The 72,089-nt window shown below is 36.8% G+C and overlaps 4 protein-coding genes across 4 annotated transcripts; 2 read left to right on the top strand and 2 right to left on the bottom strand.

Moving 5' to 3' along the window:
• Positions 1 to 14,582: 14,582 nt before the first annotated feature.
• Positions 14,583 to 15,815, bottom strand: LOC126688606 (metalloendoproteinase 2-MMP-like). The gene has a single exon (XM_050383362.1). The coding sequence runs from the start codon at positions 15,760 to 15,762 to the stop codon at positions 14,821 to 14,823; it is 942 nt and encodes a 313-aa protein (XP_050239319.1). The 5' UTR covers positions 15,763 to 15,815; the 3' UTR covers positions 14,583 to 14,820.
• On the bottom strand, positions 14,583 to 66,732 carry LOC126688605 (metalloendoproteinase 2-MMP-like). Its single transcript, XM_050383361.1, has 2 exons — positions 65,575 to 66,732; positions 14,583 to 14,675 (listed from the first exon to the last, which is right to left on the bottom strand). The coding sequence occupies exon 1, from the start codon at positions 66,675 to 66,677 to the stop codon at positions 65,727 to 65,729; it is 951 nt and encodes a 316-aa protein (XP_050239318.1). The 5' UTR covers positions 66,678 to 66,732; the 3' UTR covers positions 14,583 to 14,675; positions 65,575 to 65,726.
• Positions 27,689 to 28,936, top strand: LOC126690138 (uncharacterized). Its single transcript, XM_050385271.1, has one exon. It carries the CDS (start codon positions 27,689 to 27,691, stop codon positions 28,934 to 28,936), a length of 1,248 nt encoding a protein of 415 aa, XP_050241228.1.
• On the top strand, positions 50,980 to 52,155 carry LOC126688607 (metalloendoproteinase 2-MMP-like). Its single transcript, XM_050383363.1, has one exon. The coding sequence runs from the start codon at positions 51,015 to 51,017 to the stop codon at positions 51,954 to 51,956; it is 942 nt and encodes a 313-aa protein (XP_050239320.1). The 5' UTR covers positions 50,980 to 51,014; the 3' UTR covers positions 51,957 to 52,155.
• Positions 66,733 to 72,089: the final 5,357 nt, after the last annotated feature.

Raw genomic sequence — 72,089 nt, 5'->3', positions numbered from 1 at the left:
TTCCTCTTTTGCTTCAAATTCCCCCTTTATCTGACCTACGATGAGCTTTGAATCGCTCTAGAGGAGCAAGTTCTTGACTCCTAGCGCCTTCCTGACCCTTAGTCTTGTCAGTACTCCTTTGTATTTAGCTTTATTATTGGTGGCCAGGAATGTTAGTTGAATTCTGTATTTGAGCGTCTATCCTTCTAGGGTGATGATAATGACCCCTACTCCACCCCTTTTTCGGGCTAACGAACCATTAGTCTGAATCGTCCATCTTTCCACTTCGTCTATTCCTCCCTCCTCGTTTGGAATTGTAAACTCGGCAATGAAATCTGCCAATGCCTGCGCCTTAATAGTTGTCCTAGGGTGGTACTCAATGTCGAATTGGCTCAGCTCGATAGCCCATTGGATCATCCTTCCTGCAGCCTTGGGCTTGTTCCTCAACTTCTTTATGGGTTGGTCCATCATCACCAAGATAAGGTTCGCTTGAAAGTAGGGGCGCAGTTTGCATGACGATACAATCAAAGCGAATGCAATCTTCTCGATGCGTGGGTATTTGGCTTCTGCCCCTTGGAAGGTTTAACTGACATGGTAAACTAAGAGCTGTCTTCTGTCCTCTTCTCAAATCAAAGCTATGCTTACAGCTGTTGCTAACATTGCTATGTATAAATACAAGTTTTCTCCTTCCTTGAATGGGCTCAAGAGGGGTGGATTGCTCAGGTAGCACTTGAGTTCCTGGAAAGCTTTCTTACACTCGTCCGTCCAAGCGAAGGCCTGCTTCAGCATCTTGAAGAAGGGCAGGCATTTGTTTGTTGCTTTTGAGATGAATCTGTTGAGCGCTGCTATTCTCCCTATGAGCTTCTAGACTTCTTTCATGGTCTTGGGCGATGCCATCTCTAGTATGGCTTGTAACTTCTCTGGGTTTGCTTTTATTCCTCTCTAGGACACTATGAATCCTAAAAACTTCCCTGACCCCACCCCAAAGGTGCACTTGCTGGGGTTTAACTTCATCTTATATTGTTTAAGAATTATGAACATCTCTTAGAGGTCATTCAGGTGAGCAGACTCTTCTTTACTTTTAACAAGTATGTCGTCTACGTACACTTCTATGTTCCTCCCGATTTGTTTACTGAACATTTTGTTTACTAACCTCTGGTAGGTTGTTCCTGCATTTTTCAGCCCGAAGGGTATCACCTTGTAGCAGTAAAGCCCTTGGCTCGTGATGAAGGCAGTACTCTCTTAGTCTTCCTCCGCCATTTTTATCTAGTTATACCTAGAGAATGCTTCCATAAAAGTCAGGAGCTTGTGTCCTGCTATGGAATCCACTAGTTGATCTATCATCAGTAGGGGGAAGCCGTCCTTTGGGCAGGCCTTGTTCAGGTCTGGTCCACACTCATCCTCTATTTCCCATTTTCCTTCTTTACAAGGTCGACGTTGCCCAACCAGTCCGGGTAGTAGACCTCGTGGATGAAGCCCGCGGCTAGTAGTTTATTTACTTCGTCCATGATCGCCTGGTTTCATTCTGGAGCAAACACTCATCGTCTCTGCTGGATGGGCTTTTTCTCGGAGCATACCCTAACTTGTGTTGGATGATCTCTGTTGATATGCCTGGCATGTCCTCGTGGCTCTAGGCAAAGATGTCCAAGTTCTCCCTAAGGAATTGGACTAATTTCTTCCTCATGTCTGTACTCATGGTCATCCTTGCTCTTGTAGTCTTTATTGGCTCTCCGTCTACAAGCTCCACATTTTCTAGGGCTTCCACCTTCTCCTCTTCTTTTTCCTTTGCAGCCAACACTGCTTGGTAGCACTCCCTAGCCAGTACTTCATCTCCTTTTACTTCACTTACACCATTTTCTGTTGGAAATTTTATCTTCAGGCAATAAGTGGATGTGGTTGCCTTCCAATGATTGAGTGTGGGCCTCCCAATGATAACATTGTATGAAGAGGGACAATCTACCACTAGGAAGTCTAACTGACAAGACAGCTGTCACGGATAAGACCCCACTGTAACGGTCAACGTTACTATGCCTTTGGGATACACCCTGTCCCCACTGAAGCTGACGAGAGGAGACTCAAAATGGTGCAGCCTTCCTGGATCTAGCTTTAGCTGTTGAAAAGCAGAGAGGTAGATGATGTCTACGGAGTTGCCATTGTCTACAAGGATTCTCTTAGTATTGAACTCTTCTATCATGAGCATTGTGACCAAGGGGTTGTCATGAGGCTACTTCACTCCACTGGTGTCTTCTTCCAAGAAAAACATATCCCTGTCCGTCCGTCTTTGCTTCAAGGGTGATATCCTATGGATGTTGTTCACTTGCCTCTAATATGACTTCTTGAGGGATTTGAACGACCGTCCTGTAGATGGCCCACTTGTGATCATCTTTATCTCCCCGATCACACTTGGTGGACGTTGGGATGCGTGGTCTTCGTCCTTTGGTGAGGCTTCATGCTTGTCCTTGTTATCATCCTTAGACCTACTAGGTTCTGCCTTTTTTACAAACCTCTGCAATTTCCCTTTTCATATGAGTTCCTCTATTTGCTCCTTCAGGTCCTTACAATCTTCTGTGTAGTGGCCATGATCCTTGTGGAAACGGCAATATTTTTTCTTGTCACATACATTGGGTGACGAATGTAATGGCCTTGGCCATTTGAGGTAGTGCTCATCTTTAATCTGCACCAAAATTTTGTCAACAGGCATAACTAAAGGAGTGAATTTTACAGTCCGATGAGCTTTTTCGTCTTTCCTTTTACCCCTATTGCTATTCTGACAATCTGAAAGCTCCCTTTTCTGTCCTCTTCGATCGTCTTCCTTCCTTCCCTTTTCATTGGTCTTCTCTACGTCTTTGATCGCTGCTAAGGCATCTTCGGCGTTCATGTACTTCTGTGCCTTCAAGAGCATCTCTACCATCGTATTTAGGAGATTCTTTACGAGTGAGACCACAAACTACCTGGATTTCAATCCAACTTTAAAGGTTGTTAGCTACACTTTTTCATCAGCTTCATCGACCTCTAAAGTTTCTCGAGTGAAATGCTTCATGTACGACTTCAGGGTCTCCTTTTCTCTTTGTCTAATGGTAAGTAAGTGGTCTACTGGCCTCCTCGGGCTCTATCCCCTAACGAAGTGGTGTAAGAAGGAATTGCCCAACTGCTTGAAGTTATCGATGGACAATATTGGTAACTTCGTGAACCACTCCCTTGCAGCTCCTTTGAGAGTGGTGGGGAATAAACAACACATTATTTAGCCGGGAGGCTGTTGAAGGCCTATGGTCGTCTTGAAAGTGTTAAGGTGATCCAGGGGGTATTTCAACCCATCAAATAGTTCAAGCTGAGGTAGGCAAAATTTTGACGGCATTGGGCATTCCAAGATTGTCGCCTTGAAAGGCGAATTCGTCGTCCTAACCATTCTATCTAGGCTTCGGTCTGTTTTTCCTTTAATGGTGTTCCTTAGCTCGTCCATCTTCTTTCTCATTTCCCGGAGAAGATTCGAGCTTGGTCCTTTTGGAGTGGCTAGTCTTTGACGGTCACTCCTTCTATGACTATCTCTATCGTCCTCCTGATTGGTCCTAGACTGGTTCTCCTTTTGTTGAAGCCATAGCCTCATCTCCTGGTTCTATTTGGTGAGTTCTTCCACACTAGCTAAAAGTGTCTGGATTTGCAGGGCTAATGCTGCAGAATCTTGGTTGGACTCTATCTGAATTTGGGAATTGACTGGAACTACACTTTCGAACCTAAGTGCGAAAATGTCGTTCCCATAGACAGCACCAAACTAATGATGTGAAAATTGTCAGTAGTCATCCAGATGAAGTTGAATCCTCGTCACCATACTTGCAAATGTAGTGTAAGGCTTTTCTCAGTTGGTCATCGATGTGGTGCCTGCCACAATGCCTCCGATGTCAAAGTCAGTATACAGAAGCTTTTGAGGAAACAAGAAAGCTTAGAATATCAGAAATACCTCTGCTTAAGTATTTTAGGTGTGTGTATCTCTCATCTGGTTCTGTTGAGTGTGTATATATAGCTTCATAATTTCTAGCCGTTGGGGCCTTAATTGTGGCTTTAGTGCTCTTTTTGTAACGCCTCAGGGCTTATTAATGCAGGTTTTGATGAGCTTCCAACAGTTTTGACAACTAATTAGTAACTGTCCGAGGCATTGAAACTTCTTATTAATAACTTGCCTGCTTTCGTCCATGTCATGGCAAGGTGGATGAATGTACTTGATGAGGTCGTCTGGGCAAGAGAGTTCGTCAGTCCCATCATTCTTTATCATTCTGAAATCCAGATTATTTGATCCTTGGGTATGTGACCATTCAAGGAGCCTTACTAGTGCATATTGCATGGCTTCATAATTTAATTGACAGGTATATTTGAAGTAACGTGCAAAAATAACCAACATGAAAAATAAAAATTAAGATTGTTCTTGTGATCTAGCCTTAAGCGATTAATATGTTTATGTGTACTTTGCCCATCGTTTTTAAAACCAACCGGACCGGCCGGTTTAACCAAGAACCAGACCTTAATCCGGTCCGGTTATTAGTTAAAACTGAAAATGAAAGAAAACTGAGCAAACAGTACAAACCGCTGATTCAACTGGCATAACCAGAAACCAGTGTGGTTAAACCGGTTTTAGCATTTTTTCATAAATACTTCAGTTGTTGTGTTTTTTAACCAAAAAAACAAATAAATAAAAAATTAAAAAAGAGAGATCTTGTTTCAGATTTAAGAAGAGACATTTTGATTTTGAAAATGCTCTTTCAAGTATGAAGTGGTGAACCGAGCAAACAGTACAAACCGTTGGTTCAACTGGCATAACCGGAAACCAGTGTGGTTAAACTAGTTTTAGCATTTTTTCATAAATACTTCAGCTGTTGTGTTTTTTAACCAAAAAATAAATAATAAAAAAATAAAAAAGAGAGATCTTGTTTCAGATTTAAGAAGAGACATTTTGATTTTGAAAATGCTCTCTCAAGTGTGAAGTGGTGAAGCCTAAGACACCCATAATGACCCCAAAAATCAGATTTACTTTACTTACCTTTTGCTCAAAAGAAAAAAAAAAAAAAAAATTTCAAATCAAATTTAGAGGAAGAACCAAAGAAGCCCAAAGCAGATTTGTCATTTGTAATGATCCTTCTGCTTCAGCCTTCAGTTGAGGCTTGTTTTTGCTGCTTTTGAGTCTTGCCTCTTGCACATGAACATATCCACGAGAGAGAGAGAGAGAGAGATAAAAAGAAAAAAGTGAGATGGGATGGGATATGTACAGAATTATGAAAAGCAAAAGGTGAGATGAATGGATTTCAAAATGTGTGGTAGTTAGGATGTTAACGTGTAGAATGGTGGGGGTCGGGGGGGGGGGGGAATAATATCAAGTGGGCAATGATATTATTACTTATTGGTGCACTCAGTAGAATATGTGGAGAAAAAAAAAATCAAGTGGGTAATGATATTGCTACCCATTGGTACACTTATTTTTTGTTATTTGAAAGGTTAAAAATAATTAAAATATTATATATTGGGCTTGTGGGTGCTTGTATATGTTTTTTTGTTTTTGTTTTGGTTGAATTATGGTAAGCTAAAGTTTAATGTTTTACTATTATTTAATTTTTTAGTTAAAATGACAAGTTTTATAAAATTATTTATTTATTTATTTTTATAATTATTAATTAAATTATTTATGAAATCACCAGTTCGACTATTGGTTGGACCCCGGTCCGACCAAAAAACCGGTAATTGGTCCCTTTTCCGGTTCTTTCACCATACCGGTTTTTAAAACCATGACTTTGCCTGCAGCAGAGAAGAGCCTCCTCAAATATTCATACACAAAATTGATGGTAGCAACATTGGATCAGCTAGTGTCTGCTGGAAGTTCGAGTAGGAATTGACTGCGGCTATGCAATGAAAATAATGACCCATATCTATATCAATATCATCGACTTTGTAACTGCCTTTTGCCTATGTTAAAGACTTGAAGTTGCTCTACGGCTTCCTGTACATCCACCGTGCTTAATTGTGTCATTGTTTCCAATATCAAGATCCCACAACTTATATTGTTCTGTTCAGACTGATGCCAACTAATTCATTGTTTCATTTTAAAACTATGACTAAGAAAGTTTCATTTTTCCAATGTTCAAAACCTCTCCGACGAAGAAAAAAGTAATGGAAAAAAAAAAAAAAAACTATATAACCCCTTATTAGATTGGCTAAGGGATTTTTTATTTTTTATTGTTTTTAAGTATGGATCAGATTCGGGGAAATATCCCAACCCGACCTAAGAATTTTGGATTCGGGCAACAATCCATCCCAGTACTCTTTACCCATGATAAACTGGGTAAAACCCGATACTATCGGGTCAGGTACTTGTTAGTTGTTACCCAGTGAATTTTAGTTATTATCCAACGGCAAAAATGGCCCATTACCATCAATTTTCAAAATAATTTGCCCAGAAACACTGTTTCCAAACTATATAGCAATATACCACTTTTTTAGGTACTTGAGCTTGGCAAGCTCGAGTACCATGTTTTTTTAATCCACTATCGCCCCATATTCAAGGAGCCCTATAGTGGCGTTTTTAAGCCCTATAGTGACGTTTTCGGGCCAAAAAACGCCACTATAGGGCCCCTTAAACATGTTATGGGGACTTATAAAAAAATTTTGCAGGAAAACGCCGCTATAGGGCCCAAAAACGTCACTATAGGGCTTAAAAACGCTACTATAGGGCCCCTTGAACCTGTTATGGGGACTTATAAAAAATTTTTGCAGGAAAACGCCGCTATAGGGCCCGAAAACGTCACTATAGGGCCCCTTAACCTGGTATTGGGGCTTAAAAACGCCGCTATAGGGCCCGAAAACGTCACTATAGGGCTTAAAAACGCCACTATAGGGCTCCTTGAATATGGGGCGACAGTGGATTAAAAAAACATGGTACTCGAGCTCACCAAGCTCGAGTACCCAAAAAAGTGGTACATTGCTATATAGTTTGGAAACAGTGTTTCTGGGCAAATTATTTTGAAAATTGATGGTAATGGGCCATTTTTGCCATTATCCAACTCTTTGATACTGTTTTCCCTCTAAAACATAAAAAGGATATGACAAATGGCCAACACAAATTCACACGAGCATTCTATTAGCTATTATCCCATAGAAAGCAAATAATAAGACAGGAAAAATGAAGTAAGTTATATATATTTATCCTAAACTTTTAAGAAAGTCCAAAAAAATTAATTGATTCTAGAAATATTACAAAATTTATTATATATGCCTTACAAATTGTTATGTTACGCATCGTAAGAAATAATTCAAAGACTTATTTAATTATTATCTTATTAAAGTGTCACCAATCATACCATTTTTCACATCAGTTTGTAAGTTTTTTATAGTAAAATCTATAACAGCGTTAGTATTCTTCCACAAAAAAAAAAAAAAAAAAAAAAAAAAAATATATATATATATATATATATATAAATTAATTTAAATCCAACCAAATCACCACTAAGTAAATAAAAAATGCTAAAACTATTACAAATATTACTATAGAATATTAACACACTAGTTCGTAAGGCATATATAGTAAAATTTGTAGCATCTCTAGTTAGCATCGTTCAAGTAAATTAGTCATATTAAAAATTAAGAAATAAATGATTTTAAATAATTAATTTTAAATAATTTTTTGTTTAGAAACAAACTAACCACTAACCACGCCTACGTAATTACATTTTCTCACAAAGTTCAACCTTAGCTCAGTTGGTAGAGCGGAGGACTGTAGTAGGAACAATTAAATTAATTCTTAAGAAATTAATTATTAATAATTGATATTTAAATAAATAAAAGCCCATCAAAAGTTTTCGGCTTAGCCTCAAATTGTGTTTAGTCTACCAAGTGAGGTAAAAAAAGCTTCTGAACTTTGAAGCCATGGTTACAGAAATTTGAAATTAAGTAGTCGTTGGACGGTGTAAAAGTCTAAAAGTTTGTGTGCCATTTATAGACTATACGAATGAGAATATATTATGTGACGTGCTCTTATCTTATGAAAGTATCTTGATTCCTTTTGTTTCTCAAAAAACAAAAACCCTTGATTTTCCTTTTGAGTCGTTCGTTATGGCTTTATCCTGTATGACTTTGATTAGCCAATAGACCGGCATTTATAAGAGACTCCTAGCGTTATTCTCAAGTCTAATTTATCATATTAATTGATTCAATTCCTTCTCCAAAAGAAAAATTAATTGATTCAATTCCTAAAACAAGAAAATGTTTAAGGGGTGTTTCGTAGCCTTCTTGTATGAGCTAGGCACACTTTCTTAGAATCTGCGATTATATGAAATGCTTCACTACAAAAAACTGGATATATAGCAGCATTTTTAAAGCGCCCTAATAGATCAACCTATTGTAATAGTAAAAGGCCATATTAGGTCTCCTTAGTGATGGTTTTAAAAACTTTTGAAAAAAAAATAAAAAGGTTGTAGAACCAATTTTTTGTAGTGCTTGTTATAACGTGAAGAACACTTTTCTTTTAGAACTTACTACGATTAAAAAGAGATAATCAAAGTGGTAAACTCACCTTGCATTCTTGCAATTATTTTTGTTAGGTTCTAAATGTTTAGGATTAAATATTTAGATTTCTATTTTTATGTATGTTGGCAAACCGAGATCAAAACATGTCTAGATTATGTATTAGACATTGCTCATGATAATCCAAATCAGGATTCAAGAACTTACAAGCTGTAAAAAGAAGAAGTTAATTTCAGTGAGGTTCGACTGATCGAAAATTGTAGTTAGGATTTTTTCTGCAGAATTCTATTTTGATCCAAACTCTACAAAAACGTTTCAAGTTTTAAGTGAAACACTTCTTGGTATAAAAGGATAACTCTAACTACATTTTAGAGGTTCTTGAAAGTCTTGTGAGTTACTTCTGTGGGATCTGAATGGTTCTGTACTTTCTAACTCCACAAGCTGTTGCCAGATCAAGAGATCTACAGTGAAAAGCTGGTGGAATCAAGTTGCTACTACAAGATCAACAACGACTGGTGATTTGAAACCTTTGAGTGGGATCTCAAAGTCATAAGTATGGGAGCTTGCGTTCAGCAAATCCAAGAGAGAAGAGTCCGTGGAGTCAGAGCTACACGTGGTCGTGTTAGTTAGTTCTACTGGAGGAAGCATTAGGTTTAGGAGTTAAATCTTTTGTAAACTTCAATTCTTTCTAGTGGATTTATTTACCTTGAGGATAGTTAGGTCAAATCCTCTCCAGGTTTTTACCTTGAAATGGATTGGTTTTATTGGTTTTCTTGGATAATCATATTGTTGTCTTATTTATTTTCCCGCATTGCATGATATGATATACTACTGTTTAACCTAGATCTCATAATTAACCTAAGTAACTATTTGGTTAATTCATTAGGTTAAACAATCTGTTTTAAAGAGATCTAAACAAACAAAAAAAGAAAAAAAAAACAATTTTTCTTCTCCTTTCTTAGCAAGAGTAGTAGAAGAGTTTTTTTCTTTGGGAGGGGGGGGGGGGGGGGGGGTTGGAGAGAGAGATATAATATTGTACATAATATTTATTTTATTTGTAAATTTGTAAATTTATAAATTTCAAATCTAGATATAAAAAAGAGAGAGAGATAACAAAAAAAAAATTATTTTGAGGGAAGATTAATAGTAAAAATACACTCGCATTACACTTCTATTTAGGGTTTCTTATAAATCAGTCATTCAACTTTCAACACATATAATTCACACCCTCAACTATCACCTATTGTCATTTGCTCATCCAAAAATGTTGTTTTGAACAAAAAATTGACATTTCATAATTATAAAGGAGGTAAGATGCAAGTTTTGGAAATTAATAGTGTAAATTATATGTTTTGAAAGTTGATGCACCGATGAAGAATCGACTCTAAACTTAAAGGATGTAAAGTGTATTTTACCTAAACTCATAATATCACATCATATTCAAAGTCTTCCCTTTGTCTTGGCTCTTGAATTGAGAAGAACTGGATTGCCTACGGTCCTTGTCGAAGCCCTTCCCATTGGTATTCTTCATGAACTTCTTGAATTGCTTGGTGATGTAGGACTTCGTCTTAGAATCTTCATCGTCTGAAGACTCATCCGTGTCACTGCTCTTGACCTTTAGTGCCATGCTCTTGCCTTTACCCGTTTTGCCAATTCTAGTTAACCCTATCTCGTAGGTTTATAGATTGCCAACTAGCTCTGTCAAAGGAATCTTATCAATATCCTTTGATTCCTCGATTGTCGTGATCTTTGCATGGAATCTCTTGGGTAGAGATCTGAGCACTTTCCTCACAATCTTAGGTTCAGGAATGGTTTCCCCAAGATTGAAGGCTAAGTTCACTATGTCCTTGAGCTTAGCATAGAACTCATCGAACGATTCATCCTCCTTCATCTTGATTTCTTCAAAGCTTGTAGTGAGCTTCTAAAGCTTTGAATCTTTGATAGCCTTGGTTCCCTCATAGGTTATCTGGAGAATGGTCCATGCCTCCTTAGCAGTTTCAGTAGAGGATATCTTCTTGAACTCCTTATTAGTGACTGCACTGAATAAAGCATTCAATACCCTGCTGTTGAAGCTTGTCACCTTGATCTTGGCATCATCTCAATCGGTCGGCGCTTCCTTTGGCTTGGTCCAGCCAATCTCTATAGCTTGCCACACCTTCTCATTTAGAGACTGCAAGAAAGCTCTCATGCGTACTTTCCAGTATGCATAGTTAGTGCCATCAAATAAAGGAAGTATAATTAATGATTGTCTTCTATCCATGACAAATAGGGGTCAATGGATTAACACAACAAAGATTAACCCTAATCAGAGTGTGCCTGCTTTGATACCATTTGATAGGCCAAAAACGAATTGACCCCTTGTGATAAATTAACCAATCAATTTAGCCAAGTGAATTAATTAAGTTAATTAACATGCAAACGCGTGGTAGTACAAACAAATCACCAATAAACTAAGTATGTAGCGGAAAATAAATTGACATGGTGATTTGTTTATGAATGGAGAAAACTAACACGACAAAAACTCCATCGGGTGATTTTAAGGTCACCACTCCTGAAATTCCACTATTATCACAATAAGCAGTTACAAGTAAAGGAATCCAGTACCTTATACCAACCTACAGTTGAACCCTTATCCCAATACCTAATTGGACTTATTCTGTAGTGACAATTTCTCCTTTTGATGCACAGCTCCCAGTACGTGACTAACCAATTGCGCGGATCCCAGTACACGACTTCAATCACCAACTAGAGAAGGTTGTTGGCTGCAAAGTTCTTCAGTTCATCCCAACGATGAAGATTAAGAAGATGCTTGGTCACAAAACCCTACGGTGCACAAACACAGCAACTTCTTGATAAGAATGATGAATTAGGGAAAATTCTGTCTTCGGTCACAATTTGCTTGAACAAACTTTTACTCAACACTTGTGCAACTTGTGAACTTTTTTACGGCTCTTAAAATAATCATTTTATATGTCTAGGGTTGTAAGAAAAGAAAGACCAAACACATAATCACGGATTAGAGTCAAAACAGAATTAAAAATCTGTTTTTTGTAAACCTCGACAGATACCCTATCTGTCGAGTTGCTGTTAAGCCACGGGGCTAAACAGCTCTTTAAGCTCGATAGATGACTAGCTGTCAAGCTTTAATGATAGGCATTTTTCAGCTTGAATCCTGGATAGATTTGCATGATTTTAATACTTGATCTTCAAACAAAGTTTCTTGAAGTATTAAACACATCCTAGATCTATCCAAATACAAGTAAAGTGCGTTTTGTCAAAGGATTAGCCAATTACATAAAGTAGTGACATATGTTCCTAACAAGTGAATTACATATGTCCTAACATATAGTAATGGTGAAGAGAATATGAATGGAATGATATTTAATGAGGGTTGACAAATGATCAAAGAGAATCATGAACCTAGACCCTATTTTAGTATTTAGAGAAAGTTGGCGCATTAAATTTGGAGGTTGGTGGGAGTGATGAGCAAGCAAAATGTCTAAAACCTCGGTTTTTCTTGTAGCTCCTATAACAATTTTCAGAGCTAATTTTAAAAAATCATATCTTTCTCAATTCAGCCTCATTCTTGTGCTTAAATTGAAGCCCCAGATGTCTAGTTTCTAGTAAAATTAACCTCACTCACAGATTAAAAATATTTTGAGAGATATCAATGAAATGGTGAGCAGAGGTCATTTGTTTGAAAATAGTTTCAGCATAATTAATATTAATAGGCCCAAATTAGTTTCCAATTAACATTAATATGCTCCAATTACTTCTATTTTATACTTAATCAATTCTAAATTTATCCCAATTAAAAAGATAATTACACAAATTACTCATTGAATAATTAATGTTTGATTATCTAATTAATCAAGTATGTGCAGCCTTACCATAAGAAGTGGTCCTAGTCAATCAAATTATGACACTTCATTGATTTCAAATTGATTATAATTATAACCAATTAAAATCAATTGTTCATAATCACATATAGTCAAACTCAATTTGTGATAGTACATCTTGGCCATTCAAACTTGATTTGATGACAATTTTCAATTTGATGGTTCGATTAAGGTTTATGATCAGTCAATTTGATCGTTACAACATCAAGATCATTTTGATGAAATGAAATTAAGGATCTAATGGCCACAATTAAGATGCCTATTTTCAAGGTGAAATTACTCTTTTATCATCCATGTGAGGTTAAATGTAGGTTGAAAAACGGGGTGTTAACAAGATTGTTCAAATACCTTTTATATCCAATCCATATTTTTTAACTTAAAAAAAAAAAAGTAATTACAAAAACTTATAAGTGATATAATTGTAAGTTGAAAATTTACAAACTCTTTCCCCTTCAGACCCATAAGTACTTTGTGTATGGGAATGTGCCAATTCAATTACAAGGCCCTTGAACTTTACAAACTCTAAATCTCTAAACCTTCATATAAATATTTAATTTGATTTTTTAATTTTTTTTTAATTTTATTTCTGCCAGTCCTCACTCCCTTTCACTCTCAAACCCTAAACCGTTCCTCTCACTCTAGATAGATAGTACTGCATTATGGACTTAATATTTATTAAGTACTTTGATGTTATTTTATACTTTTAGATGATGTGTTTTAAGTATTTGATGTTATTATTTACTTTCAAATTGTATGCTTAATAGGTATTTTTATGTTGTGAGTTTGTATTAAATCTGTTGTTTATTAAATTTATAACAGTATTAATCATGTGCTTTTTTTAAGCGGGTTAAATAAATTGAATTTGTGTCAACCCAACCTATTTAATATTACGCAGGTTGAAATAGGTTGTGTCACATTCGTGTTAATCCTACACAACATGGCCCGTTTATTAAGTGTGCCAAGTAAGTCTTGTCATGTTCACCTACTTCATTAAAATTTCTTGTTAAGGTTGAAGGGTCATGACATGATTATTAAATGGGTTAAGTCATTTTGCTGAATATCCATACCTCGACATAACATGAACACGACATGCTAACTTGAATTGACACCCTTAAGTGTGATGCCAACCTAAACTTTTTTGATGCTTGACTTAATGCCCACACCATTCACAATTGCAAGAATATTACTTTTGTGATTTTCTCATACCTCATGAAATTGGAATTCAACTATATTTATAGAGCTCTTGGGTCACTTAATCAGTCTTGTAATTCAAGCAACTATCATGATTTAGGCCGAGGAGGATTCTTTTCATGCCTTCAAGGGAGAGATTATATATAGGAGTTTTATTCTTGGGTTACATAGATTCTAGGTTTATCCGTTTATGACCATTACTCTCGTAAATTCAGATCATATGTTTTGGGAATCATGTTTCCCTATCAGGAGGCCTTCCTTGGTTTTTGGGGTAGTACATATCTCATACTCTTTTGTTGTTGACTCATATGTTTTCTTGGTTTGTTGAGTTCTAATTGAGGTCGTTTTTCCACAATGGCTCACCGGACGAGGATCCTAGACGAATACATCCTTATCCTTATCCTTATCCTTATACTTCATTAGAATGAATTGATAACTTGCTCTACATAATATCCTACTTTTAAAAGATCCAAAATTTTTAGTAGTTTTTGATGAGTCTAAGAAAATCAATTGGTTGTCAACCACAATGGACGACGTCAAGTCATCAGCAAGCCATCGAAGAAAGATAACCGCTCAATCACATTCAATATATTCATTGATGACCATTACTCAATGGTATTAAACTCCCATCAAGAAAATAATTGTTATATTCAAGGTAATAATCACCTTTAATTTTGTCCAACAGCTACCTAAGTCACCTATAAAAGAGACAAGCTGCCTCACTTGCTAAAGTATGTAAAAAACTACAACAAAACTACTATTTATATATATAAAATATGAGTTAATACTGACTCAAGCATCGGAAGCTCTCCCTCCGAGCACAATTTGGTGGTCTCTTCGATCAATTCTTTTTATTTTACAGATCCTACGAAATCGTCAAAAATTATGGATTGGATGAGTGACCCAACTGATGATTTTTAGTATCATCAGTTTTCGTGTTGAAACACCATCATAAAAAATCCTAAAGAAATCATTATTATTTTTTTATTATAGTTAGAAAAAACTTTTAAAAGCTTTATTTACCACATCACAACAAACAAATCATTATTATTACCGCATGAAGAAAATTACAATCAAGCATCACTTTCTCGTGTGAGTCGGTGAAACCTTTATTATGCGTCTCGCAATAATCTCTTGCCCTTTTTCGAATTATGTATACCCTAGAACCCCTAACGCCATGCATTGGCACTTAATTTAACTAGTAGATAGCAAATGCTTTATTCTCTACCCGCTTATATTTAGGCTTACAAACTCAAAAATTATATAAGGCTTTAATACCATCAATATCGTCCCTATGCAAACCTTGGGTCACTCCTGGACGTATGTTAGGCCACATGATGGCCCCTTCAACAGAGCTATGATCGAGTCCGAGAAGATGCCCAATTTCATGCAATGCAACAGTCTCCAAGTCAAACGCATTTGGGGCAGCTCCAACACTCCACTGCTCATCTGCATCATAATGGAATCTCCCATCAGTTGGGGCCCAAGCATGTGCTAAGATTCCACCAGCTCCATCAAAAGCGTGCCCATCTCCATGATCCCTCCTGTGGAAACTAACTTTGATATTTGCATTTGTGTGGTCCTGAGCTCTTGAGAACTTGAAGTGTGTGTTGGCAGCCCATGTTTCGAAAGCTTTTGCGACGGGACTCATTGCTTCAGTTGGAGTGCCAGGAAGAAATCCATAGGTGAGATGGTACTTAGAAGATGGCCACTTGGGATTTCCTTGGAAGAAAGTATAGTGAGAGACGGTATGTAAAGAGCCATGGCGGTGATGATGTTTCTTCTTGCCTGAGCGCATCCAATTCGTACCATTGGAGATATCTGCCACCCCACAACGAGGCATCATCATTGTTGATACTGTTTTGGCATCCAAAGTTCCAGTGGCATTGAGATGGTAGTTTAGTTGGTATGTTTTAATGGCAGATTCCAAGAGTTCATCGAAATCATCATCATTGGTATGAGTGTGATTTTTGGAATGGTTATAGCTCAAATAACCAAAATTTTCGAGGTAGGCTTTGAGGTTATGGATGCCTTTGACCTGTTCTCCCTTGTGACATCCCTGAAGATGTTTGAGAAACTCAAAGGGTGATGATTTTTTGTCATGGATGTTTCGTGAAGTTGCATGCGAGTGGAGAGGAAGGAGGAGAAGGAGGAGAGTGAATGAAAACAGAGAAAAAGCTTTATTATAAGCCATAACTAAGAAAGTTTGAAGTTAAGCTAGAACTTTTTTTTGAGCAGATGTTAAGCTAGAACTTGATGTTGCAAAAGTGCCATAGTTTGGTTGCTATTTATAGATTATCAAGTAGAATCTAAGACGGTGTGTAATCGTGTGAATGCAGGTTGATAAATCTTTTGCTAAGTCAGTCATGTATTAACCAGTGTGTAACCGTTTGGATACAGCTGAAAATTGAAAATTGAAGATTAAAAACACTGTAGTAAAATAATTTTTAAATGTGTAAATAGTATCGTGGGACCTATTTTTAGTATTTTTTTCTAAATAAAGTGGTTGTGGGTTCTGTGAATAGTGTGTAAACAGTGCATAATATCTCCTGTATAATGTAATCCACATATGAATTACTGTTCATAAGCAAAATGCATGGTTCATGCGCTGAAAAAAAAAAAAAGAAGGCTGAAACGCAGACGCAAAACGCGCTGCGTTTCAGTATCCAAACCGCACCTAAGATTGAAAGACTTCCAATTCTTCGGTCAAAGTATAAGTTGATCTTACATATATTAATTACAGGCCAAGTCTCCACGCAAGTATATGTTGATCAGCGTTATATTAAAATAATAAAAGGAGACCAATTCTCTAATATTTGGGTCTTAACGAATACCCTTGGACTGGACTCTCTGCCATACATTATATAGTCTCCAAATTGATTGGGACAAAAAATGATTAGCGTAAACTGTGGGTTGGGAGAGTGTGTAAAATATGCAGTGCAGTTGATCACGGGAAAACTTTCTTGAAATTCCATTGTTTTTATTAATTATATATTTTTTCTTCTTTACAAAATTCTAGTTATATTGACAGGAAATTGCTACATGAAATTAAAAACAAATTCGAAAAACAAAGTTTCTTGATCTTTGCAATCAAGCGCAAAGGAGTTAGTAATATGGTTTTGCAATCAAGTGTTTTTTGATCTTCATCATTTACAAAGTGAAGAGTTTTGCAGCTAACAAAGTTCATTCAAGTTGCTAGAATTAGTCATGTATTGGGATCCGTGCAAAATAGTTAGTAATAGATTGGAGATTTGTGTATCAAAGGAAAGAAGACTACTATAAGATCAAGTTCAATTGGGTATTGGAGCAAAGGTTCAACTGTAGGTTGATATTTTGGGATAAGCTAGGATAGTGGTAAGATTCCTTATGCTTGTAATTGCTTGATTATTGATTAGTGGATTCTTGAGAGTGGTGACTTTAAATTCACCTGGAGGGTTTTTACCTTGCGAAAAGTTTTTTCCATTTGTTAACAAATCACCGTATCAATTTAATTTTCACTACATTTAGTTTATTTGGTGATTTGTTGGTGCCTCCATGATTTGCATGTAATTTGACATAATTAATCAACTTAATTAGGTAATTGAATTAATTAACCGGGATTAAGCTATCTTAAGCCAACAATATGTGAAGATCATAGACAGAAGGAATTCATTGTTTTAATAAAGATTAAAATCCAAAAAATGAAAATTCCTCCAATCCACCATGTGGTAACTTAACTTTGTTTGTTTTGCTATAAAATATTTAGTTGTAAAATGTTTTCAACTAGAAACAATTTCAATGAAAACATTTTCTTTTCTAGTGTTTGGTTGGATACCTAAAAAGTCTTTGGAAATCACTTTTTGGTGTTTGTTTCGTTGAAAAAAAAAAAAAAAAAAAAAAAAAAAAAAAAAAAAAAAAAAAAACCTCCTTCAATTAGAAACAAATGGAAAACATTTTACAACCATAAAATTTAGTAAAACAGTTTACAAGTTTTTACACAGACTTTTGGTCAATGAAAAACATTTTGCAAGTTTATTGACCACATTTTACTAGCAAACAAACACCTAAAAATGTTGAACATTTTCCAAAAAACATTTTACTGCAAAGCAAAAGGAGTGTTAAAAGACTATCTACGTGTACTTTTAATCACATATCTATTTTATATTCATATGACTTATATTTATCTCCAAACCAGTTTACAAGAAAGTTTTGTCCATCTATTATTATTTTTTGTTTCTTCTTTTTTCTCCTTTTGCTACTAAAACCTCTGCCCTTTTAGGATCTAAAAGGAATAAATGTGAGATATATAAATGGAAGTACACAGATAGAATTTGTATTATATTTTGGGACTGGGAGAGTTTAAATATTAACAATTGGAGGAGTTTCTTTGTGGGAGATTTATTCACCATGTTGGGACACCCCTTAAAACACAAGCTTAACCTAATGAGTTTAAGCTTAATTTTATTAAATTATCCAATCATTTTTTTCATCATTGCTTGATGTGCAATACCATCACCTTACACCCTCTAAGTCTAGGGTCACTTCTCAATTGGTGCATCTGTTTTCAAAACTTGTAATTTACAACATTGACTTTCAAACTTGCAATTTACATGCTCTATTATTACAAAGATGTCAATTTTCTATCCAGAATGATGTTTTTTCTTCGGCAAATGGAAAGAAGTAATAGTCAAGGGTGTAAATTGTATGTTTCAAAAGTTGAAGGATAGATTTATAAGTAACCAAAACTTAAAAGAGTGTAAAGTATATTTTAGCCCATAATTTAAGATTGACAAACTTCCTAGAAGTAGGGCAATAGATAAATTGCCTAGCACTTAACATTTTCTCAAAAAAAGACATTCCAATCTCTCCCTTGGTAGGAGCATTTTCTCTTTCCAGATAGAGTCAGTTTCTCCCTTGGTTTCTCCGTAAGGGTCTTTCTTGGTCCACTTATCTACACCGATTTGGGTTGTGACCTGGGTATTGCAAGTCTATGGAGCATGAGGTTCTGTATAATTTTCAAAAGCTACAGCTAACAAAAGAGGAGGCAGATGATATAGTCATAACAAGTGTTACTAGAGCAGAGCTTCTTGAAGAATGTTCGTTGAGTCTCTTTGGGGGCCTCCTCACTGACCGGCAACAAAACCAGAGAGCTTTCAAGAATACTTTGAAGGCTGCATGGAAAATGGGTTCAGATTTGAGGATTGTAGAGGTGGGGAACAATGTATTCCAGTTTAAATTTGGTTCAGTGTGTCAGTTGGAATGGGTTGAGAGAAGTGGCCCATGGAATTTTGATAATAACCTTCTTCTTCTGTGTCGATGTAGGAAGGGTTTAACGGCATCAAACATCTTGTTTTCCCATGCTCCATTTTGGGTTCAAGTTTGGGGATTACCCTTTGAGAACATGTCTGAAGATGCTGGGAAAGACATAGGAGGCAGACTGGGTAAGGTCCTTGAAGTGGATAAAAGGTCATTACAAGCGGAGCAAGCGAAGTTCATAAGGATCCGGGTGGAGATACCCATTGACAAGCCTCTTAGAAGAGGAGGCAACATCACCAACACGGAGGGAGAAAGATGCTCAATCATTTTCAGGTATGAACGTCTCCCTACCTTTTGTTATATGTGTGGTATTCTTGGGCATGATGAGAAACATTGCCATGTGAGTTCCATAGAGGGAGTGATAGAGAGGCAGTATGGAGATTGGTTAAGAGCTGGAGGAGTGGTTAGAAACGGTAATGATAAAGGAAAAGGGGTGAATGAAGGAAGCTCGGAAGGGGTGGCGGTTGATCGGAATTACTCCCGCCCAGGAAGTTCGGTGGCAAATCCTGGTCCTTCAGCTTTGTCTAAGGATTGTGGGGCTGGTGGTCGGGATAGTAACAGTGGGCTTATAGAGGGGAAAGCTGTGAACTCAGTGAACCTGTCAAAAGATTTGAATCCGATCTTGAGTGTGGGTGATGGTCTGATTGGATGGGACAAGGGTGATGGGGTAGTACGTGGGTTGCAGGTTGGGCAGAAGACTCAGTTAGAAGGTAATGGGACTTGTTGGAGTTTAGTTGGAGAGCAACTTAAACCGGGTGATGAGGCCAGGTCAGATTATTTTAAAAAGGATGGGCCTTGTAATATTGAACCCGAAATGGCCAGTCCAGTAAAAGCCAATAAGGAGGCCAGTAAAGACCCTAGTCTAAATGGTTTGGGCCCTAATTTAGAAGTTGAAAAAGAACCCATTAGTAAAGGTAAATGGAAAAAAAATTGCTAGAGAAAAGGGTAAGGCCCAGGAAGTAGATATGAAGCTTAATGGTCCGGAAGTAGGAAATAAAAGAGTGGGATGTATTGAGGATTTACTAATAGCTGAATGTAGAAGTCAGAAAAAGGTCCGTGGAGGGGAAAGAAGCAACAATGACTTCAACTCTCTGAATGAAACGGCGGTGACTGCTAGGCAGCACCGCCGAGAAAAATGAGGGCCTTAGGATGGAACTGCCGAAGGCTTGGGAACCCTCGATCAGTTCGTGTGTTGCGCAATATTGTGCAACAATGGGATCTCGATTTTTTGTTTCTTTCAGAAACAAAGCTGAGAATGCGGAGTATGGAAAGGAAGAAAATGAGTATTGGTTTTACTAACGGTTTAGTTATTCCAAGCCATGGAAGAAGTGGAGGTCTGGCTTTGCTGTGGAGAAAGGAAATTAACGTTGATGTTCAAAGCTTCTCAGATAGACATATTGACGCCATAGTTACAGAAGACAGGGGGTTTAAATGGCGAGTAACTGGTTTTTATGGAAACCCGGAGGTCCATGGAAGGAAGGAATCTTGGGAATTGTTAAAATTTCTTAGCAGAAAGTTTCAGCTCCCCTGGCTATGTTTCGGGGATTTTAATGAAATTGTGTCGACTTCGGAGAAAATGGGAGGAGCTCGAAGATCTCAGAAGCAGATGGACGATTTTAGGGAAGCTATTGACTGCTGTAGGTTTATGGATCTTGGATTTTGTGGTCTAGAGTTCACGTGGTGCAATATGCAAGAAGGCCGACACAGGATGTATCTTCGGCTGGATCGGGCTCTAGTTACACAGGATTGGGCTGACCACTATAAGGATGTGAGAGTTCATCATCTTGTGGAATCGGTGAGTGACCATTGTACGCTTTTGATCACCGACTCCATTGTTTTACAAAGTCCCCGGAAAAGAAGATTTCAGTTTGAAGCAATGTGGACGAGAAGAGATGAGTGCAGGGATATCATCAGGACAGTGTGGAATGATAGGGTAAATCTTTATAGTCCAAATGGCATGGTGGCAGGGCTTAAGCAATGTGCTGATGATTTATCAAGGTGGAACGGGGAGGTCTTTGGACGGGTTCCTAGATAGATTCAGAATAAGAGGAGAGTCCTTAATGAATTAGTGTTGAGAGATCATGATGGCAGCAATGGTTCTGAAATTAATAAGATTAGAAAAGAGATTAATGACTTACTCGACTGTGAGGAGATAATGTGGCAACAAAGGTCTAAGGTTCAATGGATGGGGCTGGGGGATCGTAATACTAGATACTTTCACACAAAGGCCTCTGAGAGGAAAAAGAAAAATACCATCTCTAAGATTTTGGATGAAAGGGGGATGTGGAGAGAGTCTGCATTGGAGATAGCGGAGGTGGCTGTGTCTTATTTTGAGAAATTATATAGGACTTCCAATCCTGATAAGATTGCGGAAGTTGTTGAAGCTATTGATCCTAAAGTTTCAGCCGAAATGAACCAAAGTTTGATCAAGCAATTCACAAGAGAGGAGGTTGAGGCAGCCCTGAAGCAGATGCATCCGTCCAAATCTCCCGGCCCAGATGGTATGCCTGCTCTATTTTACCAAAATTATTGGGATATTGTGGGTAGTGATGTAGTGTGCATGGTTTTAAATGTTTTGAATTCCAATATGTCTATGGCAGATTTAAATAAAACTTACATTACTCTTATCCCAAAAATTAACAATCCAGCTAAAATGACAGACTTTAGACCGATTAGTTTGTGCAATGTGATTTATAAACTTATTTTGAAAGTCCTAGCTAACCGTCTTAAATTAGTCCTCCCTCAAATAATATCTGAAAATCAAAGTTCCTTTCTTTCTGAAAGGCTTATAATGGATAATGTTCTTATAGCCTTTGAGCTCATGCATTATTTGGATCACAAAAAAGAGGGGAAGGATTGCTACATGGCAATCAAGTTGGACATGAGCAAGGCTTATGATAGGGTGGAATGGGGCTTCATTGAGCAGGTGATGGTTAAATTAGGCTTTCATGATAGCTGGATTTGTCTAATTATGCGGTGTATAACTTATGTGTCCTATTCTGTGCTTATTAACGGGGTAGCTTTTGGCAATATTATTCCCTCGAGGGGTCTTCGTCAAGGAGATCCCCTATCCCCTTACTTATTTTTACTATGTGCAGATGGTTTTTCCTCCCTTATTAGTAAAGCTGTTAGGAATCAGATGTTGAGTGGCTTGTCCATTTGTAGAGGTGGTCCTAAAATTTCACATCTCTTTTTTGCGGACGACAGCTTACTCTTTTGTAAGGCTAATAGCAATGAATGTCAGTAGTTAACTGAAATTCTCTGTTTGTATGAGGCTGCCTCTGGGCAGAAAATTAATTTCGATAAGTCCTCTGTTTTCTTTAGTGCTAACACGGCGGAGGAAAAGAGAAATGAAATTTTGATGATTCTTGGGCCTATGCAAGATTCTCGGCATGGGAAGTATCTGGGCCTGCCATCTATTATTGGTAAATCAAAGAATGAAGTTTTTGCGGAAATTAAAGAAAGGGTGGGAAGGAAGTTAGCTGGGTGGAAAGAGAATCTTTTGTCTATAGGGGGTAGAGAGACCTTAATTAAGGCGGTGGCCTAGGCTATCCCTACGTATGCTATGAGTTGTTTTCTATTACCAAAAGGTTTGTGTGATGATATAGAGGGTATGATGAGGAGATTTTGGTGGGGGCAGCGTGGTCAAGAGTCAAGAATTGCTTGGGTGAGTTGGAAACGCTTGTGCAAATCGAAGCTTCAGGGTGGGATGGGCTTTAGAAACCTTCAGGCCTTCAACCTTGCCATGTTAGCAAAGCAAGGTTGGAGGCTTCTTATGAATCCGGACTCGTTGGTAGCTTGGGTTTTCAGAGCTAAATACTATGCCCATGGAGATGTTCTTAATGCTAGCCTAGGTTGCAAACCATCCTATGCTTGGAGGAGCATAATGCAAGGTCTTGAGGTTGTTAGAAAAGGTACTCGATGGAGGGTGGGTAATGGGAGGTTGATTCACATATGGAATGATAAATGGCTACCTAATCCCACAACATTCAAGGTGGTCTCTCCGCCCTGTGGTTTTGATGATTACCCCATGGTCTCGGCTCTTATTGATCATGACCTTAGAAGATGGAGGGCTGATATTGTGAAGTCCATTTTCCTGCCCTTTGAAGCTGATACGATTCTCAATATCCCAATCAGTTACAATCTTCCGGAGGACAAACTCATTTGGGTTGGAAATAGGAAGGGTGTTTTTTCAGTCAAGAGTGCCTACTATGTTGCTCTTAATTTGATGGATTGTTCAAATGAGGGAGAAAGCTCCTTTGGGGATCCTTTGGAGCGGCTGTGGAAGAAGATTTGGCATCTCAACATTCCATCAAAGATCAAAATTTTTGCATGGAGAGCTTGTTTAGACGCCCTTCCTACTATGGTGAATTTGAAGAAAAGAGGTATTGGTGAGAATGGGTTTTTCCCTTGTTGTGGAAGTGAGTTAGAAGCAATTTCTCACTCTATTATCCGCTATGAAGTAGCAAAGAGGGTGTGGGACTGTTGGGATGTCTGTTTAGTTGAGGATGGACAGGAGTTATATGATGTGCCAGACATTGCTTTACAAATCATTGATAAGAAATCAGTCCGTGATCTAGAAATGTTTTTTTACTGTTGCTTGGTCAATTTGGTTTAATAGAAACTTAGTTGTTTTTGAGTCAACATGTAGATTGCCAAGCCATATTTGGAGATTTGCTAGTAACTATCTTCATGAATACAGGGCGGCAAGGATGGCAGTGAACAAAAGACAGGGTGCTGAAAATGATGGGTGGTCTCCTCCACCGCCTGGAGTGTTCAAGGTGAATGTTGATGGGGCGACTTCAGTGAATGGGAGAAACTCTAGTGCTGGCGTTGTCATCCGGGACTCTTGTGGTACAGTCACTGCTGCCTGTTGCAAGTATTTCCAAGGCCATTTTTTAGTTGCTGAAGCAGAAGCTCTTGCTGTGGAGTGTGGAATCTTACTAGCCCGTGATATGAAGATACCTCAAGTTATCATTGAATCTGATGCAGCATCCATTGTTAGTGATATTAATAACAAGGTTGTGGATGGTCATCTTGGCCATTTGTTCCAAGGAATTTCTGCTTTGCTGAGTTCTTTCTCAAGCTGGAGAATCAAACATGTGAAAAGGGAGTACAACAGAGTGGCCCATGAGTTAGCCCATATAGCTAGAGATAGTAAATCTAATCACATGTGGGTGGGAGTTCCTCCTCCTATGCTGGTTGAGATGATTCAGGCTGACTGTACAGGGTAGTTTAATGTTTGTATTTCTGTTTTCTCTGTTGTAAGTCACTTTCATTTTGTTTGGTGGAATACAGATTCAAAGGTTTGCATCAAAAAAAAAAAAAAAAGGGGCAATAGATAAATTCTTCACTTGGAGTATAAGTTAATCTTAGATTTTATATTCCAATACAAATTCTTGATATCACTTTTTGTGTTCTATGTTATGTTCTACCAATATAAAAAACTAAATTTTAAAATAGAAAAACAATTCAAATGCATACTATCATCTATATATATTAAAAGCCAAAGCTCAAAGAAAATCAAATTAGAATCCAAATTGAATTTTAATTGGAGTCCAATTGTGCACCATGTGCCCCATCTAATTTTTAATTTATGTGTCAAGTGAATTATTGAGTGTAAAAATTGAAAAATCAAATTCAATTATATTCTAAATTGGATTTCATTTGGAGTTCAAATCCAATTAAATTCTAAATTGAATTTCATTTAGGTGCAAAAACTGAAGAATCTAAGTCTAATTAAATTATATATATATAATGATAAATCATTACATATTTTAAAAATCTATGGTTTAAAAAATATGTAAGCTAATACCATGTATAATTTCAACATTTTTAATATATAAATATAAAAATGTATAATTTGAACCGTGTAATTGTGATTTCTTTTAATTGTATACCATAATTGGTGGAACATAATGTAGAGTACAAAAAGTGGGTCAAAAGGATGTGCTTTCAACAATTCTCTACTTAGGTCTTACTTCTTAGGGCCAAAATGGTAAAATACCCCTTTCGCTCAAAAATTTCAGTAAAATGCCTCTGTTCTGAAACTATTTAGGGATATACCCTTGTTTTGAAACTCGATTCGCCCAAAATCGAGTTACTTGCAAAAACTTACATGGAACTCAAGTTCCATGTAAGTTTTTGCAACTTTTTTGCCTATAACTTGATTTTGGGTGAATCGAGATTTTCATTGAAACTTGTTTTTTTAGAAAATTGAGTTTAAAACAGGTGCATATTTCTAAATAGTTTCAGAATATGGGCATTTTGTTACTTGTTTTGGGTGAAAAGGGAATTTTGCCATTTTGGCCTACTTCTTAGTATATACCTATGGTCTATTCTCGGTGCCATACATTATAGTCTCCAAATTAATTGGCGGAAACTGCGGGATGGAAGAGATTGTGTAAATTACGTTTGCAGTGCAGTTGACTATGGGCAGACTTTCTAGATATTCCAATAGCGAAAACAAGAGCCGCAATATTGTAATAAAACTTTAAATCAATTGCATTGTTTTTCGAAAAACATAAATAGCGTCAACTGCATAGCATTTTCTAGCTTCTTTCTTATTCTTTTCGTAGTATTGTTTCAAATAATATGTGAAGATCACAGACAGAAGGAATTCATTGTACCAATAGAATGAAAAAGAGTTTTGGAACCTAAAAGACCCTTTTAAATTTAAATCTAATTAAAGAGAGCATGAAAAATCTATGCAAAGTTGCAAACAATTGAAAAATAACAATTAACAACCTTTTCTGTTCTTTAGGAGTAGTTGAAATGTAATTTGGTTAGGAGTAGCCTTCGCTATAACTTTGGAGTGGTTGTATTGTAAATTAAATCCCTCTAATCGATTTAGGAAGCTTTCAAGCTCGAAATAATTATTTGGTATGTTAGAGTTTTCAAAAATGGGTTGGCTTAATGGTTCTTAAAACCTCATGATATTCATGAGATCTTAGGTTCGAAACTTCTTGCTAGCATCTTGAGGCCACCCTCATGAGGTTCCTCCTTTTAATAACTTGGTATGTGTGGGATGGGGGGACTACACATGCCAAAGGAAATAATTAGATACTTGAAAAGGTTTGAATACCCTTATTTATCATATATTCACACACACACACACACACACACATATATATATATATATGGGAAAAAATATTGCAATCGTTTTATAAAATTTTGACTGACTTGTGTTTCATTCTAACAAAATAATACAGGCCACTGTTATTAGGGTTCTTTTTTTGAGGCTTTTGTTCATTCTTAGTCCATCTATTATACAAAAAAAACAAAAAAACAAAATGAAAATTATGAAAATTCCTCCAATCCAGCATGTGGTAACTTAGTCCTGTTTATCCCTAAAGAGGTAGAGTCACATAGTAGGGATGGCAATTTTGCCCCCTCCCGCTTGACCTGCCCTTCCCCGCTTCACCCCGCATGGGTTTTCCCCGCCTTGCAAAGGTGGTGGAGTGGGGATGGGGTGAGATTTTAGACACGTACCATGGGGCAGGCGAGGGATGGGTTTACACTTTTTAGACCCACCTCGCCTCATCCCCGCCCTGCGTTGATAAGGGTTAAATTGTAATTTTTACATACTCTAAAACCCTACTATTTAAACAAATATATCATTAGCTTATTTTATTCTACTCAATGTAGCTCTCTACCTCTTTTTTTTCTCTAGCAAAGTTAGAAAATAAGGTACCAATTTTAACATTTTCTTTTATCCTTATTAGAAACTAATTTATATATTATTGAATTATTGATTCCATTCAATGTCTTTCTCAACATAGATTTCATCATGAACATAATAGAATTTTTTCTATTTTTATTAGGTACGGGTTTGTAGGTTTGTGTGGCTGTTATTTGTATTTCTTTCCCAGCATCATATCATGTTATTTGTAGTTCTTTCTATCATGAACAAATTGGAACAACATAATAGCATGTTTTGTAGATATATATATGTTAGAAAATTTAAAAGTTTCAGATTAGTTTTACAAATAAAAATAAGGGTATTTGTAGATATATATATATATATATATATATACTGATGGGAATGACGAGATTACGTCTCCTAGATGAAACCAACACTCATGACGAAGTCGTCTTGAATGACGAAGAAACCAGTCACCACTGACGAGGATAGGGAAATCATTCAATATAGTCAATCGATGACTTGGGCAGTTACAAAACCAATCATGCAGATCGTTGGGAGCCTATTAAAAGCCCCATTATTAGGCAGGAGGCGTTACTAAGAAAGGCATTAACGACCACAACGGCTAGCAACCAAAGTCACATATATAAAGCCCTCACATTATCAATAGAATGTACAGACACACTCTAAGAAACACCCCTTATTATCTTGCTAATCTGTTTTATTTCACAAAGTGCTTTCCTATTCTAACTTTGGCATCGGAGACGTGGCAGGCACCACACCGATGACCATCTTCGAGGATACATTCATGTAGGCCGAAGGTTGGTTCCATCTGCCTATTTCAACTGACGAATCCACGCTTCATCAGTTTGGCACCGTCTGTGGGGACGACATTTTCAGATTCATATTTGAAAACGTAGTTTCCATCAACTTCAACACTCAGATGGAATCCAATCCAGATTCCGCGGCCTTGGCCCAGCAAGTTCAAGCTCTTGCAGCCACCATTGAAGAACTCACCAAACAAAATTAGGAAATGAATCTACGGCTTCAACAGGTTCAGTAGGCTCAACAGGAAGAGAATCGATCCAAGGATAACGTGGAAGGAGAAGGGGATAGCCATAGGAGGAGCATTCATCAAAGACCAACTACTCCGGACGAGCAGAATTCAGATCTCCTTCGAGAGATGAGGAAGGAGATGGACAAACTGAGGAACGCCATCAAGGAGAAGATAGACCGAAGCGTAGACAGAATGGTAAGAGCCACAGATTCACCTTCCACCGCGGTAGTACTTGAATGCCCCGTGCTGTTAAAGTTTCGTTTACCTCAACTTGAGCCATTTGACAGACTCAGAGACCCTCAGGATCACCTTAATACCTTCAAGACGAAGCTAGGTCTTCAACAGCCACTCGACGAGATATTGTGTCGTTCCTTTCCCACCACTCTCAAAGGAGCTGCAAGGGAATGGTTCACAAAGTTGCCGACATCGTCCGTTGACAACTTTGAGCAATTGAGCAATGCCTTCTTGCGTCACTTTATAGGGGGCCAGTGTCCAAAGAGGCCGGCGGACCACTTACTCACCATTAGACATGGAGAGAAGGAAACCCTGAGGTCGTACGTGAAACGCTTTACCCGGGAGACTCTAGAGGTGGACGAAGCTGATGACAAGGTGCAGTTGACGACCTTCAAAGTGGGACTGAGATCCAGAGATCTCGTGGCTTCACTTGCAAAGAATCCTGTAAAGACGATGGCAGAAATGCTTCTGAAAGAACAGAAGTACATGAATGCTGAAGACGCTTTAGCAGCCATAAAGAATGCAGAGAAGCCAGGAGACAAGGGAAAGAAGGAAGATGAGCGTAGGGGTCAAAAGAGGGAGCGCCCAGATCGTCGGAACTATGACGGGAACAGAAGAAAGGATGACAAAGGTCCTCGGACAGTAAAATTTACTCCTCTAGTTCTGCCTGTTGACAAAATTTTAACGCAGATTAAGGACGAGCACTATCTCAAATGGCCGAGACCATTACACTCATCCCCTAACGTTTGTGATAAGAACAAGTATTGCCGATTCCACAAGGATCACGGCCACAACACAGAAGATTGTAGGGACCTAAAGGAGCAAATAAAGGAGTTGATACAGAAAGGGAAATTACAGAAATATGTGAAGAAGGGGGAATATAGTAAGTTTAAGGACGGCAATAAGAGCCAGCATGAGTCATATTCCAGGATTGACGACCACCCATCCCAACCTCCACAGGATGTGATTGGGGAGATAAGGACAATTACAGGAGGGCCCTTCTCAGGAGGGTCATTTAAATCCCTCAAGAAAGCTTACCAGAGGCAGGTGAATAGCGTCCACACGATACCTCCGTTTAAGCAGCAACGAACGAACCGGGACATGTCCTTCAGTGAAGTGGATGCCAGGGGAGTGAAGTAGCCCCACAATGACCCTTTGGTTATAATGTTGAATATAGAGGGATTCAATACCAAAAGGATCCTTGTGGACAACGGTAGCTCCGCAGACATCATCTACCTCCCTGCTTTTCAGCAGCTGAAGCTAGATCCAAGGAGATTGCGCTCATTTGACTCTCCCCTCGTCAGCTTCAGCGAAGACAGGGTATATCCTAGGGGCATAGTGACGTTGACAGTAACAGAGGGGACCTACCCGATGCAGTTGACCTGTCAATTAGACTTCCTAGTGGTAGATTGCACCTCATCTTATAATGTCATTATTGGGAGGCCCACGCTCAACAAATGGAAAACAGCCACGTCCACCTACTGTTTGAAGGTGAAATTTCTAACAGATAACGGTGTCGGCGAAGTAAAAGGAGATCAAGTCTTAGTCAGAGAGTGTTATCAGGTCGTCCTGGCTGCAAAGGAGAACCATACATGGATGATTGAAGAGAAGGAAGAAGGCAAAATGGAAGCTCTAGAAACAGTAGAACTGGCTGAAGGAGAAGCAAACAAGACGACGAAGATAGGGACGATGCTAAGCCCTGAGATGAGAACAAGACTCATCCAATTCCTCAAAGAAAATCTAGATGTCTTCGTATGGAGCCACGAGGACATGCCGAGCATAGCTCCAGAAGTTATCTAGCGTAAGTTGAATGTGAGCTCGGAAAGGAAATCTGTCCAGTAAAGACGAAGAGTCTTCGCCCCAGAACGAGATCAAGCAGTCGCCGATGAAGTTACCAAGTTGTTGACGGTAGGGTTCATCCGGGAAGTGTACTATCCTGAATGGCTCGCAAACGTCGTCCTAGTGAAGAAAGCAAATGGAAAATGGAGGATGTGCGTAGACTTCATAGCCCTGAGCAAGGCATGCCCAAAGGACAGTTTCCCCGTACCGAGAATAGACCAGCTAGTGGACTCTACAGCCGGACACAAGTTACTGACATTCATGGATGCCTTCTCAGGATATAACTAGATAAGGGTGGTTGAAGAAGATCAGGAGAAGACTACTTTCATCACGAGTCAAGGACTCTACTGTTACATGGTAATGCCTTTTGGATTAAAGAATGCCGGAGCCACGTATTAGAGGCTGGTGAACAAAATGTTCAATCAACAAATTGGCAGGAACATGGAAGTATACATGGATGATATGCTCGTCAAGAGTAAGGAAGAGCTCACACATCTGGATGACCTGAAGGAGACGTTCACCACCCTAAAAAAATACCAGATGAGGTTGAATCCTAGTAAGTGTGTTTTTGGTGTAGCTTCAGGGAATTGTTTGGGATTCATGGTGTCCCAAAGAGGAATAGAAGCAAACCCGGAGAAAGTGCAAGCCATAATCAACATGGCATCGCCCAGAACCGTTAAGGAAGTCCAGAAGCTCACAGGAAGGATTGCAGCTTTAAACAGGTTCGTCTCTAGAGCTATGGACAAGTGCTTACCCTTTTTCAAGACCTTGAAACAGGCTTTCGCTTGGACCGACGAGTGTGAAGCAACGTTCCAAGAACTCAAACGCTACCTAAGTAGTCCACCCCTCTTAAGCTCGTCTAAGGAAGGGGAAGACCTATATTTGTACCTGGCAGTGTCAGCTTCAGCAGTGAGTGCAGCCCTGATTAGAGAAGAAGGCAAGAAACAGCTCCCAGTTTACTACGTCAGCCAAGCTTTCCAAGGGGCTAAGTCCAGGTATCCATTGATTGAAAAGATCGCGTTTGCGTTAATAGAGCCTCACGCAAGCTAAGGCAATACTTTCAGGCGAATCCCATCCTGGTGATGATGGACCAACCAATCAAGAAATCCATGAACAAACCTAAGGCAGTCGGAAGAATGGTCCAGTGGGCAATTGAACTCAGTCAATTTGACATTAAGTACCATCCCAGAACAACCATCAGGGCACAAGCTTTGGCAGACTTCATTGCAGAGTTCACCTTTCCTGACGAGGACAGCCTCACCGACGAAGTTGAGCGATGAACGATATAGACTGATGGTTCGTCAGCCCAAAAGAGGGGGGGAGTAGGGGTCGTCATAACCACCCCCGACGGAGAGATACCCAAGTATGGAGTTCAACTGAAATTTCCAGCTACCAACAACGAAGCTTAATACGAAGGGATACTGACGGGATTAAGGCTCGGAAAGGCGCTTGGAGCTAAGAACCTATTAGTCCAAAATGATTCAAAGCTAGTGATCGGGCAGATTAGGAGGGAGTACGAAGCAAAGGAAGAGAGAATGCAAAAATACCTCAGGCTGACGAAACATCTGACTCAGGAGTTCAATACGATGGAATTCGTACAGATCCCAAGAAGTCAGAATATGGGGGCAGATGAAGTCTCGAAACTAGCATCATCAGAAGAAGGGGAGATTAGCATGGACTTGGCGATAGAAGTCTAGAAACACCCCAGCAATGAAGAAGTCCCAACATTTACAATCCAGAGTGCAAACAGCTGGATGACACCAATAATATCTTTCCTCCAGGACGGGCACCTCCCTCAGAATACAGAAGAAGCTAAAAAGATCAAGAAGAGGGCGCCCAGATTTACGATCCTCAATGACACCTTATACAAGAAAGGCTTCTCCATGCCTTACTTGAAGTGTATCGACGAAGAAGAAGCCAGATACATACTGGAAGAAATCCACAGAGGAATTTGCGGCGACTATGCCGGCCCCAGATCCCTAGTAAACAAGGTAATACGAACAGGTTATTCTGGCCTATTATGCAGGTGGACGCTGTTGAAATCATCAAGAAGTGCGACAAGTGCCAGCGATACGGGAATGGACAACGGCTTCCAGCAGAGAAATTGACGACGATAGCCTTCCCGTGGCTATTCGCACAATGGGGAATCGACATCATCGGTCCACTACACCAGGGTAAAGGTCAGGTAAAATTCCTACTAGTTGCTATCGATTACTTCACAAAGTGGGTTGAGGCAGAGGCTCTAGCAACCATCACCGAGGCAAGAATTCGGAAGAATATAATCTGCAGGTTTGGGATTCCACTGACAATTATATCAAATAATGGGACGTAGTTTGACAGCCAAGGCTTTAGAGACTTATGTTCAAACCTTGGAATCAAGAACCAATTCTCATCCCCAGGGCATTCCTAGGCAAACGGACAGACGGAAGTAACGAATCGGACGCTGCTCAAGATTATCAAAGCCAAGCTGGACGACGTGAAAGGTGCTTGGCCAGAAGAATTACCAAGTGTCCTGTGGGCTTACAGAACCACAGCAAGAACCTCAACAGGAGAAACCCCCTTCAGGCTTACCTATGGCACTGAAGCAGTAATCCCGGTCGAAGTAGGAATAACGAGCATCAGGTGAGAAACATTCAACGAAGAGTGCAATGATGATGAACTACGACTCAACCTGGACTGTTTGGACGAAGTAAGAGACAAAGCTTCCAGCAAGATGACAAAGTACCAGCTGTAGATGGCTGAATACTACAATAAGAGGGTTAAACTCAAAAGACTGGACATAGGTGACCTCGTCCTGCACAAGATCACCACAGTAACTAAAGACCTTACCCAAGGAAAGTTGGGTCCCACATGGGAAGGACCTTACCGAGTCGTTCACTACTCAAGGCACAGCAGTTACCACTTGGAAACCATTGGACGGACAGAGACTCCCTCGGCCATGGAACATTGAGCATTTAAAGAAGTACCACCAATAGATGTAACAAACAAATATATTCATTCCTGAAATTAATAAAAGAATTATTCATCTAATGTCTTTATGTAAGCAGGTCTAGTCAACCGTACAACATAAAATGCCTAAGTAACAAGATTCCGCCTTGACGAATGTAAGTTATTGACGAATCCAAGATCCCTCAAATGGGTGTAAGCCACAGAATGGCTAAGTAACAAGATTCCGCCTGGACGGATGTAAGTTACTGACGAAGCCATAAACATGACAAAATCCCTTGAAAAGGTGTAAGTCAAAAGGCTAAGTAACAAGATTTCGCCTCGACGGATGTAAGTTACTAACGAAGCCATAAACATGACAAAATCCCTTGAAAGGGTGTAAGTCAAAAGGCTAAGTAACAAGATTCCGCCTTGACGGATGTAAGTTACTGACAAAGCTACAAACCTGGCAAAATCCTTTGAAAGGGTGTAAGTCAAAAGGCTAAGTAACAAGATTCCGCCTTGATGGATGTATATTATTGACGAAGCCACAAACATAACAAAATCCCTTGAATGGGTATAAGTCAAGTAACAAGACTCCGCCTTGACGGGTGTAAGCCACTGACGTAGGCACAATCCCTTAGTGGGCGCAAGTGACAAGATTCCACCTGACGGATGTAGGTTACCAACGAATCCACAAAAAAAGAAAAAAAAAAGGGACAAGAACCTTGCAACAAATCAAAACAAAGCTCAAGCTGCATCCAAGCCCATCTAAAGGATTGTGAGTTGCGAACTAAGTAGCAAATTAGTGACGAATGGAGGGGAAAAGTCATAGCTAAAATTTTTTGCTAAGTGCAAGATATGGACGAGCACAAAACACCACAAGCATATCAAGTGCCAACAAAGTACAATCACATAATCAAGTAAGTACGTAATCATAAAATTAATTAAAGCCCAAAAACAACGGGCAGTTACCATTGTTCTTTCTAAAGACCCATAAACACTGGGCCGAAAAACATTGTTCTCAAAACAGATTAAAAAAAAATACTATAAAATTAGATGCACAAAAAGCCTAAAACATAATGGGCACACACAACAGAAATTTTTTTTCATAAGTGTCAGGTCCGAGCATTAGTAGGGGTGTCACCAGAAAGATCGTCAATGGCAGGGGCGTCACCAGATGGGGTATTATCACCAGGAGTCTTCTCAAGGGCATCACCCTCAGGAGCCGAAGACTGGGTAGCCTCATCCATCGTTATCTCTTGATCCACCACTTCGAGATCCAGGTTCGGCAGGTCAACTCCAGTGGGATGCTTGACGCGGTACCTCCGTAGAAGCTCGAAGCCCTTGAAATACCAACTGAAGAGCACTGTGGCGTACTCCTCAATTTGCTAGAAGGCCTCAACAGACCTGGCAGTAATAGTTTTAAGCTTTTCCTTGGCCACCTGAAGTTGGTCATCCTTCTCGAAGTTTAGCTGATGCTTAACCCTAAGATCAGCATTCAAGGCCTTAACATTTTCCTTTAAAGTGGCAGCCTCATCCATCGAATTGATGAGCTTCTTCTTTAGCGTGGAGTTCTCCTTCTCCAAAGCCTCCATCTTGGATGCCAGAGACACCACCTTGGCCTCTTGGGTAAGGCATTCAGAAGCAATGTGGAGACTCTCTCCCAACACCTAGTAAAGGAAATTGAGTCCGTTAGTAAAAAAAAAAAAAAAGGAACCTTGAAAGTACAAAAGTATTTTACCTGGACGATCCTATGTACGTGTTAACTCGCAACTACGTTGAGTGGCACCCCGGAAAAGACCTTGAGGTCCTCAGCATTCACAACCCCATGTGCCCGCTCCGCGGCCATACCCTCATCATCCCAAATGGTAGGTGGGCAAGAACCAACTTTTTCCCTTTCCTTTTCCTTACCTGACAATCATTGCCTTTTTGAGGAAGGAGTAGGGATCTCTTCAACCAACATAGCCGGAGAAGTTATCCTTACATTCTCAACCCCAGAGACAATGGGAGTGGCGTTTGTAACTGGGGCAATGGACAGACCCTTCCCCGTGATGCGAACCCCCTTCTTCCCAATATTCAACAAAGGCTCATCCTTCTTGGACCTCATCTTGGCATACATGTCTTTATTGAATCTGGTCGTCATTTCTACAAAAAAGAAAACACTTAAGAAAAAAGGGAAGGGGAGAAAAAAGAAAGATCCAAGCACACACGACAAAATTAATATTGACGAAGTCAATACTTACTCTTTTTTCCCTCGATGTCGATGTTGCGCAAGACGTAAAGAGATGGTTCCGGGTCTAGGCAATAGAATGCAAGCGTCCGCGGATCTACAAGGTCCTCCCAACTTTCAATCATCCTGGCGTACTCTATCGCCTTTTCAACACGATCCTGGTATTTTCTTTTCAACTTGGGTCGTCTCTTAACTGCCAAAGAAACAACTAAAGGAGTTAGAGACGGCCATGTAAGCAGAATGAAAATTAACAGACAAGGAGAAACATTGACGCACTTAAGTTTGGGGTTCCCCACCGATGGAGCAACCTTGGGATATCACCCTAAGCCTCGCGAGAAGGGGTCTTAAAATCGTCCCCAGATACGAAAAAGAAACGGGATTTCCAATACCTGAATGACAAAGGTAAACCCTTGACGATCCTAGTCCTCCTCGCCCAAGGTACTAACTCATAGTAGCCGTACTCTTTTGACTCCATTAAACGATAAAGGTAGACGAGTTCACTCACCTCGATCATATTCCCGTTAGCGGCCAACCATATTTCCATACAGTTGATCACTATCCTCCATGAATTGGGCATAAGTTGCCCGGGAGCGATACCAAAATAACCTAAAAGCTCCATCACAAACGGATGGACGGGAAGCCTAAGCCCACAAGTGAAAGCAGCCTTATAGAAGCATACCTCACCAGGGAAGAAATGGCAAGCTCGGTCCTCACTACTGGGCCGACGAACGGGAACTCGTTTAGGAAATTGAAATCTATCTTTGAACCTTGCCACAGTATCAGCGTCCAGCCCGCGCGCCTACTCGAGGGCATAAAAAGCCCTAACTAAACGAAGGGCAAAGACGGCCGTATCGCCCTCCACTGGGCCATCGCTAGACGACAACCTAGTTTCAAGTTCACTAGATCTCACCTCCGACATCCTCTTCATTTCACCCTCAAACCAAGCAAGTGATTGGCCTAATATTGGAGATAGCTCCCCTAAAACCACACTCAACCCACAACCTTCAAAAATAAAGTCCCTAACCAAAGGAAAAAAGTCACCGGAAACACCTAAAGCCGCCAACTATGCGAGTGAAAAAGAAAAAGACCGAGGGGCAAGCTACCCTAACCTCAGAGGAACTGACCATGAAAAGGGAATAAAATCCTAAAACCCGAAAATCAAACACAACCACAATAAAGAAAAGGGCAAAGGAAAAATCAGGAACTCATAATAGATTATGAAGGAAAGGGGAATAGAAGAAGAAGAAAAGAGGAACGTACCTTGAAGAATGAACGATTGAAACAAGAAAAATTCGAGGGATATCACTAGAGCAGAGTCAGAGCGGTCATAGGAATAAACAGAAAAAATAAACTTAGAGCAAATGATTAAAGTGAAGGAGAGGAAAGATTTGAAACCAAGGCCCAAGAAAATTGAAAAATAGCAAGAAACCTAAGGGTCATGCCATTAATTCCATTGATCAACACGCGCCACGTGGCCACATTGCGTGTAGCGCCGCCACTATGCATTAAATTCAGAGCAAAACCCCAAGAGTCATAGACAGCTTAGGAAAACTTTTCATCTTCTATGGTCCTCATGACACGTCATAAATGACCACAGAACCTGGGGGGGCAACTGATGGAAATGATGAGATTTCGTCTCCTAGATGAAACCAACACTCATGACGAAGTCGTCTTGAATGACGAAGAAACTAGTCACCACTGACGAGGATAGGGAAATCATTCAATATAGTCAATTGATGACTTGGGCAGTTACAAAACTAGCCATGCAAACCGTTGGGAGCCTATTAAAAGCCCCATTATTAGGCAAGATGCGTTACTAAGAAAGGCATTAACGACCACAATGGCTAGCAACCAAATCCACATATATAAAGCCCTCACATTATCAACAGAAGGTACATACACACTCTAAGAAACACCCCTTATTATCTTGCTAATCTGTTTCATTTCACAAAGTGCTTTCCTATTCTAACTTTGGTATCGGAGACGTTGTGGCAAGCACCACACCGGTGACCATCTTCGAGGATACATTCACGCTGGCCGAAGGTTAGTTCCATCTGCCTATTTCGATTGACGAATCCACGCTTCATCATATATATATATATATGACTCACAAATAAAAGTTCTTTCATAAAAATAATATATATACACATACATATATATTGTGGCGGGGAAAAATAAGTCAAGCTTACTTTTTACCTCACATAATTAATTTATAGAGATGGGATGCCGATCAACCTTTGTTACCCTTGTTTAAGTGAGTTAAGCTTGAAATGAAAGGATGAGTACTAGGAATGAGTATGAGACAGGGGAATTGATTAACAATAATCTCATATTGCTTGTATTATGTTCCTTGGGTTTAGTCTGAGGTACAAATTTACACTTGTTCTTAGTTTACAATGATGTTTCTTTTCCTTTTTGTTCAGATTTCCCATCCTCCTTTCACAGAGGCCCTCTCTGCCTTATATAGTCACCTAAGTTGTATCTTGGCCTTCCATTTAGAGGAGTAGGGTTCATTCCCCTTGATACTTGTCCCATTAGGGCCTTACTAGAAGGTTTCTGCACTAGGTTATGAGCTATGATGACACTATTCAGGGGTCATTTCCTCATTAATGCGGCTAGCTAAGTGGTTTCAGAGCATTGAATGCGGAGGTGATGGATTCTTTATCTGCATTCTTCCTTTTCTTGCTTGACGATAATTCTTCCTTTTCTTCCTTGGTTGGTGCCTGGTGGTCTTCAGAACTGGGCCTTGGCCCTCCCGAGGATGTGCTAGTATCCTTAGGGTCCCCGGGTATTATAGTCTCCTTGGCCTTGTGGTGAGTTGTTATATTCGCCCCAAGGATTTACTGTCAGTACTTTCTAAGGTTTGTTCTTTTGATATTGGCCTTCTCTTATTTGTCCTTTGTTCTCGGATTCTCGTCCTCCCACACACACACACACACACATATATATGTTATAAAAAATAAAGAAAAAGGATATTTTAAGAAACAATGAAAAAAGGACTTCCAGATTAGATTTTAGAAAGATTTAGATAAATACTTAGATAATATTATTAAGTTTTTGCTAAAAATTAGTTTGACTTGATGGGATAAATTTATTTATAATTTCAAGTATATTTTTATTAATGAAACAGGTAATTTTATTTTAAAAAAATTGTAATAGTTGTGGGGCAAATTAACAAAAAGTAGAGTTTTATAGGGTGGGGCAGGGCTTCGTGGGGCCCTAAGAAGTGGGAATGGGGTAAGAAATTTTTTCCCATCATGCGGGGTGGGGCAAGGATGGGGTAAGACAAAACCATGCGGGGCAGGGGCAAAGACCCCATCCTTCGACCATGCCTTGCCCCATTGCCATCCCTATCACATAGGCGATTGACTTGTCATAGGGTCTAATAGCATCATTACTTTCTAGAGCCACAATGATAGTAGCTTAATTTTTCATATTTATATTACTATTAGAAAGCATTATCATTCTTAATTTTTCATATTGATTTTATTATATTTGGTTTTCGAATGATGTTCAATAATTAATTTTGTTCTTAAAAATTAAATTTAATGCATGAATATGTCTTTTGTAGGAGAATATAGAATTGGTTCTTGTAAGAAGGGCATGAGAAGAATTAAAGGAAAGTCGCACTAAATCCAAGTCTAATTCAGATCAGGCTTGCACATACTTTAGTAATTTAGGCATAACTTTCAGCTCATATATCATTGTGATAATTCAAGTTGGAATGAAAAGCTAACTTTAAATGATACAACGTTGTAGTTTACTAAAATTCCAAATTTTGACTTTTAATTGGCCAAAAAAATTTAGTTAAGTGAAGCTTGAAAATCAGAGATTTTTTCCAAATGGGAATTCTACTTGTAATAGGATTTCTTGGTCAATTTAAAGGCTCTTTTGGTCAAAACTCAAGGGTGTGATAGCTTTGAAACGAAAATTAGGTTTTGTTATAGTTTCTTTTCAAATTTTAGAGTTTTCTTTGGTGTAATGACTTGCTAGAAGTCTTGGTAAGGTAAGGTGTGAAACCATGATTTTAAAAATCAGTTTGAACTAGCTGGTTCAATTGACCAAGAAATTGGGTGCCAGACTCTAAATTGGTCCAGTAAAAGCAGTAAAAACCAAGAACCAAACCCTTTTTGGTCCTTTGACCATTCCAATTTTTAAAACCATTGGTGAAACCCAACCTTCTATTGATATGTTCTTAACAATACTTTTATAATTTTAATGTTTAAGTTATTGTCTTTTTGATTGATTAACTTATCTAGAAAGTTTTTTAGTTTCGTATAATAATTTGATTTAGTGTAAACTCTGGGCATGTTAAACGCTTAGGATTCCCTACAAATTATTTTACTAGCTTTGTCTTGTCTAAAATCATTCAAATTCTTAAAACCACTTTGGGAAATTAATTCTTGAGTTCATATTGCTAAATCATCTGACTAAGATCATCTTTCATATGCATTTTAGTTGAGTTATAAAATACAATGATTAGTATTACCAACAGATGTGTTGCATGGGGGTCCATAAATCTCAGTGTTTTAAAATATTGTTATTTCCCTCAATATAATTTTTCATAGCCTAGCCTCGGTTAGGTGGAGATCAAGGGATGCACGGAGCTCAATCCTTTTTGTTAAGGTTTGGGAATCATAAATCCCTTATCCATGAGTCAAGAAAGATTTCCATCACTAGCTAGCTCAGTAATAATTTCTCTTCAATTAAATTTTATAATTTTGAATTTTATTTCATCTTTTGGTTTGATAATCATCTCCAGTTTCCTCTGGATTTGACCTTTCTCAACAATCTTGCACTAAGGCCAATATTGAAGTTGTAGTACACAACTTGAGCTTCAATGCTTTACGAGATCTACTATAAGGCCTAACTCGATTTATCATAAATTGAGTTTTAAAAGAGGGGCATTTTCCTACTTAGTTTGGGAAAAGGGGTATAAAGCTAATTAATTTGCCCGAAAAGGGCAAAAGCCCATTTTGTCCACAACACAAGTATAGAATTTCTTCACACTTTTAACCATATTTTGCAGCTGGTTTTTAGCATATCTAATCATATCTTGTACATAAAAGCAATTCAAAATTATGCGTGGAAAACTTCAACTAAATTGGAGATGGACATCAATTTCTTTCAGTCTTTTTTTTGGGGGGCAGGTTGGGTTGGGGGGGGGGGGGGTGGGGAGTAGAACTAGATTACGACTGTGCATGTGCATCTAACAAAATATGTGACACATTCAAGTACCAATAATATCCAATGAAAACAACAAAAGTGGCCATTTTATGAGTGAATCAATTAAAGTATATCCAAAAAACAAAAGTTCTAAAAAAAAAGAAGGAAGAGATTGAGAAAAAGAAAAAAGAAAAATAGATATACATTTATGTTGTAGTTAATTGTGAACGTGTACTATAATTTGGTTTTACCGATGTTTTATATACATTTTTTTCGCAAATTTTTTATATACCTTAATCATTTTAAGAGGTACGGTGATTTATTCTTATTCAAAGATAATATAATATTGGAAAACGTTTGGGTCTAAAAATGTTTAAATTACTTTAATTCAACCTATTATGTGGCAATGAACATATTATCCAAGTGTAATAATAGTTATATGGCTTTTTTAATGGGTCATGTAACTTGTAAATAATATACATGGATAATTTTATAAATTGCTACCTAATGAGTTGAAAAGGATAGTTTCAAATATGTTCGGAACAAAATTTTGTTCTAAAATATAACTGTAGGCTTTCAAAACAAAATTTTTCAAACTCACATTACTTAGATTTTTATGGAAGCTATACAGAAGTTAATCCCCCATAATTTGACTTCTTAAATAGAACTTATGTGAAATTGAAACGAGAAACGAGAGTGAAGTAGGAGACTGAGTTTGTCCCTGAAGAGGTAAAGTCACGTAGGCGATTGGGTTTTGACCTTCCGAAAATCCACTCGTTGATCCACAGTAGTAATGGCTTTGCAGGGTTGGAAGTAAGCGGCTACGAGCACAACTATGGGCTCACCACGGCAATAGAAAGGCAACAATGGATGGTCAAAATCCAATATTGGAAGTAGAGCCTCCTTGTTCTTTTCCTATCAAAACCCATACCTATTTTTTTCCTCATTCAGTTTTCCTACTCTATTCTTTTCTCCTTTCCCGATTTGTGTGATTTTTTTATTTGGCAAAAATACTCATTTTTTCCCTATATTATAGGGGTGGCAAAATTGGACATGACTCGCGAACTCAACATGAAATTAATAGATTATAGGTTGAGACTTAATGAGTTCATGTTAAGAATAGAGCTAGAGCTTGGTATAAAGGGGGGCGAAGTATAACAAAAATAATAATAATAATTATGAAACTCTAGATAAATTTTCCATTTAATATTAATAAAAGGTCGGCTTCAAAAAAATAAAAAAATAAATGTTCAACAAGAATATAGACACAAATCACAAAATCATTATTTCTTTATATATATATATATATATATATATAGTGAACAAAGAAATAAATGCACATACAAAAAAAATTATATATTCATCGTCGCACTATGTACACAACAAAATACAATTTACTAACTTTATTATATCTAACCATGGCTATTGAGTGGAATTGTGGTGTGTCTTTATATTAGAACTCCTTTCTCTCTCCCTTGTGTGTGTGTTTGTTTTTCCAAAAAAAAGAAAAAAAAACCTTTATTATATCTCAAGTCCCAATTAATTTTAAAGTTTCAAACAAACTCAACTTTTACTTTTAAAAAAGACACTAACAAGACAAACCTAATTATTAACTATTAAACAAATTTCAATTCATATAAGCACAAAAAGACAAAATTCAATTCACAGAGCATAACACGTGGGTGGATATCAAGTTATCAATTCACCATTCTACTTATTTTATTTTATTTTTAAGAGTTACTGTTGAAGTCTCTTAAAAAGAGATAGAACTCTCTGTCTCTCTCTGTGTGTCTTTTGTTTCAGACAATTTAAGAGACTCTCTTTTTTGCTTGTTGCTCACTTGCTCATATGTGAGAGAGAGAGAGAGAGAGAGAGAGAGAGAGAGAGAGAGAGAGAGAGAGAGAGAGAGAAATACTAGATTTGGTGAGTCTAGGCTAGGGGCAGGGCTGGCTGCTTTGCTACTACCGTGCTATTGCTGTCTCTCCCTTCACTGCTTCAGTTCAGCTGCTCAACCTCTGAGTCTCTTGGTTAGGCTTAGGGCTTTGTTTGTTTGTGTGGTTTTTGTTTTGTTTTGTTTTTTTTGGTTTTTCCTTAGCCGGAAAGATATGTGGCCATGAAATAGTGATTAAGCGGAACAAAATTGACTGGGAGTGACAGATTAGTTTTGTTTTAAAATTTTGAAAGGTTGGGCTATTTCTTTTTGATAAAATTTGGTTGATTGGGTTAAATTTTCTTTAGTTTTGATATTTATGATTTTTTTTTTTTTTTGCTAAATTTTCTTTTAGGTTAGATCCATAATTTTTTTTTTCATGGCCTTTTTAGAGTGCCAATAATATTGTTAAGAGGGGTAAGTGTAATTTTATTGAACTAAATCGGTAAAATTAATATATAAATATATATAAGAATTTATTTATTTTTTTTTTAAAATTTGGGGGGGGGGGGGGGCCATTGCCCCCTATGTCTAATAATAGCTCTACCCCTGGGTTGTGTCATATTCGGGTTTACATGATTGACCTGTTTAATAAACAGGTTGGGTTAGTGTCCATCACATGGAACTCGTCTGACCCGTCTGACCTGTTTAATTAAATGACATTTTACCAATATACCCTTCAAACACTAGGTATATAAACTTATTAGTTGTTGTGGTTTATTTTCTTTGACATATTATGATTGATCAAATGTGATATTGAGATATGATTTAGTTTTGAATAATTATTTGTGATGCAGTTACTCGTTAGTTTTGAATTTTATATTAAAAATATTTGTTAGTTTGGTTTTTCATAATTCATATCAATTGGGTTAATACTATATATATATATATATATATTTTTTTTTTTTTTTTGTTGATAAAATTTGATAAACAGGTTGATACAACTAACCCGTTTAATAGATGGTTTGTGTTAGAGTTGAAGAATCTTGACCCGTTTAATAAACATGCCAAGTTAGCGTTGACCTATATAGTCGATATGTGCACCCAAACTAGTCTTCACCAAAGTAATGGGGTCACAATTTATTTATTGGGGGGATCACTCTCAATCCTACAGTTTAGGCCCAAAACATGCCTTGATTCCTCTGTGTTTCCCCTAGTGTTTCCCAGTATTTTCCCTCTCTCACACTCTAACACTCTTACCCCCCCAGATTTTTTCCAAACCCCATTCCTCTGCCTTCTGCTCCTTCTTATAGTCTCCTCTTAGTAGGGTTGTCATCATTATCTCCCCACTTATACACATATTCCTATGTTCATTAGAATCATAATCCTCACGAATTTAGAGGATTCCCTTGGAACTTGTTCTAGATGCCGAATAGTGTTCAGGAGTGGATCCCCACTGGAACTATTAGTCTTCGGCTATCGATCTTGCCGGGGGTCATGTCTCACTCCGACCACCTTTGTTATCGGTCAACGTCTGACTGACCCCCTAGGAACCTCTTAAGTGCTGTCCCTTAAACCATGATCCCTATCTCGAGGTTGGGCCCACTGTGATAAGTCCCAAGGCTAACTCCCCCCGTGCATATCAAGCTTAAATCGCTTGATGGGCCTCGGGTTTCGCGCTAGGCTTTATTCAAGTGGGCTGACATGGCCACCTAGGCCCAACCCTCCACAATCCTGTTTTCGCATAGTGAAGATAGGATCGAGGTATTGCTACCCCGTGATCGGTGCATTTACTTCTATCCCGCCCAAGAGGATTGATGGTTGTACCTCGGGAAGGCCAACAATCCACCTTTTAATGCGACACACATGATAGCTTGCTCCATTTGAAAGACGTGGCAGGATCTAAGATATCAGACAACCCAAGTGATTTAACGCTTCATTTACCAAGGCGCGTGAATCGAAATGATGGTATGCATTTATTGCAGTTGGACAGTTACAATTAATGACCCTTGTTTCTATAACTACCACCCACAATCTGCATTTTCATCTTCTTTAGTTTTTGTTAAGTTCTAGACATTGCCTTCGTTTGCTCCCGCGCCCTCAATCTCTTTACAAGATTACTCTCGTCCACAAGAGACCACTCTGTAAGTCTTCTTCCCTTTGACTATCTCCTTATAACTTAGTTAGATTCGATACTATGCCTTTTGCATACTTATTGAAAACTAGGGAAGATGTAGAATCCTTCAAAGTTATATACAATATCCCTTGTGATGTTGAAATATCATACAGTCATGAGGGAGAGATAGTAGACCAAAGGGTTCCCCAAGTCGTGTTTTTTCCTTTAATGTCCATTCTTAAGGGGGGGGTTAGGTTCCCCGTAGACCCCTTATTACTTAGGACCCTCAGTTTTTATGGCCTTAGCCCTGATCAGTGTTTACCTAATTTTTATAGGGTAGTTAACTGCGTAGGGCATCTCATCCGCTTGTATGGCTTAAGCCTTACCCATCACGACATCAACTTTTTGTACGCCATTTGGGGGTTCTAAAGAACGGGTACTACCTTCAAACCCGTAATACCATAGTTAGGTTGATATCTTACTTCCCTAATTCCAATAGGAACTCGGCGAGGGAATATGTGAGAGTGAGTGGTAACTGGCTGAACGGAGAGATGACCTGCTCAACCTCTCTTCGACAGATAGGTCGGTACTTTCTTTTACATATTCCTAATATTCACCAACCGTGTTCCCCTTCCCCCTTCTCTCTCGAATAGTTTTTTTTTTTTTTTTTTTTTTTAATTTTAAATTATTATTGTATTTTTTTTTCTTTTTTGTTATTTGCTTCTCATCCATTTTACTACCTTCTCGGTCTCTCATTTACACATACTCCTTTCCTGACCACAGTTTCTAAGAAGTTCTAGCTGGACATAAGGGTGGTGCATGTCATAGAGCTCAACTTCGTCCTTCGCTCAGAGATATTCGTGCATTACGACCGTCAGCTAAGAGCCTTTCACCTGATCTTGGGTTGCGTGTCCCCCTACACAAGCTACCAAAATTCATCAAGTGCTCTGACAGTTGGCAACTCATTGTTATCGTATCTAGACGTTCAGTTGCTTGGGTTCTTACCTAAGGTACTCACTTCCGGGGAAGCCAGGGATTTAGGTCCCCGATTGGTCAGACAAGACTCTCTCAAACCTATTTAAGACAGTTCGGGGGACACTGTCTTCCAAGATTGAGCAGAACACAATCCTATGGAGGTCTCATCTTAGGAGATTTTGACGAAGAGGGTCTGGACACTGAAGAGACAAATCCCGTGCTTTCCAATCTAGCAGAAGGGATTGTCAAAAAACAGTTAATGGCCCTGGATCGCTAGTGTCCAACCGCACAAGCTTCGGGGGGCCAAGCTTCTGCCCAGTCCACCCCTTAACAAACCACTCCTCCCATACCCCAACAGCAAAGGAAGCGCTAGAAGGGTATCGATGGTGTTGTGGTCGGGGATAGCACCCCTTCTGTTGCCCACCTACCCACTCAAGTTTCAAGTTGGTCGACTATTCCACTAACCACTAAGACCCCCCAGGAAACACAACCCCCGAGCCAACCTATCATAATTGGCTCATAGGTAGCGGCTTCTTCCTCGGGCTCTACTGCCGGGTGGGAGTGCACTTTCCAACTAGGGGATAAGGTCCTACCTGCCAACTCTTACCTTCGAACATGGAGGAGTGGCTAGGGGGGCCATGTATCGAACTACCTTGGGCAGGCTCTGTTGCTTCTTGTTGACATGGAGCATTATTCCGACTGCCAAGACAACAACTTGGTGCTTAATCTGAAGTGGCACACTATAGCGGTATGTTTTACCTCCACCTGATTTCTATTATCAATATATATACTTATTATTATTATTATTTTAATTTTTATGTCCCTCAATTCGCAAGTGTTACCAATCGGACTAGAATAACCCAGTTCTAGCTTTCTGCTAATTCAGGCAGCCCAATTAACCCATGTTGTGGAGGGTCGGTTAAAGGATGCGTAGGAGGAGATCAATAAAGAAAAAGCCCTAAAATAGGTAGTCGAGGCTAGCGTGAAAGAGAAGACTTTGGGGTTGAATGTTATGGAGTAGCGAGCAACAACTGCCGAGAAAGCGTTGGAGCTGGCCGAGTAGAAGGCAAGTGAGGCTCAAGGCAAGCTTGAGGAGATCGAGCTTAAGCTCATAGAGACTGCAAGCATCCTTTCTGCTTGGGACAAGGAATTCACCGACTACAAAGGTGGAAAAAAGGCAGAAACAGGGGCTTCAAGGATGCTGAAAACTCAGCCCGGCCCAGTGATCTTTCAGGCCCGAAAGTTCGAGTTCATGGAAGGCTGGATGGTAGCAGTCAACACCATCGGGCTCCCCGAGGATTCCCCTTTCAAGAGTACCGACCAAGTGCCTATGCTCGAGGGCCTGCTGTCGAGGCCCAGGTTGAAAACCAAGGGGAGGCCAGCAGTGATGAAGAGGAGGCGCCAAGAGCCTAGAATCAAGGGAGTTGTCTAAGCAGATTGATTCCCATGCAGTGGTGTTGGATGATGACCAACCAAGAACTGCTGGCACCACCCTCGACCAGATCACCCAGTTGATAGTCACCTCTGAACCTTTGCCCAACAATCCTCCAGTTGATCAAGGGGCCCTTGCACTGACTCCTCTGACCACCGATACTCCCGGAGCTTAGACTTGTTAAAAAAAAAACTGTATTTTGTTATTTAGTTTTTCTTTTTCTTTTGTCTCTTTTTTTTATTATTATATTTTTTATATTTTTTTTTATGCTTCCTTAAATGGGCCAGTACCCATGTATTGAACTATCTTCCCTTTCCTGAATTTATATAAGATGGATGGTTTTAACTTTCACCTTATTCTATTGTAATTGTATGATAAAGGACAATGCCCTTCACTTGCCTTCATCCAACTCTTATTAACATTCATACCGAAAGTTGCTTAAGTGTCAACGTTAGGTGGCACACTAATCTGAGTGTTCAATAACTAAATTAAATTCAAGAGTAATCGTTAAAAACTTGCTTGGGTATTATCATTCGGTAAAGCAACAGATAATTTATGCGTTTGGTGGAAACATCCGTGATTCGCTTAAGTGTTATCCCTCGATAATGTAGTATGTAACTTCAATCACTTACGGTACATTTCTCCTCATGCACCTTTACTAGTTAATATCAGGCACGCATCTAAAAGTAGGGGTATTCCCTGATCATTAGTCAAAAACCAGGGTGTTTGGCGATTGAAGGATGAGTTTATGTCATAACCTATATTCCGATTTGAATAGAGTTGTTGATGTTTATGCATGGCCAGCAGTTGGGATTGGGCCAAGGTCACATCTTTATCCTTAGGGAGATATTAAGGTTTCCATCTGGTCGGTGATCGGAGTCAGGCTGAGGCCAGATTTCTGTCCTTGTGAAGACATTAAGGTTTCCATTTGGTCGGTAACTGGAGTCAGGCCAAGGCCAAATTTCAGTCTTGTGAAGCCATTAAGGTTTCCATTTGGTTAGTGATCGGAGTTAGGCCAAGGCCAAACTTCTGTCCTTATGGATAAATATCAAGTACATGCATGGACGCTTTATCATTCACTCCTACTTTACACAAGATTAGTTAACTGAAATTCATCTACTTTCATTGTCCTTATCATCTTACAAATTAAAACACTAATTCCATACATCATATTACATTCACTGGTAATACTTCTTTAGATTGTAGACGTTCCATGGTCAGGGTAAGGGTTTTTGGCCGTAGCTGTTACTCGGTAGGGTCCTTCCTAATTAAGGGCCAAATTTCCAACACTTTGATCTTTCGCACTCCCGATGGCCTTTCGTAAAACGAGATCTCCTAGCACAAACTCCTGAGGCCTGACCCTTCTGTTGTACCATCGAGCTAACCTCTGTTGATAATCAGCAAGTCGCACGGCTACCATGTCTCTCCACTCTTCCAAGGCATCCAGATTCCCGACCATACACTCATCATTATGACCTTGCGTAAAGCCTGCAACCTTTGAGCTTGACAAACTAACTTCAACCGGTATAACTGCTTCGGCGCCGTAGGTCATGGAAAAAGGCGTCTCACCCATCAACCTCCTAGGAGTTGTTCGGTATGCCCACAGTTTGTTCGGCATAAATTAATTTAAAACCAACCAAATCACCACTAAGTAAATAAAAAATGCTAAAACTATTACAAATATTACTATAGAATATTAACACACTAGTTCGTAAGGCATATGTAGTAAAATTTGTAGCATCTGTAGTTAGCATTGGTCAAGTAAATTATTCATATTAAAAATTAAGAAATAATTGATTTTAAATAAAAAATTATAATACAAAAAAATTTAAATTAATTTATTTATTTATTTTTTTTTAGAAACAAACTAACCGATAAACGCACATACTTAATTACACTCTCTCATAAAGTCCAACCTTAGCTCCGTTGGTAGAGCGGAGGACTGTAGTAGGAACAATTAAATTAATTCTTAATAAATTAAATATTAATAATTGATATTTAAATACATAAAAGCCCATCAAAAGTTTTTGGCTTAGCCTCAAAATCTCAAATTGCGTTTAGTCCACCACGTGAGGAAAAAAAGCCTTCTGAACTTTGAAGCCATGGTTACGGAAATTTCAAATTAAGCAGTCGTTGGATGGTGTAAAAGTCTTAAAGTTTGTGTGCCATTTATAGACTATACGAATGAGAATATATTGTGTGAAGTGCTCTTATCTTATGAAAGCACCTCGATTCCTTTTTTGTTTCTCAAAAAAAAAAGAAAAACCTTGATTTTCCTTTTTGAGTCGTTCATTATGGCTATATCCTGTATGACTTTGATTAGCCAATAGACCGGCATTTATAAGAGACTCCTAGCGTAAGTCTCATTTATCATATTAATCGATTCAATTCCTTCTCCAAAAGGAAAATTAATTGATTCAATTCCTAAAACAAGACAAAGTTTAAGGGGTGTTTCATAGCCTTCTTGTATGAGCTAGGCACACTTTCTTAGAATCTGGACTTATAGCAATGTTTTTAAAACGCTGTAATAGGTATTGTAGCAGTTTCCAAAAGCGCTGTATTAGGTCTACTTAGTGGTGGTTTTTAAATCCTCTAAAAAAGAAAGTGGCTATAAAACCAGTTTTTTGTAGAGCTTGTTATAATGGGAAGAACACTTTTCTTTTAGTACTTACTACGATTAAAAAGAGATAATCAAAGTGGTAAACTCGCCTTGCATTCTTGCAATTATTTTTCTTCTCCTTTCTTAGAAAGGGTAGTAGAAGAGTTTTTTTTTTTTTTTTTGGGAGGGGGGGGGGGGGTGTGGGAGAGAGAGATATATATATAATATTGTATGTAATATATATTTTGGGACAAAACTTAGGTATAGTACCTTAGGTGTTGTTCCTTAGGTTCCCATCTTAAGATCCAACCATGTAGCTATTTAACTAAAAAATACATTTTCATCCATGAGAAAAAATCCACATGGCAAAATCTTAAGAGGGGAACCTAAGGAACAGCACCTAAGTATTGTACCTAAGTCTTGCCTTTTATTTATTTTTTTTGTAAATTTTTTAATTTATAAATTTCAAATCTAGATATAAAGAGAGAGAGAGAGAGAGAGAGATAACCAATAATAATAATAATAATTTTGTTTTGAGGGAAGATTGATAGTTAAAATACACTCACTTACACTTCTATTTGGGGTTTCTTATAAATTAGTCATTCAACTTTCAAAACATATAATTCACACCCTAGACTATCACCTACTGTCATTTGCTCATCCAAAAATGTTGTTTTGGAAAAAAATTGACATTGTCATAATAATAATGGAGGAAAGATGCAAGTTTTGGAAATCAATAGTGTAAATTATAAGTTTTGAAAGTTGATGCATCGATGAAGAATCAACCCTAAACTCAACGGATGTAGAGTGTATTTTATCCAAACTCATAATATCACATCATATTCGAAGTTTCCCCACATAGCAGTAATATACTTAAGTGTATTATTAGAATATAAAAAAATGCGAGTGGTTGACTAGGTTTTTTTTTTTTTTTTTTTTTGATAGAGTTTTAACCTATGGTATTCTTTTCTGATCATTGTGTTTTTTATTATCAAACCATAACATTAATAAGTTTTTTTGTGTAAGTAAGGATTTAACACCAGATTTCTTATTTAACCATCAGAAACATTTCCAGTTGACTAGTTAAGTGATGGTATTAGACATTGAACAATAATGACAAAAGTGATTGCGGTTAATATATTAATGTTAAGCGTAAACTCATTATTAGGTTATTCAGCTTGTGAGTTAAGTAGAATCTCAACATAGTATAAATTTCTCACAAATTAAGAAACTCCTCCAATAGTTTTTTCTTTTTTTGATAATTTGATAGTTAAGGGATAGAAGAATTGAACCCAAGATTTATAAGTTGAAATACCAAGTGATTGTGTTAATATTTAACTGTCACAACCCCCAAAATGTAGTATAAATTCTATTTATTTGGTATACTCTCTTTCTCTTTCTCTCCAATTTATTCCTTTTAGATTCCAATGGGTCAAAGGTCTTAACTCTTAACAGCTAAAAGGAGAAAACAGAAAAAATAATAATAAATTTTCAAAGTTTTTCTTATAAATTGGTCTATTACGTGGCCGTCAATATAAGACCATTCACGTCACGTGTATTAAATTATATATGTGATCTATTAAATAATTTAAAATTATTAAAAAAATGATTCCCTTCTGTCTATGATTTTCATATATGATTTTCTGGAATTTCTAGAATGTCTGCCCTCCCAAACCCGCAATTTCTGCTAATCATTTTATCCCAAATTATAAGTTTGGAGACTAATGTGTTGGACCGATCGAAGCCAGTCCAAGAGTATATGCTAAGACCCAATATTACAGAATTGGTCTCCTTTTAATATTCTAATGCTCCTTGTTAAAAAAAAAAAAAAAAAATGCTCATTGTAACGGTCTTTAATTAATTGGTCAATAGCATTACTTCTATGAAGTCTTTCATTTTGCTAGTAAAAGTCATGTACAATTGTACATACATGATACGACTGACTTGGCAAAAGATTTATCAATTTGCCCCGTCTACCTAATAATCTATAAATAGCAACCAAACTATTACACTTTTGCACCATATAGTTCTAGCTTCTAGCTTAATTTCAAACTTTCTCAGCAATGTCTTATAAAGTTTTTTCTCTGTTTTCATTTACTCTCCTCCTTCTTCTCCTTCTTCCTCTCCATTCCCATGCAACTTCAAGAAACATCCATGACAAAAAATTATCACCGTTTGAGTTTCTCAAACATCTTCAAGGATGTCACAAGGGAGAAAAGGTCAAAGGCATCCATAACCTCAAAGCCTACCTTGAGAAATTTGGTTATTTGAGCTATAACCATTCTCAAAATCAAACTCATACCAATGATGATGATTTTGATGAACTCTTGGAATCCGCCATTAAAACTTACCAACTTAATTACCATCTCAACGCCACAGGGTCAATGGATGCCAATACAGTATCAACAATGATGATGCCTCGTTGTGGGGTGGCAGATATCACCAATGGTACAAATTGGATGCGCTCAGGCAAGAAGAAACATCACCACCACCATGGCTCTTTTCATACTGTCTCTCACTATTCTTTTTTCCGAGGAAATCCCAAGTGGCCAACTTCTAAGTACCATCTAACCTATGGATTTCTCCCTGGCACCCCAACTGAAGCAATAAGTCCCATCGCAAAAGCTTTTGAAACGTGGGCTGCAAACACACACTTCAAGTTCTCAAGGGCTCAAGATCAAACCAATGCAGATCTCAAAATTGGTTTCCATAGGGGGGACCATGGAGATGGGGCCCCTTTCGATGGAGCTGGTGGAACCCTAGCCCATGCTTTTTCACCGACTAATGGGCGATTTCATTATGATGCAGATGAAAAATGGAGTGTGGGAGCAGTCCCAGGTTCATATGACTTGGAGACAGTTGCCTTGCATGAAATTGGGCACCTCCTTGGGTTAGGGCATAGCGAAGTTGAAGGGGCCATCATGTGGCCTGCCATACGTTCAGGAGTGACCCAAGGTTTGCATAGGGACGATATTGATGGCATTAAAGCCTTATATAATTTTTAAGTGTTCAAGGATTTGCAATATGCAATTATTAGCGGGTAGAGAATAAAGCATAGTGCAAATACATGGCACTGGGACTATGAAACATGAAGAGAGAAAGAAAAGTTTTAACCTACTCATGGTAGAAAGTGACGCTTGATTGCATTTTACTTCATATTGTAATAATACTATTTCATTTTTTCAATAGTTTTGTATTTCAACTGAGATTTTTTAATGTTTACATCGAAGGTGAACAATGTTCAAATCCTTCAATCCCAATTATCAAATCATAAAAATAAAGTAAAATGATAATACTTCATTTTTATACTATCGTGGAATTATACAGCTTGGAAATTTGTATTGAGATAGATAAAAAATTTTAATTACTTTTTAACTATAATAAGCAAAAATAATAATTTTTTTAGGACTTTTTATGATTGACTTTCAATATAGATGTCTTATAAATTTGGTACTTTCAAAAAAGGAAAATAATTAATATAGTCATCTTACTAACAAAGTTTTTAAAATTACTATGGATAAAATGTATTTGTCTAAGATCCTCATCCAGTGAACCATTGTGAACGGAAAACCTCATGTAAAACTCAATGATTGTAAAAACAAAAGAGTCAAAAGATAAGTTTGTGGGATAGACTACCCCTAAGACCAGGAAGACATCCTGATAGATAAATATGATTCTTGAAACATATTTCCTAAATTTACAAGAGTAACGATCATAAACCTAGATCTAGGCCACTTATGAAAACAAGCCCTAAAATCTCACCCACTAGTGCACCATAAGTGTCCTCTATTGATACCTCATTTTATTTGTTCTCGATTAATTGAGCCCATAAAATTAAAAAATAAATAAATAAAACTTTGTTCCTTCATATCAAAGAAGTCGAAAAAATTAAGTTGATTTGACCCAATTGAATGTCAAATTAACCAGATCCAAGAATTAAAAGCCAATATGACCAAAATACCCCTCGTCGATCAAACCTTGACCAATGGTCAAACAGACAAGAAAAAATAATCTGACCACCAAATTCTATCACATCACACCAAAATACATCTCCCACAACATGTTTCCTATCATTCACTAAGTTTAACCATGGGAAACCAAAATTTGACCGAAAATTGACAAAAAATATTTATCGTTCAATCAGGATAAAATTCATGCTCATATAAAATATTAAGTAATTTAAAAATGATTAATTGCAAGCCCACATTGGAAGTAAAATGAGCAAGGTATTGAAAATTAACCATATACATGGTCAATTTTGGATAAAGTGACATAAAACTTGATCATGATTAATCGAGGTTAAATCTCAATTAAACCATGATCAAACAACCTTGGCTTGGTGCAAGGGGTCATTGAAAAGGTCTTGGGACCTGATTTAGAAAGTTCAAATCACAAAATTTCCACTCAAACAAAAAGAATTCGAGAAAATACCAAAGTGGAAATTTTTGGACAAAAACTTGAGTTCATTGCTACTTTCCCAAACTTCTAGCTTATAAATTTGAAAAGAAAGGCTACAAAGTTTGTATCTTTAGAAAGAAGATGTCACAAGCTTTCCAACAACACCTTGTTTGAGCTAAATAGACGTCAGAAAGGCCTAAAAGTATGTTTGCAAAGATATTGGGGGAGGGGGGAGGGGGGGAGGGGGAGGGGGAGGGCGAGGGGAGCGGGGGGGGGGGGGGGGGGGGGTTGTTGAGAAATCATGCCAAACCCACAAAATTTGGTCCAAATCAAGTTGGGGTGCCCTCTTTGTGCACAAATTTGTCACAATTCACCCTTGGTTGATCCAAAAAGTTGATAATCTCATAAACTAGGAGCAATTATCTACATCTTAAAAGAAATAAAATGGCATCTCAAGATCATCTCTTTATTTATATATTGCTTGTACAAGAACAATAAAAGACCATATCTCCTTAGGTAATTAGGTGTAGCATCTTAAGTTTCCCAATTAAATTCAAACTCATGATTGCATTGATTAATGAAGCAAAAATAATGTTATCTTTTTCAAGAATAATTAAATTCAATGTAGTTATATGTTTGAATTTAATTGGAGAATCTAATGCAGTGCATCTAAGAAATTGTAACTAAAGGAATGTTTAATATTAAGGGTGCCCACGAGTCAAGTCGGATCAGGTTTGGGGTGCACTCGGCACTCAATCCAACAACTTCAGGTGCTGAATCGTGCCACATGTTGTTGACTTTAGTTGCATCTTCATTCCATGGAATAGTTACTTTTTAAGAATAGCCACTCCTTAACTCTAATGCTGTTCCTTCTGTTTTATGTAACAAACAATCTCTTATGCCCATTTATGTCGATCAAAAATTAAGTCAATATACATGCTTTTCAAATTAAGTTCTCATCTAGAATAACCTTTAGAATCTCAATAAGAGCTTCAAGGAAAAGGATTTATTGGAAATGACGTATTTCCTTTGCGTATTCATCTAATAAATACATAATCTTTGGGAATACATAATCTTTGGGAATATAATCGAAGATAAAATTGAGCAAAATGCCTTTGAGATTCCCATTGTAGAGTAGAATTCACTTCGTTGTAGTCAAAGTGAGACAGTCTTTTATGGGATTGTAGAATTTCTTCTTAAAAAGATGTTCGAAAAATTTAAGCACCCGTTTATAGAAAGTTTTTATTTATTTATTTTTTATGAAAATCTCCTCATCCAAATGCCAAGGCTTGTTTGGAATATGTAGGATGTAGAAGAGACAGTAATGACCTTCTTAGAACATTAAAAGCGCTTGAAATCACGGCACTGCAAGATAAAAATGCACTAGTTGAAATCATTTGGGTGGCGAAGTTGAAATTGTAAGAAATTTGACAGGCTGAATGAAAACAGTCTTCTAATAAATAGTCATCGCTTTGCTATGAGGTGCGCCTTAATTTTGGTGAATTCCTTCGTTTAGGTCCAAAAACAATGATTTTGCCATTTTTAATAATTTTGGTTTCCTTAATAACTTTTTGCTCAAAAGTCATAATAAGGTCTCACTTGTTTTGTGACAACCCCTTAAGTTCAGTAGTTTATGATTTTGCATTTAACTCAATGTTACCATTTTTGGTAAAATTTAGTATTTTGCCTCATGATTAGTGCAAATTAGGGTTTTGGAGAGTTTCCTAGTCATCTTAGGGTTTTACCTTTTCAATATTTATATGTTTTGGAGCATCTAAAGGCAAACCAGATTATTATTAATAAAATTTAGAGTTTTTCTTTATCATTTTCTCTGATGGATTCCAGACATATCATCTTATGGATTCAAGGAACCCTTCGTGGATTTGAGGTTTAATACCAAAAATTAATGGTTTAGTTTTTGTTCCATCTAAGAGAGTATTGTACGTGCTTTCTTTAGACTTTCACAACATCAATGTACATTAATTATAGCAAGCTTGAAAAAACTAATAAATTTGTTTAGTACCAAAAAAAAAAAAAAAAACAACATTGTGAACTCTTGTATGCTTTAAATTAGGTTGTGGAGCTGTTGTTCCATGGTGGTCACTTCTAGTGGTTGTGAGCTTTTGAAAGTTTTGGTATGTTTGGCATCCATTGACCAAGTGTGGACCATGTAAACTTTCTCTAGGAAACTGGTAATTGGCCTTAAGTTGCCACAGATGGCATCAATTGATGGAGTATAAGTGATTATATGGTTAACTCGGGATTAGGATAGCCTAACAAACTGCTTGCATAAAGGAAAATTTGATCATTCAAGCAGTATGAGTGTGATTAGTTGTGTCAATTTTTGATATAACCCACGAAAATGACATGAACATGACATAGATTTTTACAAGTTAAGGTTGGGCCTTAGCGGGTGTGGGTCATAAATGGGTCAACTCGAAAGCAACATGATAATAAATGTGTCAATAAGCGTGTCAACTTGCGTGACCCACAATTGAAAATTTTGATATGCCAATTTATTCGTGTCAACTCGAAATGATCAATTTAACATAACCCAATTAACTTGTATAACAAATAAATATTCCTTTTATTTTAGATTTGTGAGAGACTATGCCCTCGACCCGTTTTTGGTTTTGGGCCAAACCCACGTGAATGGGTGGAGTTATATTATTGTCTCTTAGAATGAAGGTTCGATTGATTATATTTTTCCCTTTAGATTAAGGGTTTTATAATAGAGTTGTCACTTACTTAATTATTGGAATAAATAAGAAAACCAAAATTGAAAAATTCATCATTTTGTTGATTTAAGAATGAATGTACATTGATCATAGGAAATTATATGACTTTGGTCCTAGATACAATCTAAGATAAAGTACATGGCTTTGTTTCCTAGTGAAAATTACATGGATAAGCATTGATTTATCAACCCTTGATCTAAGTTTGGAGGCTATGTTACAAGATGGGAAGGTCTGAGGCATCCACCTTGTCCAGTGAAACTGGTCTTTTATACTATGGTGGCCAACATTCATATCATATAATCCAATATGTTATCAATCAATTTGCATGTTGAATTTAATGTGTGTGCATGTGATAAACCCTAATTCCATTTATTAATCATTGTAGTTGGATTGAAAAATAAATTTTAGTAAATGTGTGTGGATGGCGATATTTTAGATTCAAGGATTTGAGAGAATTATGAAACTAACATGGTTTTTCATATTTTTGATGTGAATTTAAGATCAAAGCTAGTGTCATGTATAAACATGTGATGAATAACCAAGAACATGTGAAAAACGCATATGAATATTTAAGAACATTCAAACATATTCAAGGAGTTTAAATAAAAATTAGCATGCTCTAATCTTAATCTCATCATAGTAATATAAAAAGCAAGCTAGGGAAAGGGATTATACCTGCATGCATGATCCACATCCATATAGTTAAGGAGGAGGCTCTTGGTGGAGGTCCTAAGAGTGGAGTAGAAAAGAAGAATTAGGAGAGGGAGAGTAAGTCTCAATCAATACTTTAAGTCTCAAGAAGATCAAGATATGAAATGACTACTCTATTTCATTAGAACTCAAGAGAGGAGAAGAGATGGTGTTTCTGTGTGTTATGGAATAGAGAAGAGGGGGAAGGGGTTTATATAGTAGTGATGGAGAGAATATGAATGGAATGACATTTAATGAGGGTTGACAAATGATCAAAGAGAATCATGAACCTAGACCCTATTTTAGTATTTAGAGAAAGTTGGTGCATTAAATTTGGAGGTTGGTGAGAGTGATGAGCAAGCAAAATGTCTAAAACGTCGGTTTTTCTTGTAGCTCTTATAACAATTTTCAGAGCTAATTTCAAAAAATCATATCTTTCTTAATTCTGCCTCATTCTTGTGCTTAAATTGAAGCCCCAGATGTCTAGTTTCTAGTAAAATTAACCTCACTCAAAAATTAAAAATATTCCGAGAGATATCAATGAAATGGTGAGCAGAGGTCATTTGTTTGAAAATAGTTTCAGCATAATTAATATTAATAGACCCCAAATTAGTTTCCAATTAACATTAATATGCTCTAATTACTTCTATTTCAGACTTAATCAATTCTAAATTTATCCAAATTAAAAAGATAATTACACAAATTACTAATTGAATAATTAATGTTTGATTATCTAATTAATCAGGTATGTGCAACCTTACCATAAGAAGTAGTTCTAGTCAATCAAATTATGACACGACATTGATTTCAAATTGATTATAATTATAACCAATTAAAATCAATTATTCATAATCACATATAGTCAGACTCAATTTGTGATAGTACATCTTGGCCATTAAAACTTGATTTGATGACAACTTTCAATCCGATGGTTCGATTAAGGTTTATAACCGGTTAATTTGATCATTACAATATCAAGATCATTTTGATGAAATGAAATTAAGGGTCTAATAGCGACAATTAAGACGCCTATTTTCAAGGTGAAATTACTCTTTTATCCTCCATGTGAGGTTAAATGTATGTTGCAAAATGGGGTGTTAACAAGATTGTTCAAATACCTTTTATATCCAATCTATATTTTTTAACTTAAAAAAAAAGTAATTAAAAAAACTTATAAGTGATATAATTGTAAGTTGAAAATTTACAAACTCTTTCCCCTTAGACTCCTAAGTACTTTGTGTATGGGGAGGTGCCAATTCCGTTACAAAGCCCTTGAACTTTACAAACTCTAAATCTCTAAACCTTCATATAAATATTTAATTTGATTTTTTTTTTTTTTTATTTCAGCCCTTCCTTACTCCCTCTCACTCTCAAACCCTAAACCCTTCCCCTCACTCTAGATAGATAATACTGCATTATGGACTTAATATTTATTAAGTACTTTGATGTTATTTTATACTTTTAGATGATGTGTTTTAAGTATTTGATGTTATTATTTACTTTCAAATTGTATGCTTAATAGGTACTTTTATGTTATGAGTTTGTATTAAATTTGTTGTTTATTAAATTTATAACAGTATTAATCATGTGCTTTTTTTAAGTGGGTTAAATAAATTGAATTTGTGTCAACCCAGCCTATTTAATATTAAGTAGGTTGAAATAGGTTGTGTCACATTCGTGTTAATCCTACACGACACAGCCCGTTTATTAAGCGTGTCAAGTAAGTCTTGTCATGTTCACCTACTTCATTAAAATTTCTTGTTAAGGTTGAAGGGTCATGACATGATTATTAAATGGATTGAGTCATTTTGCTGAATATCCATACGTCGACATAAAATGAACACGACACGCTAACTTGAATCGACACCCTTAAATGTGATGCCAACCTAAACTTTTTTGATGCTTGAATTAATGCCCACACTATTCACAATTGCAAGAATATTACGGTTGTGATTTTCTCATACCTCATGAAATTGGAATTCAACTATATTTATAGAGCTCTTGGGTCACTTAATCAGTCTTGTAATTCAAGCAACTATCATGATTTAGGCCGAGGAGGATTCTTTTCATGCCTTCAAGGGAGAGATCATATATAGGCGTTTTATTCTGGGTTAATAGATTATAGGTTTATCCCACTACAAAAATAAGTCCTATAGCCATATTTTAAAAACGTGGCTATAGCTCATAAAAACGTGGCTATAGGATGATTTGACCTATAGCTGCATTTTTTTAGGTCACGTTTACAACCCTAGCCTAAAACCTGTGACTATAGGTCTAAGGGGTCCATTTATGACCATTACTCTCGTAAATTCAAATCATTTGTTTTGGGAATCATGTTTCCCTATCAAGAGGCCTTCCTTGGTTTTTGGGTAGTACATATCTCATACTCGTTTGTTGACTCATATGTTTTTTTGGTTTATAGAGTTCTAATTGAGGTCGTTTTTCCACAATGGCTCATCGGACGAGGATCCTAGACGGATACATCCTTATCCTTATCCTTATCCTTATCCTTATGCTTATACTTCATTAGTATGAATTGATAACTTGCTCTACATAATATCCTACTTTTAAAAGATCCAAAATTTTTAATAGTTTTTGTTGAGTCTAAGAAAATCAATTGGTTGTCAACCACAATGGATGACGTTAAGTCATTAGCAAGCCATCAAAGAAAGATAACCGCTCAATCACATTCAATATATTCATTGATGACCATTACTCAAAGGTATTAAACTCCCATCAAGAAAATAATTGTTATATTCAAGGTAATAATCACCTATAATTATGTCCAACAGCTACCTAAGTCACCTATAAAAGAGACAAACTGTCTCACTTGCTAAGGTATGTCAAAAACTACTACAAAACTACTATTTATATATAAAAAATATGAGCTGATACTGACTCAAGCATCGGAAGCTCTCCCCCAAGCACAATTTGGTGGTCTCTTCGATCAATTCTCTTTATTTTGTAGATCCTACAAAATCGTCAAAATTTTTGGATTGGATGAGTGACCAAACTAATGATTTTTAGTATCATTGGTTTTCGTGTTGAAACACCATCATAAAAAATCCTAAAGAAATCATTATTATTTTTTTTATTATAGTTAGGAAAAACTTTTAAAAGCTTTATTTACCGCATCATAACAAACAAATCGTTATTATTACCGCATGAAGAAAATTACAATCAAACATCACTTTCTCGTGTGAGGGATCCCAGTAGGCGACTTACTCCTTTGCACGAATTCCAGTATGTGACTAACTCCACAACAACCCTTTGATTGTTGTAGTTGATTTGCAGCAGCTTCACATGGAAACACCAATAAGATCTTCAATGTTGGTGCAAGAGACTTTACTTGGTTACAGAACCCAACGGTGTACAAGAAACGCAGCAAGAACTCTTTCTTCTGTAGGAGGAGGCTTAGGATTTCAAAAAAAAACCTTATGAAGCTCTCTAGGGTTAGGTTTTTCTTTTTCCCACCTCCTTTAAATAGGAGCTTAATGGGCTCTCCTATTCCAAATAGGTTTACACAAATCTTGGGTTTTCCTAGTCCAATAAGGATTATACAAACCCATAAACAAATAACCTTTTAGAATAAAAACATTGCTGGCTATAATGTGAAAACCCGTAAGCTTGATCGATCGAGACATCTGTTGAGATTTAATGAATCTCAACAGATCGAGCTTCTGTCGAGGAGGTATCGAGACCTGCAGATTTGCACTTTTCTTGAGCAGTTCTTGAGTAGTCTTCATGTCTTCAATTTAACCACTTGTAATGATCATCTTAAACCTACTTAGATTTATGCAAATACAAGTAAAGTGTGTTTTGTTAAAGGATATGCTAATTACATAAAAATATGTCCCCAATAATCTCCCCCTTTGGCAATCTGTGACAAAACCACAAGAGTACATTGAATGTCCTAGAATACATTCTACTCAAGATTACAGAATAAATAAGCCTAGTCTAAAAAATCTGAACCTTGAAAGTTGTTGCAAGAAGAAGGTTTGGAATCTTGACTCGGCTTTAACTTGTCTTTCCTGAAAGGCACTAAACAAAACACATCAAGGTACCATGTGGAAAATAATGACAAGTTAAATAAACAAGAAACATGTGTATAAAGAGAGAAAAGAAACAACATATGTGAGACAAAGAGTGAAACACATACATCATCATTTAATATAGAAACAACACATGATGTATGTAAATGGTTACAAAACCAAAAGATACACAACACAAAAAATATATCAATATCAATGTGTATCAAACTAACTCTCCTCCTAAGTTAGTTACATCAAAAACATTTTTCCCTTTAACATGAAGTTCTCCCCCTAAATTTATTACTCCCCCTGAGGATAGACATTCAATTCTCAAATTTCTCTCCCTTTTTGACACGATTGTCAAAGGGCATAAACAGCCAAAAGACATGACGGAGACAAACAGAAAATAAGCATAGAGGGAACGAGGAGAATAAGGAACCATTGACCTACAAGAAAAAGAAAAACAAGATGCTATGGACACAAAGGAAAAAAATGCAAAACAAAGAAAAAAGAAATGCATGCAAGGGAATCTCAATTGATCGAGAGGTGGTGAGACAGGTATCGAGCACAATAGACGTCGACAGATGCAGTTGTTGAGGATCTGTCGAGGGACAAATCAACAAAAGGCTAAAAAGATCTCGATCGATCCACCAGGTGTCGAGAAGCTATCGAGGAGACAGGAGCTTTCTCGATCGATTCACCAGGTGTCAAGAAGCTGTTAAGATTGCGATAAGAAAAAGCTTAGAAGCTCGACAGATAGCTAGGTATCGAGGAGCTGTTGAGCTAGCTTTTTAAAAACAATTTTTCGAGAAGTGAAAAACACAGACATGAATGCAATCAAACATGCAACTCAACCAATGATCCAATCAACATATTAAGTTCTCAAAATCATCTCTCAATAAAAATTTTAAGCACATGGATCCTCAAAAACACACACACACACACACTAAACAAGTCTAATCAATTTTATATTTCAAAAACAAGTCAAGACAGTTTAGTGAGCATACATAAACACATGTAAAACCTTGTGATGGCCAAATCACATTGTACCTGCACATGTATCAAGAATAACTAAGAATATTGTGTGTTGTGTGTGAAAAATATCGCAAGATTACATATGTGTATACAAGTTATGACGATTTGAGATATGAGAAAATCACTTTAATTCACACACAATCATAACTGCTTGATGGGGACTATCACTTTCGAGGTACATCTTATAACTCCCACATCTCCTAGAATACACACTTATAATCAAAATTTTTTTTTTAAAGCATTTTTGATCATTTTTCTTTTGATTTTTTTTTTTTTTGCATATTTTTCTTTTAAGCATATCATGCATGGGCATATTAGAGAGAGAAAAGAAATACCCAATGATATTTGACATTCCAATTTTGTTATGCCTAAGCACACAAATGTCATTGACATAGCACTTTTGCTATGCCGAAGCATATAGGTGTCATATTATGATTGACGGGTAATAGTGGTGAGATAGTTATTTATGCCTTTCTCTCAAGATTTTTTAGTCATTCTTGTCAAAAAGAGTGATATGAGAGTTAAGTACAGGAGATAACTTAATCTTACTCATTACAAACAAGAGCCATAAAGCTTACTTGTTTAGTTGTGTATAGAAATGCTCATCTAAGCTACAAAAGATACAAAGTTTAGAAGACTTTGTTTCAATGGCTATCCAAGGTACACAAGTACCAATGTACACAAAACACACTGTTTTTGTATTTTTTTTTTATTTTGAAAAAAAAATAAAAATAAAAAACTGAACAACCAAACAAAAACAGACAAACAACATGAAAGCATGAAAGAAATATGCATATACATGAAGGCATGATAGAAGGGTGCAGATGCATGAAAGCATGATAAGAAATCAAGCAAAGATAGTCTTACTTTAGATAGAAAGAATTAAAGTAGAGGACAAACAAAGAAGACAATTAAGTCTTAGGATCCTTTATCACCCACACAGCACGAGTCTTTGGTCGTGAAGATAGAAATGCACGTGTCCTAGTATGACTACTAAAGGACATAGAGGAATTAGGATTCCCCTAAAATTGAGTTAAGAAGATCAAAGCTTTTAATAACTCACCAAGAATAGGTATAGAACCTTTAGACAAAGGATGAGACCTATTGGACACTCGCTTATGAGGAAACAAATTTAAACAATTAGGACGAGTGTGACTTGAAGCACCACAATGGTGACAAACATGAGTAGTTTTAGACTTACTCGGTTTCCTAGAAGGAGTTCTAACCTTGGAGGTTGACAGAAACCTTAACTTAGGACAATTTGGCCTAATATGACCAATAATATGATAATAATGACAAGTGGGGACAAATTCAGAATTTTTATTCTTCCTAGGAGGAGTTTTAGACATAGGTTTAGAAACTTTAGTGTTAATATCAGAATTTTGACCTTTGTCTATCCTAACAATATTAGCCTTCAACTCTTCATTATTCCTTTTAAATGGAGGAATATAATTTTTTTTTTCTTTTGAGTTAGGCTCAACAACAAGTTTGGCACTAGTTAATTTTCAACTACAGTTTTAGATTCAACTAATTGCTCTTCCAAACTTTTAATTTTGTCCACCTGAGATGAAATTTGATTTTTAAAATTCTCATTCAAATTATTGGCTTCATCCAATTTTGCAATCAAATCATCTTTTTCAAGCTTGACCTTCTTAAATTTTTCTTTTAATTTTGTTGAATATTCAAGAGATTTCATACAAAAATTATAAAGCTTGCAATAGGCATCTTGAATATCATCATCATCATTCAACATAAGATCATGCAAATCAAAACAATCAAGAGTTTCCATGACAATAGGGGTCAATGGATCACACAGCAAAGATTAAAACCTAATCAAAGTGTGTCTACTCTGATACCACTTGATAGGCCACAAACTGAATGACCCCTTGCGATAGAAATTAATTAATTAATTAGCCAAGTTATTAATTAATCAATTTATCATGCAAACGCGTGGTAGCACAAACAAATCACCAATAAACTAATTATGCAGCAAAAAATAAATAACACGGTGATTTGTTTACTAATGGGGAAAACCTAACGGCAAAAACCCCATCGGGTGATTTTCAGTTCACCACTCTCGAAACTCCACTATTATCACAACAAGCGGTTACAAGTAAAGGAATTCCAAGTACCTTACCAACCTACAGTTGAACCCTTACCCCAATACCCAATTGGACTTGTTCTGTAGTGACAGTTCCCCTTTCTGATGCACGACTCCCAAGTACGTGACTAACCAATCTGATGCGCGGATCCCAGTATGCGATTTACTCCTTTGCACAAATCTCAGTACGTGACTAACTCCACAGCAACCCTTTGATTGTTGTAGTTGATTTGCAGCAGCTTCATATGGAAACACCAATAAGATCTTTAATGTTGGTGCAAGAGACTTTGCTTGGTTATTGAACCCAAAGGCATACAAGAAACGCAGCAAGAACTTTTTCTTCTGTAGGAGGAGACTTAGGGTTTCAAAAAGAAAACCTTATGAAGCTCTCTAGGGTTAGGTTTTTCTTTTTCCCACCTCCTTTAAATAGGAGCTTAATGGGCTCTCCTATTCCAAATAGGTTTACACAAACCTTGGATTTTTCTAGTCCAATAAGGATTATACAAACCCATAAACAAATAGCCTTTAAGAATAAAAACATTGATGGCTATAACTAAAAACCCGTAAGCTAGATCGATCGAGACATCTGTCGAGATTTAATGAATCTCGATAGATTGAGCTTCTGTCGAGGAGGTATTGAGACCTGTAGATTTGCACTTTTCTTGAGCAGTTCTTGAGTAGTCTTCATGTCTTCAATTTAACCACTTGTAATGATCATCTTGAACCTACTGATATTTACGCAAATACAAGTAAAATGCGTTTTGTCAAAGGATATGCTAATTACATAAAAATATGTCCCCAACAGTACATATCTCATACTCGTTTGTTGACTCATATGTTTTTTTGGTTTGTAGAGTTCTAATTGAGGTCCTTTTTCAACAATGGCTCACCGGACGAGGATCCTAGACGGATACATCCTTATCCTTATCCTTATACTTCATTAGTATGAATTGATAACTTGCTCTACATAATATCCTACTTTTAAAAGATCCAAAATTTTTAATAGTTTTTGATGAGTCTAAGAAAATCAATTGGTTGTCAACCACAATGGATGACGTTAAGTCATTAGCAAGCCATCGAAGAAAGATAACCGCTCAATCACATTCAATATATTCATTGACGACCATTACTCAAAGGTATTAAACTCCCATCAAGAAAAATATAATTGTTATACTCAAGGTAATAATCACCCATAATTATGTCCAACAGCTACCTAAGTCACCTATAAAAGAGACAAACTACCTCACTTGCTAAAGTATGTAAAAAACTACTACAAAACTACTATTTATATATAATAAATATGAGTTGATATTGACTCAAGCATCAGAAGCTCTCCCCTGAGCACAATTTGTTGGTCTCTTCGATCAATTCTCTTTATTTTGCAGATCCTACAAAATTGTTAAAAATTTTGGATTGGATGAGTGATCAAACTGATGATTTTTAGTATCATCAGTTTTCGTGTTGAAACACCATCATAAAAAATCCTAAAGAAATCATTATTATTTTTTTATTATAGTTAGAAAAAACTTTTAAAAGCTTTATTTACCACATCGCAATAAAGAAATCATTATTATTACCGCATGAAGAAAATTAAAATCAAACATCACTTTCTCGTGTGAGTCGGTGAAACCTTTATTATGCGTCTTGCAATAATCTCTTGCCCTTTTTCGAAGTATGTATACCCTAGTACCTCTAACGCCATGCATTGGCACTTAATATAACTAGTAGATAGCAAATGCTTTATTCTCTAGTCTCTACCCGCTTATATTTAGGCTTACACACTCAAAAATTATATAAGGCTTTAATGCCATCAATATCGTCCCTATGCAAACCTTGGGTCACTCCTGGACGTATGTTAGGCCACATGATGGCCCCTTCAACAGAGCTATGATCGAGTCCAAGAAGATGCCCAATTTCATGCAATGCAACAGTCTCCAAGTCAAACGCATTTGGGGCAGCTCCAACACTCCACTGCTCATCTGCATCATAATGGAATCTCCCATCAGTTGGCGCCCAAGCATGTGCTAAGATTCCACCAGCTCCATCAAAAGCGTGCCCATCTCCATGATCCCTCCTGTGGAAACTAACTTTGATATTTGCATTTGTGTGGTCCTGAGCTCTTGAGAACTTGAAGTGTGTGTTGGCAGCCCATGTTTCGAAAGCTTTTGCGACGGGACTCATTGCTTCAGTTGGAGTGCCAGGAAGAAATCCATAGGTGAGATGGTACTTAGAAGATGGCCACTTGGGATTTCCTTGGAAGAAAGTGTAGTGAGAGACGGTATGTAAAGAGCCATGGCGGTGATGATGTTTCTTCTTGCCTGAGCGCATCCAATTCGTACCATTGGAGATATCTGCCACCCCACAACGAGGCATCATCATTGTTGATACTGTTTTGGCATCCAAAGTTCCAGTGGCATTGAGATGGTAGTTTAGTTGGTATGTTTTAATGGCAGATTCCAAGAGTTCATCGAAATCATCATCATTGGTATGAGTGTGATTTTTGGAATGGTTATAGCTCAAATAACCAAAATTTTCGAGGTAGGCTTTGAGGTTATGGATGCCTTTGACCTGTTCTCCCTTGTGACATCCCTGAAGATGTTTGAGAAACTCAAAGGGTGATGATTTTTTGTCATGGATGTTTCGTGAAGTTGCATGCGAGTGGAGAGGAAGGAGGAGGAGGAGGAGGAGGAGGAGAGTGAATGAAAACAGAGAAAAAGCTTTATTATAAGCCATAACTAAGAAAGTTTGAAGTTAAGCTAGAACTTTTTTTTTGAGCAGATGTTAAGCTAGAACTTGATGTTGCAAAAGTGTCATAGTTTGGTTGCTATTTATAGATTATCAAGTGGAATCTAAGACGGTGTGTAATCGTGTGAATGCAGGTTGATAAATCTTTTGCTAAGTCAGTCGTGTATTAACCAGTATGACTTGTACTTGCTAATTAAATTTAAGGATCTATTTAGATACAGTTGAAAATTGAAAACCGAAAACACTATAGTAAAATAATTTTTAAATGTGTAAATAGTACCATGAGTCTCATTTTTAATATATATATATATATATTTTTTTTTTTTCTGAATAAAGTAGTTGTGAATCCTGTGAACAGTGTGTAAACAGTGCATAATATCTCCTGTACAGTGTAGTATGCATATATGAACAGTACAGTTTACTGTTTATAAGTTAAATGCACGTTTGCTGTTTATAAGCTAAATGCACTGTTTATACGCTGAAAAAAGAAAAGAAAAAAGAAGAAGGCTGAAACGCAGATGAAAGCGTTTCAGCTATCCACACCTAAGATTGAAAGACTTCCAATTCGTCGGTCAAGTATAAGTTGATCTTACTTATATTAATTACAGGCCAAGTCTCCACGCAAGCATACGTTGATCAGCGTTATATAAAAATAATAAAAGGAGACCAATTCTCTAATATTTGGGTCTTAACGAATACCCTTGGACTGGACTCTCTGCCATACATTATATAGTCTCCAAATTGATTGGGACAAAAAATGATTAGCGTAAACTGCGGGTTGGGAGAGTGTGTAAAATATGCAGTGCAGTTGATTACGGGAAAACTTTCTTGAAATTCCATTGTTTTTATTAATTATTATATATTTTTTCTTCTTTACAAAATTCTAGTTATATTGATAGGAAATTGCTACATGAAATTAAAAACAAATTCGAAAAACAAAGCTGCAATATTGTAATCTAACTTTATACCTCCTACATATATTGTTTTCCGAAAAACGTGAATCTATCTTATTATTTTCTTAGCATTATTTCAAATATTATGTGTTAGGGTCATATTTTTTATGTAATTGACTAATTTTTTGATAAAACACACTTTATTTGTAATTGGGTAAATTTAAATTGGGTTTAATACATCAAGAAATATGTTATTCAAACATATTAAGTGTTAGTATTAGAGACATGAAGATTGATTCAAGAAACAAGTGAAGAAAAACTATTTTATTAAAGTTCGATAAATAACTCGACAGATAGCTACCATTGAGACTAAAGGGGAAGCTCGACACAAGCTTGATCTATCTATAATTACAATTTTAGAATTTCCAAATCTGAAATTTGGCCCATGCTGAAGTATTTGTTTAGGGTTTCTTTTCTCACAACCCTAGACATATATAAAAAAATTTTTAAGAGCCATCATACACGGATATAGAGACAAAAAGATTTTTTTTTTTTTTTTTTTGTGAGAAGCTACTGAGTTTGTATGCTATAGGGTAGTGGTAAGATTTCTCATACTTGTAATTGCTCGATTATAGATTAATGGATTCTTAAGAGTGGTGACCTTAAATTCACTTGGTAAGATTTTTACCTTGCGAAAAGTTTTTTCCATTTGTTAAAAAATCACCGTGTCAATTAATTTTCCACTGCATTTAGTTTATTTGGTGATTTGTTGGTGTCTCCATGATTTGCATGTAATTTGACCTAATTAATCAACTTGGGTAATTGAATTAATTAACCAGGGTTAAGCTATCTTAAGCCAACAATATGTGAAAATCATAGACAGAAGGAATTCATTGTTTTAATAAAGATTAAAATCCAAAAAATGAAAATTCCTCCAATCCACCATGTGGTAACTTAGCTTTGTTTGTTTTGCTATAAAATATTTAGTTGTAAAATGTTTTCAACTAGAAACACTTTCAATGAAAACATTTTCTTTTCTAGTGTTTGGTTGGATACCTAAAAATGCTTTGGAAATCACTTTTTGGTGTTTGTTTTGTTGTAAAAAAAAAAAAAAAAAAAAAAAAAAAAAAAAAAAAAAATCCTTCAATTAGAAACAAATGGAAAACATTTTACAACCATAAAATTTAGTAAAACAATTTACAAGTTTTTACATATACTTTCGGTCAATGAAAAACATTTTGCAAGTTTATTGACCACATTTTACAAGCAAACAAACACCTAAAATTGTCAAACATTTTCCAAATAACATTTTACTACACAACAAAAGGAGTGTTAAAAGACTATCTACATGTACTTTTAATCACATATCTATTTTATATTCATATGACTTATATTTATCTCCAAACCAGTTTACAAGAAAGTTTTGTCCATCTATTATTATTATTTTTTCTTTCTTCTTTTTTCTCCTTTTGCTACCAAAACCTCTGCCCTTTTAGGATCTAAATGGAATAATTTTGAGATAAATAAATGGAAGTACACATATAGAATTTGTATTATATTTTGGGATTGGGAGAGTTTAAATATTAACAATTGGAGGAGTTTCTTTGTGGAAGATTTATTCACCATGTTGGGACACCCCTTAAAACACAAGCTTAACCTAATGAGTTTAAGCTTAATTTTATTAAATTAACCAATCATTGCTTGATGTGCAATACCATCACGTTACACCCTCTAAGTCTAGGGTCACTTCTAAATTGGTGCATCTATTTTCAAAACTTGTAATTTACAACATTGACTTTCAAACTTGCAATTTACATGCTCTATTATTACAAAGATGTCAATTTTCTATCCAGAATGATGTTTTTTCTTCGGCAAATGGCAAGACGTAATAGTCAAGGGTGTAAATTGTATGTTTCAAAAGTTGAAGGATAGATTTATAAGTAACCAAAACTTAAAAGAGTGTAAAGTATATTTTAGCCCATAATTTAAGATTGACAAACTTCCTAGAAGTAGGGCAATAGATCAATTCTTCACTTGGCGTATAAGTTAATCTTAGATTTTATATTCCAAAACAAATTCTTGATACCACTTTTTGTGTTCTATGTTATGTTCTACCAATATAAAATAACTAAATTTTAAAATAGAAAAACAATTCAAATGCATGCTATCATCTATATATATTAAAAGCCAAAGCTCAAAGAAAATCAAATTAGAATCCAAATTGAATTTTAATTGGAGTCCAATTGTGCACCATGTGCCCCATTTAATTTTTAATTTATGTTTCAAGTGAATTATTGAGTGTAAAAATTGAAAAATCAAATTCAATTGTATTCTAAATTGGATTTCATTTGGGTGCAAAAACCGAAGAATCTAAGTCTAATTAAATTATAAATTATATATATATATATATAGTATGACAAACCATTACATATTTTGAAAATCTATGGTTTAAATAATATGTAAGCTATACCATGTATAATTTCAACATTTTTAATATATAAATATAAAAATGTATAATTTGAACCGTGTAATTGTGATTTCTTTTAATTGTATACCATAATTGGTGGAACATAATGTAGAGTACAAAAAGTGAGTCAAAAGGATGTGCTTTCAACAATTCTCTACTTAGGTCTTACTTCTTAGGGCCAAAATGGCAAAATACCCTTTTCGCTCAAAAGTTTCAGCAAAATGCCCCTGTTTTAAAACTATTTAGAGATATACACCTGTTTTGAAACTCGGTCTTTTAAAAATTTAGTTTCAATGAAAAACTCGATTCGCCCAAAATTGAGTTACTTGCAAAAACTTACATTGAACTCGAGTTCCATGTAACTTTTTTGCCTATAACTCGATTTTGGGTGAATCGAGTTTAAAACAGGTATATATATCTAAATAGTTTCAGAACATGATCATTTTGTTACTTGTTTTGGGCGAAAGGGGTATTTTGCCATTTTGACCTACTTCTTAGTATATACCTATGGTCTATACACGGTGCCATACATTATAGTCTCCAAATTAATTGGCGGAAACTACGGAATGGAAGAGATTGTGTGAATTACGTTTGCAGTGAGTTGACTATGGGCAGACTTTCTAGATATTCCAATAGCGAAAGAGCCCCTATATTGTAATCAAACTTTAAATCAATTGCATTGTTTTTCGAAAAACATAAATAGCGTCAACTGCATAGCATTTTCTAGCTTCTTTCTTATTCTTTTCTTAGTATTGTTTCAAATAATATGTGAAGATCACAGACAGAAGGAATTCATTGTACCAATAGAAAGAAAAAGAGTTTTGGAACCTGAAAGACCCTTTTAAATTTAAATCTAATTAAAGAGAGCATGAAAAATCTATGTAAAGTTGCAAACAATTGAAAAATAACAATTAACAACCTTTTCTGTTCTTTAGGAGTAGTTGAAATGTAATTAGGTTAGGAGTAGCCTTCGCTATAACTTTGGAGTGGTTGTATTGTAAATTAAATCCCTCTAATCGATTTAGGAGGCTTTCAAGCTCGAAATAATTATTTGGTATGTTAGAGTTTTCAAAAATATATTTATTTATAACCCAAAGGGGTTGGCTTAGTGGTTCTTAAAACTTCAAGATATTCTTGAGATCTTAGATTCAAAACTTCTTGCTAGCATCTTGGGGCCACCTCCATGACGTTCCTCCTTGTAATAACCTGGTGTGTATGGGATGGGGGGACTGCACATGCCAAAGGAAATAATCAGATACTCGAAAAGATTTGAATACCCTTATTTATCATATATTCATATTTATCATATATTCATATATATATATGGGAAAAAATATTGCAATCGTTTTATAAAATTTTGACTGACTTGTGTTTCATTCTAACAAAATAATACAAGCCATTGTTATTAGGTTTCTTTTTTTAAGGCATTTTTTCATTCTTAGTCCATCTATTATACAAAATAATAATAATAATAATAATAATAATAATAATAATAATAATAATAATGAAAATTCCTCCAATCTAGCACGTGGTAACTTAGTCCTATTTATCCCTAAAGAGGTAGAGTCACATAGTAGGGATGGCAATTTTGCCTCGTCTCGCTTGACCCGCCCTTCCCCGCTTCGCCTTGCATGGGTTTTCCACATCCTGCAAAGGTGGTGGAGTGGGGATGGGGTGAGATTTTAGACACATACCATGGGGCAGGGCGGGAATGGGTTTACACTTTTTAGACCCACCTTGCCTCATCCCCACCCCGCGTTGATAAGGGTTAAATTGTAATTTTTACATACTCTAAAACCCTACTATTTAAACAAATATATCATTAGCTTATTTTATTCTACCCAATGTGGCTCTCTACCTCTTTTTTCTCTCTAGCAAAGTTAGAAAATAAGGTACCAATTTTAACGTTTTCTTTTGTCTTTATTAGAAACAAATTTATATATTATTGAATTATTCATTCCATTCAATGTCTTTCTCAACATAGATTTCATCATGAACATAATAGAATGTTTTCTATTGTTATTAGGTACAAGTTTGTAG

Source organism: Quercus robur, chromosome 6 (genome assembly GCF_932294415.1).
Source record: "Quercus robur chromosome 6, dhQueRobu3.1, whole genome shotgun sequence".
In the NCBI taxonomy this organism is placed as follows: Eukaryota; Viridiplantae; Streptophyta; class Magnoliopsida; order Fagales; family Fagaceae; genus Quercus; species Quercus robur.
Note: the sequence above shows the minus strand (reverse complement) of the source record. Positions and strands in the feature narration are given on the sequence as shown.

Bases quoted from the DNA above. Each gene is read 5' to 3' on its own strand.
- LOC126688606 (XM_050383362.1), bottom strand. From the start codon at position 15,762: ATGGCTTATAATAAAGCTTTTTCTCTGTTTTCATTCACTCTCCTCCTT.
- LOC126690138 (XM_050385271.1), top strand. From the start codon at position 27,689: ATGAGGAAGGAGATGGACAAACTGAGGAACGCCATCAAGGAGAAGATA.
- LOC126688607 (XM_050383363.1), top strand. From the start codon at position 51,015: ATGTCTTATAAAGTTTTTTCTCTGTTTTCATTTACTCTCCTCCTTCTT.
- LOC126688605 (XM_050383361.1), bottom strand. From the start codon at position 66,677: ATGGCTTATAATAAAGCTTTTTCTCTGTTTTCATTCACTCTCCTCCTC.